General features: G+C 39.3%; 1 protein-coding gene and 1 long non-coding RNA gene across 2 annotated transcripts in view; both read right to left on the minus strand.

Moving 5' to 3' along the window:
* LOC114695593 (hyaluronidase-4-like) overlaps positions 1 to 10,782 on the minus strand; it is an 18,608-nt gene extending 7,826 nt beyond the window's left edge. Inside the window, exons 1-2 of the mRNA XM_028872970.2 lie at positions 10,178 to 10,782; positions 8,737 to 9,688 (exon numbers count right to left, since the gene is read on the minus strand). Coding sequence (XP_028728803.1) covers positions 8,737 to 9,657 — 921 coding nt within the window. The 5' untranslated portion in view covers positions 9,658 to 9,688; positions 10,178 to 10,782. The remainder of the gene's footprint in view (positions 1 to 8,736; positions 9,689 to 10,177) is intronic.
* A 19,318-nt stretch (positions 10,783 to 30,100) lies between these two features.
* On the minus strand, positions 30,101 to 39,759 carry LOC119087571. Its single transcript, XR_005091029.1, has 4 exons — positions 39,462 to 39,759; positions 36,159 to 37,485; positions 33,893 to 34,091; positions 30,101 to 31,478 (listed from the first exon to the last, which is right to left on the minus strand). It is a non-coding gene; the product is annotated as an uncharacterized LOC119087571 (long non-coding RNA).
* Positions 39,760 to 72,089: the final 32,330 nt, after the last annotated feature.

The following is a 72,089-nucleotide window of genomic DNA, read 5'->3' on the forward strand; positions in this document are numbered from 1 at the left end:
GATGTATTAGAAATCCTTTGAAACGCTGGAGCCCTCAAGGACCAGATGGGCAAATTTCCAGACCACAGCCAAGCTTGTAGTGACGTTCCAATCACAAGAATTGAGTATCCCTTATTTGAAATGCTTGGAACCAGAAGTATTTCAAATTTCTGACTTTTTCAGATTTTAGACTATCTGCATATACAGAATAAAACATTGCAGTATGAAATCCAAGTCTAAATACAAAATTCATTTTCATGTTTTATAGAAATCTCATACAAAAATGCATAAAAATAATTTTATTAAAAAATGTTTTTAAGATGGGCCCAGCGGCAGAGACAAGCAGACGCAGGTAGGCCCGCGGCGGCCGACAGGGACATACAGGCCCGGCAGCAGCTGGCAGAGACATACAGGCCCAGTGGCGGCCCACAGAGGTAGACGGGCCCAGAAGCAGCTGACAGGGACATACAGGCCTGGCGGCGGACCGCAGAGGTAGACAAGCCCGGTGACAGAGACAAGCAGACACAGCTTGGAACAGGGACACCTCTAACCCCAACACCCAGGGAAGAAGCTATCTCCGTGGGACGGAACCAGAACGAGTCTGAACACTCTGTCTGAGGACAACCCAGGGCCCAGCTGCTGACCCTGTGAAACCCAACAACTTGGAGGTGTTGGTGAGACTACCCCGCTCAGCTGAAAACCATCTGGGAGAGGATTCAGATGCCTACAGTTTGAAGTCTGAAGAAACAAGATCAGCTGAGGAGTTGACAGATGAACAAAACGTGGCCTGGGAACACAGAAGAAGGTGCTGCACAGCCACCAAACCAGATCACCAGAATCATAAGTATATACTTCTCTGACTGAGATCAGCTACCCCTGAAGAAATAGCCCAATAATACCAATTTAACCAAGAACTCCTACTAAACCAAGACTAAAAATTAGAACAAGAGAGGCATTCTCAGACACAGACACCACCTGCACCGCACAGAGGAAGAGATGAGTAGACGCCAGTGCAAAAATACAGGCAACAACGTAAAGACCTATATGGAAACATCAGAATGTAGTGATTCTACACCTGCAAGACCTGAACATACCAAGACAGAAGAAACAGAAGAAATCAACCCTAAAAATGACTTTAAGAAGATGATAGAGGCCCTTAAAGAAGAAATAAAACATTCCCTCAAAGAGGAAATAAAAACTTTCCTTAAAGAGGAAATTAAAAACTCCCTTAAAGAGGAAATAAAAACTTCCCTTAAAGAGGAAATGAAAAACTCCATTAAAGAGGAAATAAAAACTTCCCTTAAAGAGGAAATGAAAAACTCCATTAAAGAGGAAATAAAAAACTCCCTTAAAGAAATGGAAGAAAAAAAATGAACAAAAAATGGGAAGAAATCAAAGAAAGCCAAGAAAAAGCAGTTAAACAGATAAAAGAAACATTCCAAGATCTGAAAAATGAATTTGAGGCAATAAAGAAAACACATGCTGAGGGAATGCTGGAAATAGAAATCCTGACTAAACGAACAGGAACTACAGAAACAAGTATAACCAACCAATTGCAAGAGATGGAACAGAGAATCTCTGACACTGAAGACACAATAGATAAAATAGATTCGTCAGTCAAAGAAAACACTAAAGACAAAAAAGTCATAACACAAAACGTCCAGGAAATTTGGGACACCATGAAAAGACCAAACCTAAGAATAATAGGGATAGAAGAAGGAGAAGAATACCAACTCAAAGGCACAGAAAATATATTCAACAAAATCATAGAAGAAAACTTTCCTAACCTAAAGAAAGAAATACCTATGAAGACACAAGAAGCTTACAGAACACCGAATAGACTAGATCCAAAAAAAAAAACAAGTCCCCTGGCTACATAATAATCAAACATAATAGTCAAAACACTAAACACACAGAACAAAGAAAAAATATTAAGAGCTGCAAAGGAAAAAGACCAAGTAATATATAAAGGCAAACCCATCAGAATAACACCAGACTACTCAATAGAGTCTATGAAAGCTAGAAGATCATGGACAAATCTTATGCAGACACTAAGAGACCACGGATGCCAACCCAGACTATTAAACCCAGCAAAACTCTCAATCACCATAGGCGGAGTAAACAAAATATTCCAGGATAAAACCAGATTTAATCAATACCTGTCCATAAACCCAGCCCTACAGAAAGCACTAGAAGGGAAAATCCAACCCAAAGAAGCTAAACACATCCATGAAAAATCAAGCAATAGATAATCCCACACCAACATACACCACAGAAGGACAACACAACACAACCACAAAAAATAACAGGAATTAACAATCACTGGCCATTAATATCCATCAATATCAACGGTCTCAACTCACCTATAAAAAGACACAGGCTAACAGAATGGATAAGAAAACAGGACCCATCCATTTGCTGCATACAAGAAACACACCTTAACTCCAAAGACAGACACTACCTCCGAGTAAAGGGCTGGGAAAAGGCTTTCCAAGCAAATGGACCTAAGAAAAAAGCTGGTGTAGCTATCCTAATATCTAATGAAATAGACTTCAAACTAAAATCAATCAAAAGAGATCAGGATGGACATTACATATTTATCACGGGAAAAATCCACCAAGATGAAGTCTTGATTCTAAACATTTATGCTCCAAATACAAAAGCACCCACATTCATAAAAGAAACACTACTAAAGTTTAAAACGCACATCAAACCCCACACATTAGTAGTGGGAGATTTCAACACACCACTCTCACCAGACTGAAACTTAACAAAGAAATAAAGGACCTAACAGATGTTATGACTCAAATGGACCTAATAGATATATATCTACAGAACATTCCATCCTAACACAAAAGAATATACCTTCTTCTCAGCACCCCATGGAACCTTCTCACAAATTGACCACATGCTTGGACACAAAACAAATCTCAACAGATACAAAAAAATTGGAATAACCTCCTGTATCTTATCAGACCACCATGCCTCAACAGACCACCATGCCTCAACAACAACAAAAATTATAGAAAACCCACAAACTCATGGAAACTGAATAATGCCCACCTGAAACATCAATGGGTCAAGGAAGAAATAAAGAAAGAAATTAAAGATTTCCTAGAATTCAATGAAAATGAAAGCACAACATACCCAAACTTATGGGACACTATGAAAGCAGTGCTAAGAGGAAAATTCATAGCACTAAATGCACACATAAAGAAGATGGAGCAATCCCATACCAATGAATTAACAGCACAACTGAAAGCTCTAGAAGAAAAAGAAACAAACTCACCCAGGAGAAATAGACACCAGGAAATAATCAAATTGAGGGCTGAAATCAATGAAATAGAAAACAAGAGAACAATACAAAAAAATCAATGAAACAAAGAGTTGGTTCTTTGAAAAAATCAACAAGATAGACAAACCCCTAGCCAAATTAACCAAAAGGCAAAGAGAGAGCACCCAAATTCACAAAGTCAGAAATGAAAAAGGAGACATAACAACAGACAACGAGGAAATCCAGAGAATCGTCAGATCACACTTCAAAAACCTGTACTCCACAAAAATGGAAAACCAGGAAGAAATGGACAATTTTCTGGATAAATACCACATACCAAAATTAAATCAAGACCAGATAAACCATTTAAATAGACCAATAACCCCTAAAGAAATAGAAACAGTCATCAAAAGTCTCCCAACCAACAAAAGCCCAGGACCAGATGGTTTCAGTGCAGAATTCTACCAGACTTTCAAAGAAGAACTAATACCAATACTCTTCAAAGTGTTCCACACAATAGAAACAGAAGGAACACTACCAAACTCTTTTTATGAGGCTACAATTACCCTGATACCCAAACCACACAAAGATGCAACAAAGAAAGAGAACTACAGACCAATCTCCCTCATGAACATTGATGCAAAAATACTCAACAAAATATTGGCAAACCGAATCCAAGAATACATCAAAACAATCATCCATCACGACCAAGTAGGATTCATCCCAGGGATGCAAGGATGGTTCAACATACGAAAATCAGTCAATGTAATACACCATATAAACAAACTGAAAGAAAAAAATACCTGATCATCTCCTTAGATGCTGAAAAAGCCTTTGACAAAATCCAACACCCCTTCATGATAAAGGTCTTAGAAAGATAAGGAATACAAGGAACATTTCAAAACATAATAAAAGCAATTTATAGCAAGCCAACAGCAAACATCAAATTAAATGGAGAGAAACTCAAAGAGATACCACTAAATTCAGGAACAAGACAAGGCTGTCCACTCTCCCCATATTTATTCAATATAGTACTAGAAGTTCTAGCTAGAGCAATAAGACAACAAAAGGAGATCAAAGGGATACAAATTGGCAAGGAAGAAGTCAAACTTTCACTATTTGCAGATGATATGATAGTATACATAAGTGACCCCAAAAACTCTACCAGGGAACTCCTACAGCTGATAAACTCCTTCAGTAAAGTGGCAGGATACAAGATCAACTCAAAAAAATCAATAGCCCTCTTATACACAAATGATAAAAGGGCTGAGAAAGAAGTCAGAGAAACATCACCCTTTACAATAGCCACAAATAATATAAAATACCTTGGGATAACACTAACTAAACAAGTGAAGGACCTTTTTGATAAGAACTTTAAATCTCTAAAGAAAGAAATTGAAGAAGATGTCAAAAAATGGAAGGATCTCCCATGCTCATGGATAGGTAGGATTAACATAGTAAAATGGCAATCTTACCAAAAGCAATCTACAGATTCAATGCAATCCCCATCAAAATCCCAACACAATTCATCACAGACTTGGAAAGAAAAATACTCAACTTCATATGAAAAAACAAAAGACCCAGGATAGCTAAAAGAATCCTATACGATAAAGCAACCTTTGGAGACATCACCATCCCTGACCTCAAACTCTACTATAGAGCTATAGTAATAAAAACAGCTTGGTACTGGTATAAAAACCGACATAGGGACCAATGGAATCGAATTGAAGACCCTGACATTAATCCATGCACATATGAACACCTGGTTTTTGACAAAGGAGCCAAAACTATACAATGGAAAAAAGAACGTATCTTCAACAAATGGATGTCAATATGTAAAAGATTACAAATAGATCCATACCTGTCACCATGCACAAAACTCAAGTCCAAGTGGATCAAAGACCTGAACATAAATCCAGTTACACTAAACTTAATAGAAAAGAAAGTAAGAAGCACTCTTGAACGCATTGGCACCGGAGACCATTTCCTAAATAAAACACCAACAGCACAACAATTAATAAATGGGACCTCTCGAAACTGAGAAGCTTTTGCAGGACAAAAGACACAGTCAATAAGACAAAAAGACAGCCAACAGAATGGAAAAAGATCTTCTCCAACCCCACATCTGACAGAGGATTGATCTCCACAGTATATAAAGAACTCAAGAAGCTAGACATCAAAATACTGAACAGTCCAATTAAAAAATGAGCTAAAGAGCTAAACAGAGAATTCACAAAACAAGAACTACAAATGGCTGAAAGACATTTAAAGAAATGCTCAACATCCTTAATCATCAGAGAAATGCAAATCAAAACAACTCTGAGATACCACCTTACACCTGTCAGAATGGCTACGATATATATATATATAATGGAGGTCCCTAGTATGACTGTGGTTTATAATAAATTTCGGTTTTACTCAACTATTGAAAAAAAAATAGCCAAATGAATGGAAACACATGAACTATGAACCAAAGGCTGAGGGGCCCCCCAGCTGGATCAGGCCCTCTGAATAGGTGAGACAGTTGATTGGCTTGATCAGTTTGGGAGGCAACTAGGCAATGGGACCAAGTCCTGTGCTCATTGCATGAGTTGGCTGTTTGAAACCTGGAGCTTATGCAGGGACACTTGGCTCAGTCTGGGAGGAAGGGACTGGACATGCCTGGACTGAGTCTACCAGGTTGATTGCAGTCCTCGGGGGGAGGATTTGCCCTGGAGGAGGTGGGAATGGGGGGTGGGCTAGGAGTAAGGGGAGGAGGTGGGAGGGGGGAGAATAGGGGAACCCGTAGCTGATATGTAGAACTGAATGGTATTGTAAAATTAAAAAAAAAAATGTTTTTAATGTGTCTGTGTTTGTAATGTGTCTATGTTTTCACTGTGACCGGTCACCTGAGGTCAGGTGTAGAATGTTCCTCTTGTTGCAGCAAGTCAGTGTGCAAACAATTTCATATTTTAAAGCATTTTAGTTTCAGGAATTTCTGCTTTGGGATGCTTCTGCTAGTCCTTGTGATCTGTAATTTTCTAAGTAATATGAATAAGGCACTCATTCTTCTACTACATAAATGGCACCACATTCCTTAAGCATCAGTCAGCTTTTTGCTGAGGCACTTTTGAAAGAACCAACAAACCAATTGCTTAGAAGCAAACTTAATTTGAAAAGTTACATTTCTAAGACAATAGGTGAAAACAATCCATATTGTTGCTTGATTTGTGATGCATACACATCAATAGGAAAGCATTAAAATGTATTAATTATTGTTTTAGGACATTGTCTATTTTTTGATGGGTAGAATATGTGGTTTATTGGCTTGTGAAGTAGAGTTCAGAGAGGATAGCCTGTAATTTATATTTAAGGACGAAGAGGAGGAGGATCTGGGGAATGCTTCAGCACTTTAGAATACAAACAACCTTTGCAGAGGACTGGAGTTCATTTCCCAGCACCTATGCCAGGCAGCCCACAACTGCCTGTAACTCCAGCCCCACGTGCCCCAACACCCTTTTCTGGAATCCTTGAATACCTGCACTCATGTGCAAATACCCACACACACACATATAAAAAAATTAAATGTAAAAAAAAAAAAAAAAAAAAAAAAGCTTTTTTTAAAAGCAGAAGAGTAGAACACTGGCACAGCCATATCTGAGTGGAATGGCAGAATTCATAGAGCCAGCACAGTGCTTGGCAAAAATCCAGCAGAGCTGAACCGCATGATGGCTGCCATGCCATCCTTGGTTTTCATCTCCACCTGTTGCATACTCGGGGCACTTTTAATATTTGTACATGTAAGATGAATCGCTAAATGGTCTTATTAATAAAACACCCAGAGCCAGATATTGGGGTAAAAACCTGAGAGATCAGAGGAATAGGAAAAGCCACAGCCAACCTCACCTTACAGATGCCTCAGTCTCCAAAGAGACCTACTTCCTGTATACCCACACCTATATGCCTTTCTGTTCTGCCATTTTTTCCTCTCTCCGCCCAGTCACATCAATCACTTCCTGTCTGTTTGTACAGACCTCCAGACCTCTAAAGTTAGTGCTGGGATTAAAGGCATGTGTCACTATGTCTGGCTCAGTTCCCCAGTGTGGCCTTGAACTCACAGAGATCTGGGTGGATCTCTGCCTCCTGAATGCTAGGATAAAAGGCATGTGCTACCATTGCTTGACTTCTGTGTTTAATATAGTAGCTTGGCAGAAATTATGAATCATTTATAGCTTCTCCCAGGAATTCTGCTTTAAAGCTTCCCCAGGACAGTCCTGAACATACTGTTCCCTTGCTTCAAGGGAGATAGTCTTATCTTCTTTACACGTTGGAGGCTATGACATGCATAAAGAAGCTAGAGTTCTCTTTATGAGACTATGCGATAGTCTTGAAACATCTGTTCCTGTACTTACTCAGGAACAAAATAATCAAAACAAAGTAAACTTTAAAAGGTCAACAAGATTCAGTGGGCTAGAGGAGCTGGCCACAGATCAGATTGCAAGCCTCTTCCCACTACACTCTCAGGCAATTACATAGCATATACAGCAACACAGTTAGATTAGCTGAAGTTACCTCTGCCCTATATAGAGACTTATACTGAAGGGCAAAGAATGATGTAGAAAGATGATAAAAGTATGAAACATCAGGACCTCCCATTCTTGAAAAGTTAGCACGTGCAGAACCACTGTGGTGTCATATGACCAAAGAATAATAGAATGCCAGGATTAGACATATAGGCAAATTCTATAAAGATATAAACATTATCTTATGCCAGAATTTGAATAACAACTGCAGGAACTTCAAGCAGTCACTCATAACCAGTCAAGAGTAGAGAAAGAATGAATGCCTGCATGCTTCTTATTTCTCAGCTCACTGTCTCCTCTTTTATACATACGGTCCAGGGAACGAATCTAGAAAACACTGCATCCCACTTTGAAGCCTTTCCACATCAACAAGCAAATTCAAGACATTTCCCCCACAGACATGCCTGCAGGGCAACCCAACCTGAACAAGTCATCAAGAAGCTCTTCCCAGGTGATTTTAAATTGCGTCAAGTTGATAATTGGAACTAATTATCAAAATATCTATTTATATAAACTGCTCAGTCCTTTGGCGCTATTAGGCCATATTGTGGACTCTTAAGAAGTATTTAATAGAATCCATGCCATCTTTTCAGTAAACCTAATACAATGAACAGAAAAGTATTGTATAATGAAAAGTTCGAGTGGATAACACCTTGATCCCAAATCTCCATTTTATGTATTTCCAATCAGGAAGTTTCTGTGAGAAATTCTTCTGAGTTCTAAATGAGTTTTTTATCTTCTAAAATTCTAGGTGCATGTCTAATTACCAGTTGTTTGGAATTTCAGAGCTGAGTTATCTCTTTTAATATTAGAATAACATTTTAATGAGAAATAAATAAGGCCCCCCAAAGATTTCTTTCTAGACTACATATATTCTACTAACCTTATATTGTTTTTAATATGACTATATTTTTTTCTTACCTCTGACAGAGCTTCAAGACTCTGCAAATAAAATGGTCTGGAAAAAATAAAAACTGGCAAAACATAGTCCTTTCTAGCAATTTCAGCAATTCTCAGGGCTTCTCTCACTCGAAAATGAACAAATTTCAGTGCATTTAAGTTCGATTTTAATATTTTACTCAAATATATGGAAGGATAAAGTGCTGTGCTTTTTTCCCACAGCCACAGGAGTTGATCATTGCGGAAAATTTCATCATCTGGGCAACTACCTGTGTAGAACTCTGGATTTATCCGGTAATCATAATTGTAGCAGTCTGGGTAGAGATAGACGCCCCATAAACGTTTTGGTCTCATTTCTAAAGCCAGCGTGAGAGTAACGTTCATAAAACTCCTTCCAGCCTTTTCAAATTCCTGTTGGGCGACTGTTCTCACCTTGGCTTCTGACCAGTCAGGATGGTGGTATCGAGTGAACGCTAAGGAGCGGTTTTTATATATCACCCTGTTGGCCCAGTTCCTGTCCCATTGGGGCCTCCAGCCTTCCCAGTCAATCACAGCAAGTCCTTCTGATCTCCACCAAGTGACAGCCTCTGCAATGTCGCTGGCACTTTTCTTGAGGTGCTCAGAGAGGTTCACATTCTGAGGTATTCCACCATAGAAGGATTTTCCATCTTCAGAGAAATAAGGGTAATGTCCGAGCTCATTTGGATAAAGTATGGAAATCGTGGATCCGCTCTGGGTTTCTAAAGGATTTGGGATGATGTCAAATAATTGAAGTTTCATATCTAAACCAAAATGGTCCTTACAAAACAAAGTAGGAGCAGCCCAGAAAACGTTAAAAGGCTGATCCTTGATCACCGGAGGCATTGCTGGTTTGAGAGCTGCCTGGGTGATCAGAGCAAAGACCATCAGCTCGCCAAGCTGTGCCACCCACGGACTACACATGGATTGTTGTTTTCAGCATGCTCGAAGCGTACTAAAAGCAAGAACAAATATTTACATGAAGGACTCAAATAATAAATTGAATAAATAAATAAATTGAATATTTTCAAAGATTTACAAGGTTTATTAACACACTTATTCATGGTGTCATCTGAACCAAAGAAGAAATAAGAAATATTGAGAGAAATTTAATGAATAAGGCCTAGGAATTTCATACAGATCCTCATCTACATAAACTCTGTGCTCACTTATGTAAACTTGCTATTTGTTCTGAATTTAATTTCCTATAATTCTGAGTACATGATCCAAACCATTATACACCAACAAGCCTTTTTGGTGTGAGGTCAACTACAAAAGAGCATTTCAATGAACTGTTACATTTTCCTATTAATTGTTAGAAAGGGGACTCTAAGAACATGTCCACTTGGAAACTAACAAATATTGGCAGATATTATGTAGGACAAAAACAAATAATGAACTGTATTAAAAGTACTACCCTATATGGGCTTTGAAATGTACTTACCTCAGGGCTTGTTTGATTGTTTCCAAAACGCAGCCAAGTTCCCATCAGAATAGCATAATATGGCACAGAAACTAGAAGCACCAATTAGATGTTGTTGATTGTAGAGTTGACTAACATGTTTTCTTAGGCACGTAGATGAACATCTAAAAAACTACTATTTCCTTAAGACCATCACTCTCCTATGAAAGAATGAAGCCATATTCTCAGTAGCTCAATTTCAGTTAAAACTTAGCTTTTTAGTCACACATAGTCAGTTAAGACAAAAACTGCCAAAGAATCTTGCCAGAACATAAGAACTAATAGATGATGCATTCCAGCCAATCAGATCTTACCCTGAAAGCAATATGGCTGAAGCTGTATAGCAAAGTTAGTTATGTAGTGAATATTTAAAAAAAAAAAAAAAATAGTGTGCTGGTTAGTCTGAGCTGTCAACTTGACACAATCTAGAATCTCCTGGTAAGAGAGTCTCTAGTGGGGAATTAACTAAATGAAAGTTAGCCATTGGACATGTATATGAGGTTTTATTTTCTTGGTATGTGTGTATGTGTGTCTAAGAGGACCCAAACCACTGTGGGCTGCATCTTTTCATAGGCTGGGCCCTGATCTATCTAAGAGTAAAGAAAACTATCTGAGCATAGAAAAGCAGACATTTGTTTCTCCCTGTTCTTAACTATGGATATGATGTTACTGGCTCTTGCATTTTTGATGTGACTTCCCTGAAATGATGAACTGTAACCTAGAATTGTCTGGCAAATAAATTCTTTCTTATGTTGCATTTGGTCAAGATATTTCATCAACAGCAACATAAATTAAATCATGACATGTATGTATGGATAGATAGATAGATAGATAGATAGATAGATAGATAGATGATAGATAGATATCATAGTTTTCTTTGAAGTGGTTAGATTTTTGTCTGTTTTTAAGAGTTTTACATTACTAAGTACATATCTCTTATTTTTGTTATTTAATCTATTGAATGCAGAAAAAAAGATACCAATCAAAATCACAGATAAATTCTGACAAAACAGCACCCAAAGCTTGTAAAGAAACTTGGAAAAAAATCAAGAGCTTTCTATATAGTCACTTCCTAAATCAGGTCAATGGTTTACTCTCAAATATTCTGGATTTTACTGAGAAAATTGACTTTATGTGGACTTTGTATTTTGGTACCAGATGAAACTCTAAGTCACCAAAGTGACTACCCATCACTTTTCCACCTATGGGACCTTAATGTGAACCAGTCTACCCTATAAAGGGGGAAGGGTTTCTTTGGATCCATCTTTATTGTTCAGGGGAATGTAAATATACACACTCTGCACAAGCAGAATTCTTCATGTTACTTATGTACTATCTGCATGTAATGGGCACATGTGTCTAATAAGCTGTGACAACCTTGGAAATAAACCTCTGTTGATTGTCACAGTGCATAAAACACTTTAGAAATAAAGCAGCAAAAATATAAAAGACATGCCTTCGTGACTGTGGCATATAATAAATTTCAGTTTTACTCAATTATTGAAAAAAAATAGCCAAATGAATGGAAACACATGAACTATGAACCAAAGGCTGAGGAGCCCCCATCTGGATCAGGCCCTCTGAATAGGTGAGACAGTTGATTGGCTTGATCAGTTTGGGAGGCATCTAGGCAGTGGGACCAAGTCCTGTGCTCATTGCATGAGTTGGCTGTTTGAAATCTGGAACTTATGCAGGGACACTTGGCTCAGTTTGGGACGAAGGGACTTGACCTCCCTGGACTGAGTCTACCAGGTTGATTGCAGTCCTCGGGGGAGGACTTGTCCTGGAAGAGGTGGGAATGGAGGGTAGGCTGGGGGTAAGGGGAGGGGCTGGGAGGGGGAGAATAGGGGAACCCACGGCTGATATGTAGAACTGAATGGTATTGTAAAATTATATATATATATATATATATATATATATATATATATATAAAAGTTTTACCAAAGGGGAAAAAAAAGACATGCCTTCGTAAAATTCAATTTCAAGCTTCTTTTCTAAGAGATTTTAATCTTGTTTTCTGTGTATATGGTATAGTATAGACTCTATCTTTGTCACTGAACTGGAGATAATTTATTATTTTAGCACTCTTTTTTCCCCCAGTACATATTTTTCTAACAAACTTCTAGTGTATTAATATACATATATTGAATTTCACAAGTTTTTTTTAATGTAATGGAATCTTTTCAATGATTTTCTTTTAAGTCATTTTTGTTATTCAAAGTATAAAACCCAGTTTGGTTTTTCCCATTTATAACACATGCATGCACTTGAATTTATTGGCATCTGATATGTTTTAGACAGTGTACTGTGTCAAAGAATGCTATGACAAAACCAATACAACCCTACATAGTGCAAAAAAAAATTACAGATTCATAGACGTAAAATACAAAATTATAAAACAAAGAGAAAACTATTTATCACTTTAGGCATGGAAATGCCTCTCTATGTACAATATCAAAGACATAATCCATGAAAGAAATCATTGATGAACAGCTTCATTCAAATAATTTTAGTCTGATCTTAAAGAGTCTAAGAAGACAGTGATGAGCTGACAGCTTGGTGAATAAAGTACATTTTACATTATGTGTATGGGTGCTTTGACTGTCTGTGTACCTGTGCACCACGTGCATTCCTGTTCCTTTGGAGGTCAGGAGAGGGTTTCAGATCCCCAGGGGCTGTTGTTATAGGTCTACAGGTCCTTGAGCTGGAAATCAAACTAGAACCTCTAAGAGGTTTGCTCTTAACCACTGAGTAGTCTACAACACACACACACACACACACACACACACACACACACACACACACACACAGTTAAGTGTTTATCTTACAAGCATAATAGCCTAAATTCAATCCCTCCCTGCAGAAAGCTCTATTAAGTGGTATACTCTTGTGATTCCAGCCCAAAAGAGGCAGAATCAAACAGATCCCTGAGCCTCTCTAGACAGCCTTGCCTAGTTGCTCTAGGCCAATAAAGATCCCAATTCAAAAAAATGTGGAAGGCATTTGAGGAACAATATCTGAGGTTGTTGCTTAGCCTCCACTCATTTACAGACATGTATGCACGTGTATGACACATACTCTGGTAGAGATGAGCCATCAGTAACCTGGAAACTCAGAGTGTTTATTCTGTACAGCACAGATGATCAGGAGGTGGGTTAGTTAAACTGCAGCTTCAGGTTGGAGTCATCCCTGAGGAGGAAATCGCCGTTAATAGTTTCTAAATACACTGGTTTCAGCTGAAGGTTAACTGTTAGTAAGCTTCTATGCCCAAACCAGGGGAAGGCTTGGCCATTCCTCTAAGCCTAACTCAGGAAAGGCTTGGCCTTTCCTCTGAGCCTGAACCAGGCACGGCTTGGCCGTTTCCACTGACATGGCCATGCTCATGTCAATAATACAAATTCACCAAGGACTTCATCTACTCCTCACACAGAATAATTATTTTTCCCTCTTGAGCAGTCAGTCTTGTGAATGTCTTCCAGGAAGATATCTTTTATATGCCATTAAACTATAATAAATTACAATATTAGGGTTAAGTTAAAATTCACAACTTTTAACTAATAATGTTTGTGTTGATATAAATGAACACCTCATTTAGTGTATTCCATGCAAAGACAAACTTTTCTCTTGAGGCTTTGTTTTTTCAGTTTGGCTTCCTGCTTCATGACCATAGTCTACATTTCACAGATTCAATAACATTATAGTAGCATGATTCTTCTTATCCCTTTTCCTGTGAACATGTAAAATTGGAAAGGAAAAAATAAAATTATCATTTTTAGACATTATTTCTTATATTAAAAAACTCAAAGTAATCTGAATTATATGAAATAATAGGCTAGTTCAACAAGGCACTGTATGTAAAATTAATGTAGGAAAGTCAGGTATGTTGGTGGTCACCAACATGATTAGAAAGGAAACACAATTAAACAAAACATTCAAAACGTTCAAGATCCCTATAGGCGACATTCATGAATCTTTATTAAATCTTTATGGAATTCTGACTTCTCTACCCATGTCTTCTATTCTTTTTTCACACCACCCTGCCTTCATTAATTTACAACGTTTTTGTTTTCCAGAGCAGCGAGGGAATGAATACTAGAAAACAAGAAAAGGATTTTATAGGATCCTACTTAGCTGACTCCATCCCCACTGATGGAAATGAGGGTAGATCTCATAAATAACCTGTGAAATTATTGTGCATAAGGCAAAAAAAATGCAAAGTCCCTCAAAAGAATTTACAGAGAAAGAGAACATAAAGTTCACTTATAGCCCAAATTTGCAGACAGTGACACTTGGAGTCAACATAATTCAATAAGCATTTGTTGGTAGACTTTGCCTCATTCATGACAGTGTTTAACATGAAAACTATGCAAAATACATTATCTCATTGAGCTTCAAGGTCTGTCATGTGGGGGGGGGTATACACACATAGGATGTCTATGTCTGTATATAGAACAGCAACAGTGAGGCAGAAAGCGATGTGCCCTATGGAAGATACCTGGAAAGATGGAATAAATGCTGATTCTTTTCTTTAAAAAGAAAACTATCTGATACATTACAAAATTAAGTAAAAAAAAGAAATAGAAAAACAAAGTTAATATTAATGGCATTCTCCTCTTTTCTCAAATATATTTTATGTACATCATTATAGGCATTTCTCTATACTTCTCTTTAATCTATGGACATCTGGCTGGGTCATAGTTGAGACTCTTTTAGGTCCAGATGGTCCGTAGTTCCTTTCTAAAGCACAAGCCCTGACCCAGATGTGTCCTGGTGATTATGGAAAGCTGTAGGCACGAGATAAAACCTCAGAGGAATGTCCTCCTGGGCAAAACAAGGCCACATAGGCAGGAACTGCGGAAGACAGAACTCTGATAAACGGATAAAAGATGCTGATTGCAGAAATGTGTGGAAGGAAGAGCTCAGAAAAGGGTTCAAAAGATACTATTTTTTCAAGTTATGCTTGCAATGCTATCTCTAGTAGCTAGCTAAACAATATATAAGCAGCTGTGGGAAAAATAAAAACTCTTTATTCTTGAAATGAACCCAGAGTCTTGTGTCTCAGTCTACCATGACCCTCCTTTCTAGATCCCCATGATGCTCACAGCTGTGCTGATGGCAGCATCTGTTAGATGAAGATGTAGTCCCCGGCAGTGTGAACATCTGGAACTGAGAAATATCACATTTCACAGCTACCTGGAGAGGATTAGAGGGTAAGCATTTAGTATCTATAGTAGGTTAGGAGTCACATTAAGAAAAGCCTGGACAAAAATCTTGATCAAATTCTGATGGTAGGTCATAAAGTAAGAACAGAAGAGAGCATTTGAAAATAAGATTGAAAAGCCATGATCAGATGAAAAACTTCCCTCTCTCTTCCTTAAGATCCTCAATGTAAAACTTGAAGAGGCAACTGGGGCAAAAAGTTTGACTTCCACATCAGTTGTCTCTTAGGACTGGAGTTTGAAACCCTGCCACCAACATTTTACTCCAGATGACATGTAGATGATTTTTATAGTTATCCTCAGTCCAATTTTTTCTCCAACCATGCAAAATATATGCTACTACCTACTCAGTGTGAGTAAAACAGTAGCAAATTGTACATCTAGGATAACATTGTCTTTGTAAAGATGTGTTTGATGAGTACAGTTATACATGTATATTTCCTGACTCATCCGTCATTCAGGGAAGATGTGATATTTCTCAGTTCCAGATGTTCACACATTTAGAAAGTCTTCTACATACTCCCCTCTTTCCCCATCCCCCATCCCCCCCCACTTCCCCTCCACCCCACTCTCCCATCCACATCTCAGAGAGGATAAGGCTTCCCATGGGGAGTCAGCAAAGTCTGGCATATCAAGTTGAGGCAGGACCAAGCCCCTCCCCCTGTATCAAGGCTGAGCAAGGTATCCCTCCATAGGCAATGGGCTCCAAAAAGCCAGTTCTTGCACTGGGAATAAATCCTAGTCCCACTGCCAGGGGCCCCACAAACTGCCCAAGCCATACAACTGTCACCCACATTCAGTGGGCCTAGTTTGGTCCCATGCAGATTCCCCAGCTGTCAGTCCAGAGTCAGTGAGCTCCAACTAGCTCAGGTCAGCTGTCTTGTAGGTTTCCCCAACAAGATTCTGACCCCTTAGCTCATCCCTCCTCCCTCTCTTCCAGTGAACTCTGGGAGCTCTACCCAGTGTTTAGATGTGGATCTCTGCCTCTGCTTCCATCAGTTACTGGATGAAGGTTCTATGATGACAATTAGGGTTGCCATCAATCTGATTACAGGGGAAGGCTAGTTCAGGGACCCGCTCCACTATTACTTGGAGTCTTAGTTGAGTTCATCCTTATGGGTTCCTGAGATTTTTCCCTAGCACAAGGTTTCTCCCTAACCCCATAATGGCTCCCTCTATTAAGGTATCTTTCCAGCCGGGCAGTGGTGGCTGACACCTTTAGTCCCAGCACAGCACTAAGGAGGCAGAGGCAGGGGGATCTCTGTGAGTTCCAGGCCAGCCTGGGCTACAGAGTGAGTTCCGGGAAAGGTTCCAAAGCTACACAAAGAAACCCTGTCTCAAAAAAAAAAAAAAAGTTATCTTTTTCCTTGCTCTCCCTTTCTGTCCCTCTCCCAACTCAATCATCTCCAGAGTTCTATCATGCTCTCTTGCCACCTCCCTTTACCTCCTCCCCCTCCCTCCTCACACTCCCAATTTACTCAGGAGATCTTATCTATTTCCTCTTCCTAGGAGGATCCATGCAAGTCTCTCTTAGGGTCATCCTTGTTACCTGGCTTCTCTGTTGTGGATTGTAGCCTGTTTATCCTTTGCTTATGTATAGTATCCACTTAAGAGTTAGTACATACCATGCTTGTCTTTTTGGGTCTGGGTTACCTCACTCGAGATGTTTTTTTCTAGTTCCATTCATTTGCCTGCAAATTTCATGATGTCATTGTTTTTTATAGCTGAATAATATTCCATTGTGTAAATGTACCACATTTTCTTTATCCATTCTTCAGTTGAGGGGCATCTAAGTTGTTTCCAACTTCTGGCTATTACAAATAATGCTTCTATGAACATAATTAAGCAAAATTCCCTTGTGATATGAATGTGCATTCTTTGGGTATATACCCAAGAATGGTATGAAAGCAAAGCTATCTTTTTATAGAGTATCAACTTTTAAAAGTGGGGAAATCTTTTCAGATATGTCAAGAATTACACTGGTCACTTTGGCAACAGTTATATTTAAGGATTGTATTGGGGACTATGGGGGTCCAGCCCCTCGATAGTCCCCTCCCAGGGTCTGGGAAGAATCTACAAGCAGATGATAGTTAATCTTTGAAGAGAAGAAATGAATCTATGTACACAAAACTCCTTAGTCCATACACTTTATTATTCTGTGACAGTTCTCTCTCTACAAGCTTATACTCTGCTCTCATTTTTAGCTCCTTTCTTGCCCAATTTCTCTTTACATTTATCTGCTGTCCCCTCCAGGTTCTACCTTAATTCCTTCATCTAGTTCTGCCCCTTCTAGGTTCTCATCCATCTAGTTCTTTCCCATATCAGCTCCTCTCCCATCTCCTTCTCTCTCATCTTGTTCTTCCTCATCTTGTTCTTCCCCACCTGACTCTTCCTCATCTTCCATCTCGTTCCTCTAGTACTCTCTTCTAGCCCTTCAATCTAGTTCTTCCCCATCTCAGTTTGTTCCTCTCAACTTCTTACCCATCTAGTTCTTCCATTCTCTTCTCTCTTCTTCGTCCTTCCGTGCCCTGGGAGTCCCGTTATATATGCACTTACAAGCAGTAATCCCTTGGCAGTGCAAAGCCAGGCTTCCAGGGTCAAATGGAGGGGTGATAAGAATCACATAGAGGGGCAGTAATTGTTAATTATCATTTGCAACCCAAAAGGGAAGTGACTAATGGGGAAATGAATTAACTAAAGGCTAAATTCAGGTAATATCTAAGAAGAGGGATGTTAATGTGTTCCACTATAATCTTAAACGTGATTGGTAGAAAATGTTAAGCCTCTATAAGTTGCTAGGTCAAGGGGAGAAAATAAAACTGCCTTCTTTTTTCCTGTGGCTCCTATCTGTCCAAGCTATCTACAGTTTTTCTGCAGGTGGAGAAAAGTGTGCTCGGTGGCTAGCAACCTGTGTACAGCTAGATGCCTCTGGTGATAGTTAAAAGGAGATCTGGAACTAGAGGTAAAGTTTGGGAAAGGAGGAAGTTAAACTTAATTGGCACATCCATCAGGCCTTCTCAAACAGGTAGCCTGGATGCTTAAGTTTGTTCTTAGAGAGTACAGAGGTATCTCTGATAAGGTACTTTCTTCCATCTGGGGATGGACCTGGCCAGATGCTGCTGCCAATGATGATAATTACAGGGATGCTTGAACTGGGGTTCAGGCGGAGCATAGCTGTTAGTGCAGAAGGTTATCTAAATATTCCTAGAAGTAAGGAGTTAGAGGTCTATAAAGTTAGTAAAGCTGTAAGAAAGGAGGGTCCGAGCTAAATTATGTAAAGCTATTACTTAACGTCCACCTGACCTAGACCATGTGGAATTTACCTTAAATCAGGAGACTTGCATGTGGACTGTCATTACTGTTAGTCCTTGAAAGTGGCTAAGGGAGATATCTGGTTCCAGAGGAAGCCTTTCCTGAGGCTGTTCTCCAAATACCTGGAATGTGTATGTCCAGAGGGTGATCAGTCCACACTGTTAGCCCTTCTTAGGGAAAAATCAATGGAAAAACTATGAAGGGACACATGATTTTCATAACAGAATACAGCTGATATATAACAAGCCAAGAAACACCAAAAGTTCCTTGGAATTTGGCTTCCTCTAGAGGAATTCTTTGAACCCTCCAGGTAGTGACTTTTCCATAACCAGCTGAGTTCTTATGATACATTCCTGCGGCCCACAGCAGGATTGTATGCTCAGTTTCTTCTGCCAAACTCATTGATCAGTCAAGTCATTCACCTCCCATGGAAAGCAAACACACACACACACACACACACACACACACACACACACACACACACACACGTTTTTCTGTGATAATATTCTAGATATTTCTTCCTCCCTAAGGTACAAAAAGCATGGGGGAGAGGATGCTGCCTTTCTAGCTGTGTATGGGGTGAACAGATAGTCATATTTGGCAGGGGCAGTTTCCACTCAACAGCTTAGTGTGATAATTAGCATGTAACTGTTAGTACCCAAAACTAACTTAGTTTATTTTAGACAAGGAAAAAACATTGTATGGGCACAATAGTGGAAGTGGAAAGCTTTTGAAATGTTTCTTGAACTTAAAACTCTGTTTATTTCTATCTAGCACACAAAATGGCAGACTACTATGAAGGAAAAAAGATCACAAATTCAAATGTGAAATAAAAGCATTGATTCATCAAACACATGGGATACACTGACTTGTCAGGTGTACTAGTCATGTGTTCAAGTTTTTCTAAAACATTTAGAAGTGAATTATAAATTCTTATAACTTCAGATTTCAATGTAGAACCTTAGTAATCTTCATTAAGCCAAAATATACTTTTTCATCCTTTCTCTTCATAAGAATAAGAATTTCAGGGGCTCTCTGGTTACATCTAATAAATACATTAGTTCTTCAAGGAACATAAAAAATAATCTAAAATGTATTTTCTATGTTAATGACTCTTTTAAAAATATTTTTACTGAAACATAATTATATGCTTTTCCCTTTCCTCCATCCAACCTCTTCTATGCATGTTCTCACTCCCCCTCAAATTGATGGCCTCTTTTTCATCAATTATTGTTGTTACATATAAATACAAATAAATATATAAATAACAAGATCATGACAAGACATGCATTAATTATTTTGTTTTGTTTTCTTTTGTTTGGGTTTTTGTTGTTTTGTTGTCATTGTTTTGAGGCAAGGTCTCTCTATGTAACACTGGCTATCCCGAAACTCACTATGTAGATCAGACTGGCCTTGAACTTGGAAAGATACACTTGCCTCTACTTCGCAAGTGCTGGGATTAAAGGTATGAGCTATGCTACTTAGCAGCATTCATGGTTCTTAATACCACCATCACTAGCACTTAACTCCACTTAATTAGAAAACAGTGATTTTAAAGTGTTTTAATAAATTTAAATAAATTTCTTCGGGTACCTTGTTAAGAAACCAGAAGTAATTGGGAAATATGAAAAGTATCTAAATGGATCATATTCTTATTGGCCAAAGAGTAACAAGGAATTACTCGTAGGTAAAGGAAGATTCATGATACTAGACTTCAAGAGATTCACAATTAGTAGATGGAAGTCACAAAAGGCACTGCCGTGTGTAGTGTGAATCTTAAAAGTTCTTATTAATAAAATCAAACCTGAGGCCAGTTATTGGGGTGAATACTGGAAGATCAGAGAGACAGAACAAGCCACAGCTAACCTCACCTGGCCAACTTCTCAGCTAATCTTGTTTCCTCAGACGGGAAGCCTCTGTGACCTCATATCCGAATGGCTCTCAGCTGAACTGTGCTGCTCAAAACCTAAAAGCTTAACCAGCCAAATGCTTACCAGGCCAGATGCCTCTAGTTTCTGGTCCTCATGCCTTACATACCTTTCTGCTTTCTACCATCACTCCCTGGGATTAAAAGGTCACTCCCTGGGATTAAAGGTGTGTGTCACCACGCCTGGCTCTTTCCAATGTGGCCTTGAACTCACAGAGATCCCAGATGGATTTATGCCTCTGTAATGCGAGGATTAAAGGCGTGAATGCCACCATTTTCTAGCCTCTGTACCTAGTGGCTGTCTGTTCTCTGACCCCAGATGAATTTATTAGGGTGCACAATATTTTGGGGAACACAATACCACCACAGCCGTGTGCTACATTTTATAACAAAATAACATTAGATTTCAAAGGAGTATTTTATTAGCAGGACTTGTCAAACATGCAGAGATTAAGAACTAACTTTATTCTATGAAGTTATAGTAGATGGCTTACTTATTTGGATTGTTAAGTACTAGAAAAAAGAGAAACATCTATTTTTATTTGGTAGTGAATTTGTGTCCTAAGAGAACATATTCAGAAAAGAACTCATATTAGTAGTGATGTTGAAGAAAAAGCTGGTTTAAAAATCAAGACATTCTTTTGAAGAAATTTATGTTTGAGAACAAAAGGTATGGTGCTAAGATGAATAAATGAAAACTATTAACTATAGTGTTTAAGGTTCTAAATAGTTTTCAAAGTATTGTATTTTTAAAAGATTTATAAAGAAAGTTCTGCTAACAAGAGAAGAGAGTTTAGTATTGGCTGTAAGAGATTTATGAAAATAATTTTTTATATTTTTCAATTATTTTCAAGAAAATTAAAGGTAAATGCATCTTTCAGGGAAAAATAATCTCTTTATATAAAGCTGTAAGAAAAAATAGAAAGCAGAATTTTTTTAAACCAGATTATATGGTGATATTTTATTTGTGCTGAAATGTGATTTTATTTGTATGTTAATAAATAAAGTTACCTGGGAGTCAGAGCTAATAGCAAGCCATAGCAGAAGTCTGGCAGTGGTAGCACATGCCCTTAATCCTGATCACATGACAGGCAGATCTCTGTCTGTTCAAGGACACCACCAGCATGGAGACACACGCTTTTAATCTCAATACCAACCATAGAGACCTGGAGGTCTGTATAGACAGGCAGTGACAAGGAGGTCATGTGGTTGGGTTTACAACCAATGAGAAGGCAGAACAGAAAGTCAATAAAATGATAGATACACAGGAAGTAGGTCTCTTTCTCAGAGGGAAGGAGGGCAGCGGCAGCGAGGGGTAAGAAGGTGGTTTTACTCTCAGCTCTTAGCTACTGCTCTGACCTCTGGGGCTTTTAACTCTGCATTTGGCTCTGAGTTTCTTATTTAGTAAGACCATTACATCTACAAGATTAGTTACTGTGAAAAATATTATAATGGAGATAAAGATTAAATGGGATAGTCAAGAATGCTTTCCTAAGGTGAGATCTGAATTGAGATCTGAAGGAAGCAGCATTGTAATGATTAGGCGCAGAGGAAGAAAATTCCAGACACACAGAAGAAGAGCAAATGTCCTCATATGTCTGAGAAGTATCAAGAGGACCTGTGGGTGGACAGAAGAGCACTGCAGGGTGGCAGTTAGGGAAATCGTGCTTTGGTAATAAAACTAATGGATTTAAAATCTTTTTTATTCCTGTTTTAGGCATTGATCCCAGAATCCAGAGCCTGTGCTTATGAGCAAGACCTCTACCACTAGCCTATATTCCCAACCCTAGAATTTTATTGTAAGAGCATAAAAAGTCATCAATGAATTTTAAGCAGATGATAGATAAGATTTCTTTCATGTTTTCACAAGTTCACATTGGCTTCTTGGTTTAAAAAAAAAAAAAATAGAATGCCTGAAAGACAGGAGACTAAATGAAGAAGTCAAGATGGTTTTTAATGAGTTTGAATGGCGGAGATAGAAAGATGAATACTAAACACATATTTGGTGAGAGGACCGGCAGGATTTCCTGATACATTAGACACAGAGTTAAAAGAAAGAAGAGATTCAAAGACAGTGAGAAATGGCTACATTATGTTACCATCTCTCCTGGTTGATGCCCAACAACTTGTAGATCAATCTAAATCACTTAGGAGCAAAACCTACCCCGGAAAACTATATTGCCAGGCCTCTTTCCCTGCTCATGTTTGACCAGTGACTCTGTCCTAGTTGGTATATTATGCCAGCAGGATTGCTTTCTTCCTTCATCTCAAATATTGAGTGAAAGAGTATGAGATTCTCTCTCACCTTTCCATGCTCTCGATTAGTTAAAGAATGTCCACTTCCAGGCAGAAGGAAAAGCCCTAAGAGAGAAAACTGTACCAAAAAAAGTCTCCTTTCCATTCTTCTCTTCTTCCTGTAACTCCTATGAGGTCAAAAACACTTGAGAAATTTGCATGAGTGTCATATAACGTCCATCTGGAAAAGATACCTTTATCTGCACTACATTTCTTTGGCCAGAACTTACCCTTTCATACCCCTGTAATTATAAGGGGACCGGCAAGGTAAAAGAGTAAATGCAATGTTTGATCTGTGTCTATCAGTGAACATGATTCACACACCCAGCCACCTGCTGCACCTAATTTCAGCTTTCTTTTGCAAGGTTGCTTTTAAGTTCAAGATAAATATTATCCTCGGATAAAAGCAGCTCTACTGTTTGTGGTTGTAAATGAATATTGCAATATCATTATAAATCTTTGTGAGTATGAGATCGTTATGAGTATATCCTTAATAAAGAGTTTGTATAGGATGAGAAAACACCTAGACTTTGCTTCTTAAGAGTAAAGTACAAATAACTAGAAAGGTGAAGTTTTTAAAAAATCCAAAAATGACTGCAGCTAAGCTTCTCTATGTGTTGATACTGGCTAGCCAACTTCCATTGACAGGTGTCCAATTATAAAATCCCTATTGCACCACAGAGTCTTGGCTAACAGATGTCCTGCAACTTTAAATAGTATTAACAGAAGGTAATTAGAACTCACTGTAAAATGTCCTTTCAAATGTGTCACTGTCTTTGGGAAATGTAAGGAGGTAGCACCATCTGGTGGTATAATTTTAGACATTTGTTAAGATTGGTATTATCATCGATGAAATTTTTTTCCAAATAAGAACTTTCAGAGAACTTGGATTTGAGACTTGAGAGACAAAAACCCTCTTTTCAAGAAATAGGATAAATAGAAGGTTCAGAACTTTTTGACGTGTCACTTCTGAAGGATAACTACTCAAATGAAGCCCGGGTTAATTAAAATAGGCTCTGGCAATGGTGTGATGTTTATTCATAATTGCTAATCATTCTCATCAAACAACCAAGTGCCCTCATTTTTAAAAAAGTTTACTTTCAGACCAAAGTCCTTAGGTCTTTGTGAATCCGAGTCACTGAGCATCATTAGGAAATGGCCAGCAGGGGGCCCTTCACACCTATGGGATAGTCTGCTGTTGGTTTTGTTGTCGGTTTTTTGTTGGCTTGTTTTGTTTTAATTCGTCAGCAATAGAAATGAGTGGCTGCATATTTTGACAAAGACAATGAAAATAATGTCTCAGAACCTCGTTCCTTCAGCAGACATTTTTCTTGAAAGTTTAACCTTGCTTTGAGAAATTAATCTTGGGATATTAGTTGATCATTGTTGAGAAATTAACTTGGAGCAGATACGTTAATTACTTAACTATCAGCCACCCACCCCCTGAAGTGCCCTCCCCCCTTCCCGAAGCAACCATTCTTCAGCTTTCTGTCTTTGTAGATTTTCAAACATTAAAAACCTTGACTGGAAGGTGGTGGTGGTGCACACCATTAATCCCAGCACTCGGGAGGCAGAGCCAGGCGGATCTCTGTGTGTTCGAGGCCAGGTTGGTCTACAGAAAAAACTTTGCATGAGTAGAAATCCATTTGTATGAATGGAATCACAAATAAAGAGGGTCATCTGTGACTAGAAGTTTTAATTTAACACAGTGTTTTCAGGATCATTCATATTATAGTACGAATGCAAGCTCATTCCTTTTTGTGATTAATTACTGTTTACTTAGATGTTGTCTTGTCTTATCCCAGGCTGTCCTCATTTCTGATCTGCTTCAGACTACTATATGCCAGAGTTAGTAAAGTTTAACCTCATCATGTCCAGCTCTAAGGACTGAGTTTTTACTAGTCAAGCAAGTGTGGACTCGAAGTCTTGATATTTAACACTTCACTGTATCTATGAAAAACACCGTGGCAAATAAAACCTATGACAAGATGAATTATATATAATTAAATTCCAAAAGTAGTTTACAGAAGAAACACACAGGTACTTTACCCAAATGCACAATGATAAGAAAAGACAGACCTAATAATTAAAACTTTTATTCTGTTCCTAATAATGGTGATAAAAGGCACATAAACTAGGCAGTTGCTGTATGCTATGTAGTATACCTGGGCAATTAATGCAATTTATGTAAAAATTTTCAGCATTTTTTTCCTGTTGTGCTTTACAGTTAAAGAATGAGGTCAAGGTTCCATGGTCCATATATCCAGAAAAAGGATTAGAAGGAGTCATTTCAAAGCCATCACCCAATTTAAAAATTAAACTGGATTATATACAAAAAGAGAATAAAAATGAAGTTTGGGGTAAGTGGCCAAGCCATGGAGTTGATTCCATGGATGGGTATATAAAGAGAATGTGACTTGGTTATGTAGCAATTTCTTTGGAATTTAAACATTCAATCCTTAAGACTCAAGAAATAAGCAAAGTTTCAGGGTCCAGGAAGAAAGCAATTTATAAGTCTCAGGAAGTTCCTAAAATTTGCCTGATTCACAGACTTTCTCCTCAAGGTTTCATGAGCAGTACAGACTACTGAAGAGTGAGGCTCCAATCTGTTAAAGTATCTGGAAGTCATACAGGGAGCTCTAGAAATGCAACTTTCACGAATAGTTCTCTAGCTGGTGTGAGCTTTCCAGTGTCTCTTCCTCTGAGTGACCCATGGCCCTGTAAGTAACTTCTTATCCATTCTGTAAGTGACCCCACCAAAATCATTGCTTGCTACAGTAGAATAATTACCTTGGTCTGTCTTTAGTTCCCTGTCTGAGGTAAGTTCATATTTTCTCACATCTCTCCCAGAAACTTACACTACACAACAGGGTTTCTTCAGGTACTTAAACTCAGCATTTTAGGGCCATTAAATTCCAGTATGGGAAGGAATGTATGAATAAGGATGAGAATTGGCCATTAATGGATATGTCCTAAGTATCTCGTAGAAAATAATTGTGAGTAAGCAGTCAGCAGAAAAAGACATTTTGAGTGGACATCATGGTAACCATCCCATGGAAGCTAACTCCAATAGCTAAAACAAAAGCAGAATTCAAGCAGTAATGAGCATTTAAAAGAATAAGCCACTACCCGTATTTATAAAAGATGGGTACCAAGGAAGCCAAGGGAAACATCTGTGGATCAAAGTTTATACTCTCCCATTTCTTAAAATAGTATAAGCCTACAGAGTTCATAAACTTCAAAAAAGTTAGCTGCCATTAGTAACTCACGTTGGACTTACCATTGAGATTGATGCGTTGTAATTGGAAGTGGCTTCCTTTAGAAAATGAAGTCACATAAAACCCTTTCATCTTGAATGCCAAGGAGTTCTTCATGCCTTTATATACACAGTAACTCAGTCATATCACACATTATCAAAGTTCTATTATCTCCTTTTCACAGAAAATGAAATTAGCCCTTAAAGTTGAACTACTCTGCATCTGTTTCCATCAGTCACTGGATGAGAGTTCTATCATGACAGGGTGTTCGGCCATCCGATCACCAGAGTAGGTCAGCTCAGGCACTCTCTCGATCATTGACAGTGGAGCTCCAGGAGTCCAATTAGCGAGAGAGAGGAGGGATTATATGAGCAAGAGATATTGAGACCATGATTAGAAAAAGCACAGGGACAAATAGCCAAACTAGTGAAAGCATATGAACTGTGAACCAATGGCTGAGGAGCCCCCATGGAACTGGACCAGGCCCTCTGGATAAGTGAGACAGTTGATTAGCTTGAACTGTTTAGGAGGGCCCCAGGCAGTGGAACCAGGACCTGTCCTTGGTGTACGAGCTGGCTTTTTGGAGACTGGGGCCTGTGCTGAGACACTTTGCTCAGCCTTGGTGTAGGGAGAAGGGGACTGGACCTGCCACAACTGAATCTACCAGACTGGGCTGACTCCCCAGGGGAGACCTTGCCCTGGACAAGGTGGGAATGGGGAGTGGATGGGGGGATGGGAGGAGGGAGAACAGGAGAATCTGTGCCTAATATGTAAAATTAAATTAATTATAAAATAAAAATATTTTTTTAAAAAGTTGAGCTACTCACTTATGTTCACCCAAGTCATAAGCCTTTCTAAATATGAATAATTTAGGACTTTCTGAGTTGTCAGTATCATGAAAAACAACACATCCACACATCTTGAAAACCAGTTCAAAGCCAGGCAGCAGTGGCACACATCTTTAATCACAGTACTCAGGAGGCAGAAGCAGACAGATCTCTGTGAGTTCAATGCCAGCCTGGTCTACAGAGCAAATCCAGGACATCCAGGGATACACAGAGAAACCCTGTCTCAAAAAAAAAAAAAAAACCTAATTCAAAAAGCCTGTTAGATAAGCAGATGGTGACCTAACAAAAACAGAACATATAATAGAATCTATTCTTGAAAATAAACACATTGATATTCAATTATATGTATAATACAATAACGTTTTTCATAAATAAACATCCCTTCAAATTAGTTGGATCTAGAACATGTGTAAACAAATGTATCATGAAGGACGTTACAAGAAATGATTAAATACAATAAATGCTGCGGAGATTTAGGATTCAAGAGTGAGGGTGCAACAGCAAGCTCACTGGGTGCCCTATCAGAAGATAGCAGTTCTGATTCTGTTGCCACCTGTGCCCCTCCAGCTCCAAACCTTCAAGATCCCCAGTTTCTCTGTGCTTTAAATTACTCACTTAAATACCATTGATAGTCATACATTCCTTTCCTTAATGTTATATATCCATAAGTGCTTATGAAACATAATGAACTGCCTAAATACGTAAAAAATGGCTATTTCCTCCTCTCAGATGCCCTGTTCATAATTCATGACACTTACACATATATTTATATGTATAAATACATATATACTATATATATATATGTTTATATATGTGGTTCTGATTTCTAGAGAACTATAATACAACAGTTGTTCTAAAGAAATAATTTAGATTAATAAAAAAATATAGAAAGCTATCAAAGAGACTTCAGGATTATTCTCTATATTTTTTGTTAGTTAATTTTTGAATATTTAAAAAAACAGGAAATAATAGAGTATATGTTTTGTAATGACAGCTTCCATTATCTCAGTGAAAAATGCACATTTAAAGCACCTATATGGGCAATATGATGTTGTTTACCATCGTTGGGGTAGATGATTTTCACATTACAGTCTGTTTGTTTAAGGTGTTCCTTAAACCACAATACCTTCCCTCCTAGTCACCCTCTTGTCCAAATAATGCTACAGTCCACTCACTAAGGCACAGTTCAGTGGCCCTTCAAGACTAAAATGGCCAATTCCTCGATCTGAATATTGTCCCTTCCTTTTCTGGGCTATGTTCCTGTAATACTATTCATCACTTCCTGTCTCAAATTTCAATTATAGTTATTGTGTGTTTGTGTTATTCCCATTCATAGAAATAACAATCCCCTGGAGGGTGGTGTTTACTAATAAATCATATTTTTTGCTGTAACCTGCTACAGCTCTTTGTTGAAGATGTCTAGATAAATATGGGATGAATAAGTAAAGTCCAGTGGTTCATTTAAGTCTCCTGCGTTTTAGCTGTGTTCTTTAGTTGGTGCCCTAACACATCCCATACATAATTTCTATCAGTGTACTGTCATCTTTTATAGATGATGGTCTGTCGGGGAAGACAAAGTAGATCCTGGCAGGAAGAACTCAGTAGCACAGTAGACTTCGTCTATCTAAAAAAACGAGCTTGACTACTGGAATAAAACGATATTTTAAATGAGGGAATTTTATGAGTAGAGGTAGTTTTTGTTGTTGTTGTTGTTGTTGTTGTTGTTGTTGTTGTTTTTAACTACAGGCTTTGAAATGTACACAGGTGACTCCACACTAACCAGGGTACTTCCTAGTTCTCACACAAAATGTTCTTGATATTAATCAGTGATAGAAACTGACTGCTAAAAATGTAACAAAAGCAGAATATGAGATCTGTGTACCCACCAAACATTTAACTTCAATGATATTTCTGTGCCCTGAATGAACAGTGTGTACTTTTCATCTAAATTCAGAATATTTCACAATATGTGACACAAAAAGATTGAACATCTTCTCGGGGTAAAAAGCAGAACCCGGATCTATTTTAGACCTCAGAATTTTGAAGTTGCAATTTAATGTTTGCCTTGTACATCTGGAGGGAAACACATTAAAATGTTATAGGCGGAGAACAGATGTGTTCTTGAGCCTAGTTCAACTAATTACATATTTTAAGTAACCTAAAATTTCTTATGTTTGTTAGAGAAGAAAATAGTAATAATAACTCACTGTTCATTCAGTTCTTTGAGTCATTATGTACTGGTAAATGGGGTGTCATGTGTTAAGTGTTGAGGACTTATTTATGAAGAAGCGCACCTCCTAGCTCAAGATTGCCTGTTGGGAGTGGACACACAAGCAATACAACTATTAAGTCATCATCTTGCCCAGTTGCTATTTTGGTTTCTCCTGCCCTGCTGTTCCATCTCTTTTCCTACCTCTTATGTGAAAAGATGCAACCCATTGTCTTTCTGACAACTACTCTCTGGTTCAGCCTATCTGAAGTTTACATACGTCCTCATCTAGGAGTAGAAAGAAGTAATTGAATCAGGTAGAGCCTGACTTGTCCTAGAGGGGGATTTCCTGGGATTGTGAGGGGTGAGTCCTGTTCCCTCTCTGAGGTTTAAGTAGCTGGAGGCCTGGAGGTAGCAGAAAAGAGGAAGAAAGAATAAGGCCAAACAAGTCACGTATGAAAAAGCCATAAGGAAACTTGATATTGTGTAAACTAATTAAATCCAACCCATGGCAAAATGATGGAAAGAAATGTATTAGCTACTCAATCCCAATTGTGTTAGCTTTCTGATCCCAGAAGGGCCACAGGACTGAGCTGAGTGTCAGAATAAAGTAGCCAAGCTCCAAATAGGTTACATGAGAGTGAGCAGTTGGTATATAGTAATTAGGCAACTAGAAAAAAAAAAACCCTCAAAAATCCTTCCTCCATGATGGTATAGAATGCGCTGTGTTTCATTAATTAATTTTAGGTAGGTAGACCAAGGGATTCAGAACAAGATGTTTTGATATTTTGAAATAAAAGGATAATAATTTCTATTTCACTATTACCTAATGCACCAAATTCATAACCCTTATACTTAGACTAGATACAGATCTGTAAATACAGATATACTTGTAATAAATACCAAAGTAGAGGAAGTATTGTGTGCTAGAGTTTCTCACAAGAAAAAGTAGCTACCACATTTCCATAGTAAGGTGTATTTAGTCATGTTAGTATTTCCTAATTGGAACATGTCTTAACTAATGCTTGTGTTTAATAATCTATTAATTTTGTTTCGCTAGTATCTTAGAATCAGATAGCTTTATAATTAATTTTATTCAACTAGGAGGAAAAAGTAATATCTTAAAAGAGCTGTAGGATTTTTAATTATATGAAAAGTATCATGAACATAGTAAGACACTCAATGTGTGGAGGTGGATATTCATGAAAACAATTATAATGACTACAAGCAACCCTGGACATGGTTGGTAAGCACAATCTGACATCTCTTTGAATCTAAGTGGTTGTTGAGAATTTAGGGGATATGAAAATCATAATAAAGATTTTAGTAGTTGAGAATGTAGCTAGCTCAGTTGGTAGAATACTTGATCATATCACATTGACCAGGCATATTAGTGCATGCCTGTAACTCATCTCTTTGGAATTAGAGGCAAAAGATCAGGTGTTCAAAGAAATCCTTGGCTACATAGAGATTTCTAGACCAGCTTAGGCTCTGGGCACTATCTAATGCAAAATATAATGTTAGTAATTAAAGTTTGGCTTAGAAAAATGCTGCCTTTTCTGTCTGACTCTTCTTGGTCAAGGTATGGTCAGTTTTGGGGTTGGAGGAATAGTACCACTTAGAAGCCTATTCCAAAATTAAATTTTTAAATTCTAGTATACTTCCCTTGCCTCGGTGTATGATTCCATACCCATGTACCTGTGAGCAGCATGAATTTGACTCAATGGATCTTTTTAAAAAGGATATGAAGTTGGAAGTGAGAAATGTTGGGGTAGGCAGAAGTTAAGAGGGCAAGAAGAAGTATGGGTGGATATTATCAAGATACAATATGTCCATGTGTGGAAATCAAACAAAAAAATTAAAAATTAATCTAAAAGATTTTTTAAAGATGAGTCATGTCCCTATTAAGGACTATTATGAGCCAGTATTTTGGAATCTTGAGATTTGGACTATTTTATAACTACTTGTATACAAACAGCTCAGAAAAGGTAAGTGATTCTTGCAAGGACAGTTTTATTTTGTCTTTTTATTTCTACACAAGAATTTGACTTTTTTGGTAACAATGGACTGAAACTTTTCACTTTCTGGAGGAGAGCAGGTCAAATGCTGCGTACATAGACAACATATTTTCAGTATGATCTGTGGTTCAGCACTTTCGTAGGTCAGCATCCAGCACTCCATGCCCTACACTTTTGTCCAATTCAGAGGTGAAGGATCTACAAGAAGTGAAGGGGAAGCAGAGGTTTGAGAAAGAAATGCGACATCAGTGGGGATCGCTTTATTGCTTCAATGAGATACTTTGGTGCATAATCTATTGCAGTCATCGACCCCCTTTTTAAAGACGGAGAAGCTGAGACTGAGGAGTTCATACTCCTCAAGAAGTTAGTGGTCAAACACTAAATAAGTAGAAACTTGAGTGTCAGTTCCCCGAATTATAACTTACACTTTGCCCAGTATGCCATAAAACAGGCACCATGGCCATTTAATCCCAGTGAGAGTTTTTCAGTATATTCCAAGAAAACAACACAGTTAATATTTAATAGATGGTTATGCCACAACAGTTAAAGCATAGGACAGAGTGAGAGTCAAACACCAACTGGTGTGGACTAGGGAGAACCATGGTTCCTTTCCTGAACTCAGGAAGTCTGCTATAAGTAAGAGTCTTCTCATTGCCAATGGAGAGCACAGCTCAGTATCTGACTTTATTCTAAAATAGTTACAGTAATAAGGGTGATGGCCACTTAACCCTGCCTTGCCACTGCCGGGTGTCCCATGCCCTGGAAGGTTTCTTGTTTTCCATAGAGTTGGCAACCATCATGAAAACTGGCAAGAGCAAATCAAAGCTCATTACAGAGTTAAGGTAAGCACATTTATTTTAGCAAAATACACCCAACAAAAGCCCTTTGGGATAAGCGTCACTAAATGAAGTTTCTGGAACTCTGTGGGGTTTTGGTTTTTGGTTTTTGTTTTGTTTTTTTGTTTTTTTTTTCCTTGCCACAAAGTAATTCCCCAGTAATCAGTTTTGAGTGCTGACGGGCTTCTTTTCTTGTTGGTTTCCTATTTCTGACCCCTCTCGTTCCCTTCTTTCGCAAAATAGAAATATTCCAAAATAATCCTTTCCAAGGACTCTGTCAGCAGCTGTAAAACCTCTAAACTTCTGGTTTCCCCTGACCCGACCTCTGGTGAGGTCACTGTGAGGCTTGTGGCACATTTTCTAGTTGAGCAGAGCAGCTTCCCAGCTGGTGGAAAGTGTGAGGTTCTCAATGGGCCCCACAGCAAGGGTTTTAAACCCAACTGTGATGTTGCCGCCAGCTGTGCTCGCTGCACTGGAGCCCTGACTGCCGGGAGGCTTAGGTCACTTTGAACTAGGGCATATGCTATGACAACTTATTTTCGTGAATAAAAATTTTCATAATAAAACCTTTCACAAATAAAAACGAAATTAAAAAACTGTTAAAAGATAAACTAGAAAAGCCTTTAAAATACCAGGAAAATTGCTTATTCTACTGATGAAAACCTAAAGGATATTCAAAGCCCAGAATTAAACTTTCATTTAGAAAAATATCGTGTTGCTATTATGTATACACACACACACACACACACACACACACACACACACACACACACACACACACTCCATAAAGTGACCGAGTACTTCCTGGAGGAAGGTCTTGCTAAAATAGTTTATGAGACTCCTGCTCCTTTTATTGAAAAGGTGTGTCCCAACGCTGTTGCTCAGGGTGGTGAGTCAGCACTTTATTTCTCAGGTGCGGGTTTACCACACCTAAGGAAGTTTCTCTTAAAGGTTTCACTGTCCCTTTGTGTTGTATCACAGTGAACTGACTGGTGTCTTACAGTACGAGTAGTTAAAACCAGAGGTCAGACTTTAGTCTCCTTAAATAATAAAGCATCTTTGTATTTTAATCCCCGTTGTGTCTTTACACTTTCATTTCCCTGACTCCTTAACCTGTTCCCAGCAGCTGAGAACACGCCTTACACACACACTTAACTAGGATTGCTGCTCTGTGTAGTTCTCTTCGCAAAAATGCACACACCCTGGCATTTTAATTTTCTTCAAAGCTTTACTTGCCTAGCATCCCTTTAGGGAAATATTTTACAATGATCCTGGAGATAATTGAGCAATCTCATCTCTGTGCCTTGTTTCTGTATCTTAGAAGGTGAAATGTTATTTTTTTGTTCATTGAAAATTTTTTACTTTGTGTAATCACAAAGGTCACAATGTGCAGACTCAAGAGGCAGAGTTTTATTTCTTAGTCTCTGCCTCCTTGGACAGAGCTTTGATGTTCTCCTTAGCCTGAAAGGCCTCTCTTATTGTCTGAATTTGGATTACTGCCGAAGGCTCATGTGTTTAAAGCTAGGTCAGTATCAAAATGACTAGATCATGAGAGTGCTAACGCCATCAATGGATTAGCCCATTGATATCATTGATAAATTCATAGCTGACTGGGCTACAGTGAGAAGGTAGGGCCTAGGTGAAGTAGATCACCGAGGTATTACTTTGAGGGGTACAAATTGTCCCAAGCCCACCTCCGTCTCTCTCTCCACTATCCACCATTAGGTAAACCAGCCTTGCTCCATCATGTGTCCCCATTACGATGTTCTCTTTTACCTTGTTGCCCAAATTAATGGATCCGGGTGACTAAGGCCTGAGACCATAGTAACTGTGAGGCAAGCTTCCCTTCCTTTAAAGCCATTTATCTCAGGTATTTAGTAGTCACCATGATGCAAAGCTGACTGACACTGGCTCTTCACCATGTTGCTGGATTGTAGACGTCTGGAGCCTCCCCATGGCTAGCCAGGAGCTTCAACTGAAGGGTCCAGGAATATAGAAATCTAAAATTATAAACTTAAGAGATGGAAAGCTGACAGTCATCAGCCATAAAGGTTAACTTCTAACAATGACTCTCTGCTTTACAGCCAGGTCCTCTGTCAACAGCCAGGGGTTAACTTTTAACCGCCCCCCCCTACTTTGCCCCTTAGAGCCAACAACTGCCTGGACCAAAGTTAACTTTTAATAGTTGTTTCTTCGTGACTTATAGCATGCACCTCATGCCTGAAGTTTCTATGTGACTGCTAGCATGCACTCCATTCCTAATGCCTTCCGAACCCTTACTATAAAAAGTGGCTTATAACCCCCCTCCAACTGCCACAGCCTCAGAATCCCGAACCCAGGCTGTGGTCGAAGCTAGCTGATAAGCTTTTGTGCTCTGTGGTAAGCTTTTTTTTTTTTTTTTTTTTTTTTTTTAATAGCTCCAGCCATCTTTATTTATACATCAAAAACAAGCATGCTTTTCCATAATAACAAACATGTTTTTTCTATCCTCCATTAACCCCCAGCAAAAACAAATATGTCAAATGTGTTTTTCCCAACTTTAACATTAAAACATCTTTAAACCCAAAACAACAGTTATCATTTTGCTGGCTTGGCCAAATATCGAGTTGGGTGCATCCTGTCTTTACAAAACTAAAAGGTAATTGACATAGGCACACATTTTCAAGAACAACAATATCATTCAAAACATATTTACAGAAATAGGGGTGATCTGCCTCTGATCCTGTCAGCTCTGAATCAGAACAGCTCCCAGGCTCTTTCAGACAGCTGGCTTCCCCAGACAAGAAACCTGAGAAGCATCAGCTCCCAAAGAATTTTAGGGGAAAATATTGGAGAAAAATTGGGTTTCCAGGAACGATCACATCTGTTCCATGCAAGATTGACAAAATGACACTAAATCCACCAAGAGAATCATCAATATCATGAGAGAGAAGAGAGAATGCAGGCCGCGTGGTCCCAGCAGTATCCTGAAGTCCACTGGTCCTTGCCGAGTAAGACTGTCCCTGTGGACTTTTACCTCATCTGGACCTGTTGGACAAGCATTCATATACTGGTCCAAAACTAGACCGCAGGGCTCCCAACAGAGAATCATTGGTCTGAGGGCATATAATCAACCCAATATGGCAGGAATTTAACAAAATTGGTCATATTGCTCCCACAGTCAAGAAGCAAGGGTAGATGAATGCTAACACCCAGCTGCTTTCTCCTTTTTTCCTTTTTATTTATCCTTGGACCTTAGGCCATAGGATGGTGCCACCCAATTTCAGAGCTGGGCTCAGTTCAACTTCTCTAGAATAGTCCTTACAGATATGCCCCAAACTGTATCTCCTAGGTGATTCCAAACTTGGTTAACTTGACAATGAAAATGAACCCTCACAGCCCCTATTATCCAACAAGACAGATTTCTACTCAACTGCCACTTGTATGTTCAAGAGATACTTTTGAGTCATATTACATTTGCCCTCATCGTTACTCCTTCCACATTAAAAGCCTTTCTTCTGAGTTCAGTGCCACCCTTTTTTTCTCCTACTGTCTTCTGGCCACAGCTGGGTTTCTTTTCTTTTCTTTTTCTTTTTTTCTTTTTCTTTTTTTTTTTTGAAGAAGAAAATATAACTTAAGATATTTGAAAAAAACAAGGTGAATACAGGTTCAAAAATAATTAAGATACATTTTCCTAAGGCTACCTAGAATTAGGCTTTAAATAATTCTACCATTTCAAGTTTACCACTAGTTTTTTATTTTTATTTTTATTTATTTATTTTTTTCTGGAATAAAGTTTGCTTCTGGTTTAATAGACTTTGGTGGTCTGTCCCCCATTATTGAGAGACCCTGAACCCAACCCAACCTTCTTGTGTAATCCCAGCCTGTGGGTGTGTTCCATACAACATTAGACTCCTCTTGTTTGTGAGCACATTCCCATTCACCTTCAGGTACAAGTGGTGGTAAATCTTAGCTCTGTGGCATTCTCTGACTAGTCTACATCTTCTTCCCAGGCATGTCACCTTCACCCACCTCAGGGTTCTAACTGTACCCTTTTACTTACCTAAGCCTGCATGCTTGTCTTTCCAGAAGCTCTTTCCAGGATCAATTTCTCCAGCACGGAACCCAGAAGTAGACAGTCAGAGGCTTGCACAGATTTGGCCCGTCACTGACCAGATCTGCTGACAGAAGCTGAAACTGGTGATTTCATTAGCTCCCCAGGGATTCAAACAGATCCTTTCTTTTGCACTACCAAGAGGAGCCTGAAGGCAAGGGTCTTCGGATGTCTGTGTTCTCATACCTGAGGGCGCAGCTGGGAAAGGCTTCTGTGTCCTCCCAGCACTGCCCTATCAGTCTGTTCTGCTAGTTCGTACTCTCCCACTCTGTAATCTGACAAGATCCAGAACTCCAACCATGAAAACAATCAACCAAAAAATAAGAAAACATTACACAGAGTAGTCAAACCGATCCACTTATTAATTCAAAGGCTAAGGATAAAAGTCATCTTTACTTATTTATTTAATTATTTTACATTATTTATTATAACCCTCAGCTTGGTATATGTCTTAGTTAAGGTTTCTATTTCTATGACGAAGCACCGTGACCACTGCAACTCATATAAAGGAAGGAATTTAATTGGGGCTAGCTTTCAGTTCAGAGGTTTATTTAGTTCATTGTAACCACAGCATGAAGCATGGCAGCATGCAGGCAGACACACTGCGGGAGAGGTAGCTGGGAGCTCTACATGCAGATCACCAGGCATCAGAAGAAGAGTAACTCTGGGCTTGACTAGGACTTCCAAAACCTCAAAGCCAACCCTCAGTGACAAACTTCCTCCAACAAGGCCATGACTACACCAACAAGACCACACCTCCTAATACCACCGCCCCCTATGGGTCTATGGGGGCCATTTTCATTCAAACCACATATAAGAGGCAAAATTTGAATTTTTACTGAACTTAAATTGAATCTGAATTTCAGAGATATTCTCAGAGTTTGTAATCATGAATTTAGCAGGTAACTATTTATCTCATTGCCACAGCCTACAAAACATGAGAGAGGCTAATTACAGAAAGTGCATACAAACTCTTCTACACTAGAAAGTCATTAGCTAAAGAATGTTTAAAAAAAATCTCTGAGTATCCTGCACTGCTTTAAGTGTGTTCTGTGGGATACTAATATTTATTACATGAAAAGAGGAATTACACCAGGAAACAAGTTTAGGAAACATAGAATTAAACTAAGTTAAGTATGCCTAACACTTCTTTGATGCCGATACTTACACATTTCTAGGATGTGATGGAAGATGATTTGTTTCCCAACATTATTTAACAGTATATTTTCATCTAGGAGCTTCTTGTGAAGGATGTTCATATAATTTGTTGCCCATGCTAGCACAAGTTTAAGAGAGAGGGAAGCTGTTAAGAATTATGCTAGAGCGACCGTTTTGGACTGCAACTATGCAAGGGAAACCAGGATGTGAGATAACTTCTGCTCTGTAGGGATTTGTTTACTTTGGAATACACTGAGAAAAGCTACACTAAAGTAGTCTTTACAAAACTTAATGCTAATCCATATCCAATATTTGTATTTGTGCTGATAATAACAGCAAAGGGAGGGTCATAAAACCATCAAACATTATGATGTAATGATGTGTTTAAAAAAAAAAAACTCAAGTGTACTCAACATTTCTATTGCTCTTTTCCTGAAACTGTTTAATTTAAATGATAAGATTATTCTGCTGGAGAGAAGAGCACACAGTGGAAATTCTCATTTAGCAGTTAAGATGATAATTAAAGAACACTGTCTTCTTGCCTGGAAGCCATCTCACTCAGAACATGGAGACAACAAGATCAACAACAGCTTCTTTCTCTTATATTTTGAGGATGGGCCACATGGTAAATGATTCCAACCATAGGATGGTAACAGTTTTCAGGTTTCTATGTGAAGTGCAAAGGGTTCAGCGCAGAATCACCACTTAAAAGTAACCCAAGTTCCAAACTAGCCAGTTCCTCGAATCTCAGTGAGAGCCACGATTCAATAGTATGTGTTCAATAGACACCTTAACTTCTTTAAATAATGAGAGTTAATTCTAACAGTAGCTTATTCAGCATCCATGGTGTTGTTATGTCAATTTAAAACAACACAAAAAATTAATGAGCTATTTGAATATTCCTGTTCAGAAATACTTGTGATTCCTGGTGTGTGTTTTACACTTGTAGCACATTGTAGTTCTGGCTACCTGGCTCATGGCCACTGTATTGAAAGAGAGTTCTAGATTCTTTTGATACTTTCTGCTAGCCGTTCAGATGATTTCATATGTTCTTATACAATAATCCCAAGAAAATTTTCCTTGTTACTTAAAAAACACAGGTGGAAATAGTAGTGGCTGACATTTCTTATTTTCCAAGTGACAGTCCCCTCCCCTGTTTTATAAAATAGGAATGTAAGGCTTCAAAAAAATTAAACACTTGTCCTGGGCAAGTAACTGTGCAGTGGGTAAGAGCAAGAACGATGTATCTGGGGTCTTTGCTTCAAATCCTTGCTTGCTCAAATCCTCGGTGGAATTAATTTTTGACAGCTTATTTGTTGAATAAAAGCAACTGATTGCATCAATATAACAATACAGTAAACAAGTTAATGTAATGATCTGTCATAAAACTTATCACAAATGAGCTAAATCAATAACTTGCTTCATTAGTTTTGTATTTAATTTGCAAACTTCTATAAGATGTTCCCAGAGGCCAAATCAATAGATAATGAGTATTCATGCTTCAAAAAGTCAGCCAAGATAAACGAGTTTAAACTCCTTAGGAGATGATTGCATAAAATGCAAAACTCTATAATTAATACAGGCTTTAGGTGATTATGACACTTCAGGCAATTAAGATTGACATCACTAAAATACACTTTCTGAGAAAATGTCATAATGATATCTAATACATACTAATTTAAAATTTTAATTTAAAACAGGCTTGTCTCCTTGGTCCACAGTATTAAACCGTTTAGTGATAAAACTTTAAAAAACAATTTTACTTTAAAATTGCTCAAATATACTCAAAAGAATAATCACTATCAACCAATACTGTAGCTTCAAAATTAAGAGGAAAATGACATTTCACTTTTTACTGCTATTTACCCTACCATGTTGTTTTAAAGCAAATTTAAGTTCTCTAATTACTAAATATCATATTCACCACCTGCCAAAATGAAAACAATGACCTAATCTATCCAAGTCCATAGTTCTGGTAAAGTCTATGAATATACTAACCATATTTTTTTGCTCCGATAGTTCCATTTCTGGCTAACGATTTTTGTTAACTGAGGTACGTCACCTCAGAACATGGTTTTTGTACTTAAAACTCACCTGAGAAAGGCAGGTGGTGATGTCTTTGTGCTGAGTTTTATGGCATGACTGGTACTTCCATCATGGAGTCATGTGCTAAGGTCTGGGCCCCTGTTGCAATGGGAAAATCTCAAACCTATAAATGACAAAAGATTTGTCATTGGTTTAATTAGTGAATCTCACTCAGTCTCAATTCTTCCTCATTGCCACTGTCCCAAGATATTTCCAGGTTGTAAAAATGTCAGTATTAGCCCGGCGGTGGTGGTGCATACCTTTAATCCCAGCACTTGGGAGGCAGAGCCAGGCAGATCTCTATGAGTTTGAGGCCAGCCTAGGCTACCAAGTGAGTTCCAGGAAAGGTGCAAAGCTACACAGAGAAACCCTGTCTTGAAAAATCAAAAAAAAAAAAAAAAAAATGTCAGTATTGGCAGGGAGGGGGAGACTGGGAGAAGGGAGGGGAAACTGCAGTCAGGATGTAAAATTATTTAATAATTAATTTAATTTAATTTTTAAACATCTCTTTTTAAAATGTCAACATTGCATTAGACCTTAAAAAGAAAGTTCTCAAATTGTTTTTGCAATCCTGGATCTGGAACTCAGGGCCTCGTGAATGATAGCTGGTGCTCTACCACAGAGCTACAGCCACAGCCCAAGACACCTTATTTATAAAGAGGCCCATTGGGTTGGGTTTATGTAGTTTATACCCACTAATGTTTATACACAAATTAATACTAAGGATTTTTTCAATTTTTATTTCATTTTGGAAATAATAATAGCTAGTTTAAATATGGAATCCAAAACCTTACATAAACCAGTTACAATTCAATAAAAATAAACAATATAATTATTGATAAATAGCTTAATTTTTAACAAAAATAAGCCCCTCAGCTAGGTGGTGGTGGTGGTGCACACCTTTAATCCCAGCACTCAGGGAACAGAAGCAGGTGGATCTCTGAGTTTGAGCCCAACCTAGTCTACTGAGTGAGTTTCAGGATAGCCAGGACTACACAGAGAAACCCTGTCTCAAAAAACAAAATCAAAACAAAGCAAAAATAATCTCCTGGGTAGAATTGGTTCACACTTCTGTAGCACAGATTCTAGATATCAGGGTGAAAGCTGAAAAATCAGAGAAGCGGAGCAGCCAGCCACTAGTTCTTACCTCTAAAGCAATCCTCAGCCAAAAGGGCTATCAGCTCCTGTCTCTTCCTGCCATATATTCATCTCTCTGCCCAGGCATATCATTTATTTCCACCTCCCTATTGCTGGGATTAAAGGCATGAGATCCCAAGTACTGGGATCAAAGGTGTGTGCCATTACTACCTGGCTGTTTCTCTTTTAGACAGGATTAATCTGGTGTAGCCCAGGGTGACCTTGAATTCACAGAGATCCCTCTGCCTCTCAAGGTCTGGGATAAAAGGTGTGTGCCACCACCGCCTGGCCTCTTTGGCTAGCTAGTGGCTGGCTTTGTCCTCTGATCTTCAGGCAAGCTTTATTTGTTAGAGCATATACAGAATATCACCACACACTTTTTCAAATATCTTTAATGTTTACTTAGTAAAATTTATTTGGAGTATCTACTGTACTTAATCTGCTAGAGTATACTGTTTTGGCTTAAAAATGTGAAGCGGTAATTCAAGAAAACAATACAGGCTAAAAGTAGTGAAGCAAACTGAATGAGGAATTAGGTAGACAAAGGTTTTCTCTGTCGATTGCTGATTAATTACAACAGAAAATGGTACAATTTTATGTGCAAAAGCCCCATGTACTTCACCTTCGCCAAATAGACATCCACAAAAAGACACCCAGACACCATGCACTCCTGAGCTCTCCATGCTGAGATCACAGCCTGACTTCCGCTCTTCTGTCAAAGGGCTCCTTACCTCCACCATGTCACTAGGAAACTGACCTCAAAGGATATGTAAAACAGTTCTTCTAGAGGGCTAGAGAGAGAGCTCAGCAGTTAAGAGCCCTGACTGATCTTCCAGAGGACCAGGGTTCAATTCCCAGCACCCACATGGTGGCTGTCTGTAACTACAGTTCCAGGGGCCCAACACTCTTACACAGGCAAAACCACCAATGCACATAAAAAAAAGAAAGAAAGGAAGGAAGGAAGGTAGGAAGGAAGAAAGAAAAAAGAAAAACAATTGTTCTAGACAGAAACATTAGTATCATGGAGGACAAAAGAAAAGGAAGACAGGAAACAGTTCTAGATTAAAGGAAGGAAGGTGAGACCTGGAAATTAGTTACCATGCAGGCTCCTGAAATAGACTTGGATGGTTAGTGAATTTTGAATATGTATTCTACAACAGATAATTACACTAAGTTAGCACTAAGTTCTGTGAACTTTGTCACTGTATTATAGTTTTATAAGAGAATATTCTTATTCTTAGTAAATGTTGATTTATTTTCAGGCAAAGAAGTATAATATCTATAGCTATCTTTCAAATGGTTTACAAAAATATTAATATGAAAATAGAATGATAGGAAAAAAGGAGGAGGGGGAGGAAAGGAGGTAAAGTAACATTTTGTCAAAAGAAATTACCTGGTAATTTTCCTACAAAGTTTACAAGAATTTCTTGCAATTATTACAGTAAGTCTTCAGTAGAAATTTTACTTCAAGCCAGGTGTGGTAGCTCCTATCAGAAATCTTGCTACTTGGGAAGCTGATGCAGGGAGCGTGCCACATGTAAGTTCCAGGCCAGCCTGGGCTACAAAATCAAAGTCTATAACATATATTTTATATATATATTACATTTGCATTTTAAAGAACCTGAAAATAATAATTGTTCATTTTAGTAATCAGCTAATACTTTTTTCCTTATAGAAGTAAGTAAAAACATTATTGACTAAATCTGTCCAATGCTTTTCTAAAATTTTCCATTTTAAAAATGTAAAACAAGGAGATGGAAATATGAGCCCAAGATAGAATGAACATAATTCTGTTATTCATTAGCACTTCTTCTGAACTAAAGTCGCTTCATAACAATGTAAATTTGGCTCACAGTCAAAGCTGAAATCTACCAGGTCCTAACAATCTTTTAAACACCTGGGGGAAAAAATGAAAATTAGAAACATAGAACCTTTCATTAAGAAAATTTCAGCATTATCAATTCAGAGTTTTACATTAATGAATTAAAAAATAAAATAAGTGCATACAATTGATACCTATATAATGAGTATTGCTCAGCTTCATCCAATAGAAGTATATAACATAGGCCACATGTATAATTTATAATATTCTAACAGACACATGAAATAAACTAAAGAGACATCTGAAGTAATTTATTAATATGTTCTACTTAAACTATTAAAAATATTATTTCAAAATTGAGTAGACAGAGAAATACAGAAACATTGCTATTTTACATGATTTTTGTGCTGTCTTAAAGTTCTGACTTCTATTTTATATTTAGTTCGCATGAAACATGAAACACGTCTCCAGTATTCAAAAAGCACATGTGGCCATTGCCTCCGGTTTTGTACACAATAAGTATGAATAATGATGGTAAAAATTCTCCCATGAAATGGCACAGTAGAAGTGTATGTCTTAGAAACTGGATCCATATAGTCTTTCACAAATCTCATCCAAATTCCCCATGGTCTCACCATCTTGTGGATACAAATGAGCTTTTGTTAAATAGTAACTGCTAAAATTTAATGAGCTCCTTCATATTTCATCAGAAATATACTTTCTGGGAATTTCTGTTGCAAAATTCCCCCTTACCCCAACTATACTTTCGAAGTTTCCTGTGGGTCTTTTTGTGATGAAAACCAATCTTTCTCCCAGCCACGGTTGAAAAGTCCCTTGAAGGTATGCATTATCACTGACGAAAGTTATGGCTCCTGGACATCCTCAGGATCAGAAATGACACCACGTTTCACAGCTCTCCGCGCGATCCCTGTAATGTGTTTTGATCCAAAATGTAGAAAATGCCCCGTTCCCAAACCTCGCCTGCCATCCAGATTTGACCCCAAATGCCTCTCCCAGGGGCTCTGATCTCGTGCAAGATCAGGGAAGAGCTAGCGTATCGTCCTCCATCACAACTGCTTCTGAATTTCAGGATCCGGTGGACTCGACCTCTCTGGTTGTAGCCCAAAACAAAGGTCTTCAAGCCACCTGTCCCACAAAAAAAAGCCATCTTCCTAGGCATGCCCTGCCACTTTTCACAACAGGCCCAGTGAGCATGGGCTCTGGATCCTACTCGAGAGAAATTTGCTCATTCGTGTTCACTGCCACTCTACTCACAATAGCTGCGGAATACCAGTGAACAGTTAATGAAAACATGATACATATGCACAGTGGAATTTTACTCGGCTATAGGAAGAAAATGAAACTAAAAATTTCAGGACAGATGGGTGGAATGGGGGAAAATTACACTGAGTAAGGTAACCCAGGCACAGAAAAACAAATACCACTCGTTCTTTCATATGAGGGCCTAGCTTCAAACCTTTAATTCTGTGTGTCAGTTCAGAGCACTGGTAGATGCCAGAAAAGTGGAGAGAGGCCATTGAGAGGGGAATGCTGTAATGGAGGGCTAATAATAGAAGGTAGATAATAGAAAAATGGAGATTGGTAATACTGGGGTGGGAAGCTTTACGTGAAAAGCAGTTGGGGAATGGGGAGACGAGGGGGTTGCAGGGAGGTAAACCTAGATGAAGGGGCATGAAAAGGCCATGTGGAGCCTACTATCATGTAACCAAAGTTAATAATATAATTCATAATACAAAAAAATATTTTGAAGAGAAATAGCCTGCATGACTGGATGAAACTGCTTCAAGAAGCTGGAGGTTACTGAACAAAAACCCCGTGCCAAGAGTGGAATACCTCCCTATGGAGACGGCCAGCGGCGTCTGCGGAGCGTGGGTAGTGTGGCAGAGCCGGTGCCATGCCATGGTGAAGCCGGGCTCTGAGTGGGTGTGGCCACCAAGCTGGGGCCCGACCCTGGCCGGCTACTCCTGCTTGTCATGCTCCGGCCTTTGGTGCTGGCCCCCAGCTCCGCATCCGGTTCTCCACTTCCCCTTCTCCAGTGAAGCCGTGCCCTAACACCTGCAGTTATTGGTTAGTAAGTCCCATAGGCCCCCACAGCAAGACAACCTCTTGCCACTTCTCTTGGTCTCCCATAAGAACTAAATAAGACCTTACAGCTGAAAGTACCTTGGTTGCACGACAGAGAGAAATCAACCTGAACTGAGCGAGAAGCTTCTTCCTACTGGCTAGCTTTCATGTCCCAGAAAATACTAAGCAGGCTGCTGGGGAAGAAAGAGCATCTATGGTCTTACCCAGTTGTGAACCTGTGATCTTCAAGACCAACCTTGCAGACAAGATGTACAACCGTGACATTAGTGCTAGGAGGAATTGCCAACTTTCTGACGAGATCTGAGAGAATCCATCTATGTTACTAAAAACCTGGTCTAAATCTCATAGCAAGGAAGATCATAGGTAGAACTGAATACTGATGCTTAGCTGTACTGACATAGCATCAAGCTGCCTTCTATGTGTTTATAGTTATACTAACAGAAAAAAAAAATCTGCTTTCTGCCTTAATCAGGGCAGCCTTTCTTTCCAGGGAATAGTGAGGAGTGCAAAGGCTCATGGCTGTACAATTGAGAAAAAGTGATGATGTTCTGCCCTAAACAAGACATTTGTACTAACTAGTCCCTCTAAGGTTCAAGAAACACTGCAGAAGAAGCATAAGAAAGAATGTTAGACCCAGAGGATAGGGAGTAAGGATGTGTAATGGCATCTTCTGGGCATCATAAACCCAGCAGCAGCAGATGCCTCCACTGGGTCTGAGCAAGAGTGGGTCTGGTCTGTTCATAGTCAGGACTAGAAAAAGCAGGGGCTCAGGGGGCCTAGCCCTCCCTGATGATTTCCACGGATAAATTCATTGAGAGAGGGAAGTATTATCTTCAATAGTGTGTCCACTGGTGACCTCACCAGTCTCCAGTGGGTAGTTCCAATCCAATAGTCACATAAATGTCTCTGGTTAAACAGGATGGGCTGCAAAGGGACTGGTCAGAAGAAGCATGATTGATTGGGATGGGAGGAAGATTTAAAAGCAGGGGAGTGACCAAAATGCATTACGTACCTGTTTAAAATTATCAAATAACAAACTAACTAAATAGGCCGAGTAGGGAATTATTCTCAACTTAAGATAACAAAGAATTCAGAGACACATGGCACTGTACCTTACTTTGGGTAGCAATTTTCTTGAAACATACAAAAATTGAAAACTTCTATATTGATACCTATGAAAATATTTTATGGGCTAATAAGTACTGCGTATGCCTGGGGAAATGCTTCCAATTCAATTTCTTCGTTTTTCAAACAGATGTGGTGTCCTGGCCATACTCGAGCTGCATTCAGTCTGATTGCATACAGCGGCAGACCTTCCAACTGCTATTCTAGCAGGCTTATCATGACACTAGCTGTTCGCAAAGTTTGCTCATTTGCAGACTGATCTGGAAAAATATTTTTTTAAGGTAAGGGGTTATTTTGGTTTCTCATTTTTATGGAGAGGAAAAAAAAACACCACAAAACAAAATCCAGAGATTTGAATAAAGGAAGCTAAATCTAAGCCTGTGCCACAGATTGGTTGCACTCAGAATTTTACAGAAAAAAGCCTTGCACATTTTGTACTGTTGTAGATGTGGATGAGGAATAAAAACAAAACCATTGGTTACTCTGTATATTTACTTCTAAAATGTAGTAAGAACATTTTCTGGCATTTTAAAGAGATGTATAAGAGCTTCATTTTTGTTTGTCTATTTTTTTGGGAGGGGGGGCAGGGGGCTTACATTTAGACAGGGATTCCTGTAAGCCAATATGAACTCATTATATGACTAAAGATAACCTTGAACTCCTGGTCATCCTCCCTCTATCTCCCAGATACTGTGATTATAGGTATGCACCACCACACCCAGCTTTATGCCAATGCTTTCTTAAATGAGCTGATGAATTGTTCTATCATTCTGTCATCACATCATTCAGGTACTTACTTAGCACCTACAGTGTACCAAGAAGGAAGCTAGACTCCAGGGATACATGCTTCCCTGCCCTCAAGTTGCTTATGGAGGGAACCAGGAACCAATAAGAGGCACCCTTTCAAACCTGTCCACTACAGAATTGCACAAAGAAGAGAACTCTAACCCTGACAAAGCTTCCCAGAAGCAAGGCCACCTAAGAAAAGACATTAGGAAGACAAGCAATGCTGAGGTGAAGAGTCAGATGCAAAGGGCCTCAGAAGTCCCAGAAGGATAAAAACAAAACAAACAGGCAAACAAAAAAAACCTGTTCAAAGAACTGAAGAGTTTGTGGGAGGAAGGAGACAGGTGATGGGTGTATGAGACAGATCAGGAAAAGCCTTGAGGAATGTCAAAGAACTGGGCTCCATCATGAAGGGGATGGAAGATACTAACGTATCCGTGACACAATCTGATTGGCATCTCAGAGAGTTCCTCTGACTGCAGAATTGAGTATGATTCAGAGGAACAGGAAAGATCCATTACTTAACAGCTGTATTATTTCAATAACAAAAGCTAGGCACCTGATCCAGATCGTGGTGATGAAAGCTCACTAGGGGAAAAAAAGGCAACTTGAGTAGGCCATGGTTACTGAGGTCCAGGCAAGGGCGCACCTGAACATAAAGCAAGAGCAAGGCCTGGGTTTTGAGGGAGGGTGCCGTTCACCCTCCATTTACCACTGTCAGGTGGACGGGCACATACAACAGGTCTGAAGCAAATGTTTGGTAAATGGATGGATGAATGTGGATCTATTTCCTGAATGCCTGACAACTTTCACTTAAGCATGAGTGTGTAATGGTGTTTGCTCAAAAGTCTCTGCTTCTAACCAGTTGTGTGCTGAATTACTTGAACCCACTGAACTCTAGTATCCATTCTCAATTAGTCATTAGTCACCTTGTCATGATGCATGTTCCTCCTGAGCAGGGTTGCTACATGTCTGTGTCATTACATCCTGCTCACCTCATTCCTCGTGCCTTACCTACATTCCTCCCTCACCCAGAAACCCCTGACTCAGTCTGTTTCCTCTCTTCCCAGACTGCCCTGCCTTGGTGCCATCTCTTCTAAAAAGCCTTTTGTGGGTTGCTTTGTTTTGTTTAGTTTCATGTAGGCCAGGCTGGTATTGAACTCACTCTGTAGCCAAGGATGATATTTGTTTATTTAAATATATCTCTATGATGGTGATTTGCAAATGCCAGCCCACAAACTGTTGATGATAAATTTTTCTTTTGCCCATGGTAAAATGAGATCAGTAAGGAGAATGTATTAGGGTTTTTTTTTTTAAAAATAAATAATTGTAAAAAATAAAGGTCTTATTTATGCAGTTCAAACAATTGGTGTTTGTTGTGTAATTGTGTAATTATATGCCTTTATTAAAAAAAAAAACACTTGTAGTTGGGCTGTACTGACACACATCTTTAATCACAGCACTTGGGAGGCAGAGGCCAGGAGGATCTCTGTGAGTTCAAGGCCAGCCTGGTCTACTGAGTGAGAGCCAGGAGAGCCAGTACTACACAGAGAATTCCTGTCTCAAAACAAACAAACAAACAAAAAACTTGTTAGGCTGTTGTTTTTAAGACAGAGTCTTACCATGTAGCCTGGTCTGGATCCCCTGCATCAGCCTCTCAATACTGCATACACTATTAACAAAGTCCTGTCTCTTCAATAACTATGTTGTTTAAAGAAATAAAAGCATGCGGTGATGGTGCACACCTTTAATCCCAGCACTTGGGAGGCAGAGCCAGGTGGATCTCTGTTAGTTCGAGGCCAGCCTGGTCTACAGAGTGAGATCCAGCACAGGCACCAAAACTATACAGAGAAACCCTGTGTCTGAAAGAAAGAAAGAAAGAAAGAAAGAAAGAAAGAAAGAAAGAAAGAAAGAAAGAAAGAAAGAAAGAAAGAGAGGAGGGAGGGAGGGAGGGAGAGGGAGAGAGAGAGAGAGAGAGAGAGAGAGAGAGAGAGAGAGAGAGAGAGAGAGGAGGGAGGAAGGAAGGAAGGAAGGAAGGAAGGAAGGAAGAAAGAAAGAGAAAGAAAGAAAGAAAGAAAGAAAGAAAGAAAGAAAGAAAGAAAGAAAGAAAGAAAGAAAGAAAGAAAATCACACTACTCTACATACCATGTTTTGCCTTCTAATGTAAGCATTTATTTTCAGACTTCTTTCCTATATGCCTTTGAGGTAGCTGTTCTTATGATGAGCTTCTTTGCAAGAGGATTATTTGAAACTGTAGTGCAGTCATATGTCTGCATCTCAGAATGCCTTGTGCTAGATGACCAACTGCAGTGGACACAGTGACCCATCACCCAGCTCTTCTCTCCAGAACTTGTTCCAGATTATTGAAGGATCATTGGCAAACAGTTTTCAGTTGCCAGTACCTTCAGGATTCCTCTGGTCGCAGATAGCCCCTTTGTTCAAGGCTGTGCCCCTCTTGGCTGCTGGCATTTACTAATGATTACTGCCATCTTGAGAATGCACTGAAGGACCATTTTGTCTCCAGAGAGTCCCCTGGATGGACCAAAACTACTGTTGGATTTGTTTCATTACTCAAGGCCGACTTTAATCTCCTCCTGCTTCACTCTCCTCTCCTCTACAGTACAGATTTTATGGTCACTCTTCTATGATAACCTAATCATGAAACTCCATCTCAGACTTGACTTTGTATGGAATACAACCTGCAGTGTGAACTTTTTGAAATTCAAAACCATGTTCTTAATGAACATTATTACACTATATTTTGAACATAGTAGACACTTGATTCAGTGAGACAGGTTAACAAAGGAATATACCCTTACTTGAACCCATAGTTCTCCTTAAGGGAAATAACAGACTAAACAAACAGGTTAAAAATTCATTGTGTGTCCTCATTGTGACTCTGTCATAGCAATTCTACTGTGACATTGCTTGATTGTTATGTTAGATTTATACACTGATATATAATTTAAAGTGTCAAAAATAACATGCCATATAATTAGAAAGGCTTGTGAGTCTCAAAAAAAAGCCTCTAGTATATAAAAAGAAAAATTGGAAAGTTCATACAAATCTTAGAATAGAAATGAGGGTACCTTTGTTTGCTTGGTATCATAACCAAAAGGAGCTTAGACCACTATCCCCAGATAACCATCAAAACCACCGCTGGGATAAATCAGTTTCTCCTTTGGTTTGGGACTAATATTTCCTTGTAAAACTCAAATTTCATGGAAAAGTGTCTGCTTGGCTGACTTCAGTCACATACCCGCCTGTTTAAAGATATACTTATCTTCCTATATAGACATTTCTTACCCAGACTACATGCAACAGAGATGACAGTTAAAGTGTTCCTAGAAAGATCGGGGTGGTGCGGGTACACACTGATGAATCTGCCTGCCTTCCACAAGTCTGCTGGGCGACATGAGGAAAATACATTCCGAGACTCTTAATAACATCCCAAGACACTTGCTCCCAAGATGAATCGAGGCAGCCTTGTAGCAGCCATTGCCCAGGAGACAAAACCAAATGTCTACACAGAGTCATGTATTTTTCCACAGAAGGCAAACCAGTGTTCCTAAAATAGGTTTTATCAGATGGTCAGATAGAAAACAGAGATACTTAAATTTTATCAACTAAACCCATGAAAAAACATGAGGACACATGCTTAAATTATTGAGGTCAAAATTGTGGTTTCTGATAATGGTAATTTTAATCATAAATCTAACATTTATTTTTGCTGCAATCATGCAATACTTGTATCATTCATAATTTTATATAGACTCAGGTGACTTTCTGACATAAAATTACTTACTCTAACTTGCTTACTGAATTTATTTATATACTTGGTATTAGGAGTACCAGATAAAGTATACAATATTCAATTAAAATCTAATTTTTTAAAGATTTATTTATTTATTTATTTATTATGTATACAGAAGTGGGTGCCAGATCTCATTACAGATGGTTGTGAGACACCATGTGGGTGCTGGGAATTGAACTCAGGACCTCTGGAAGAGTAGTTGGTGCTCTTAACCTCTGAGCCATCTCTCCAGCCCCTTAAACTTTAATTTTAAATCAATGGAAAATAAATTTTTAAGTATCTCCCAAACTCAAAAGGGGATGTACTTAATACTAAAGACTATGCTGTTTTCTATTTGAAATTTACATTAGGTGTCCTGCTTTCTTGTTCTCAATCTGGCATCCCTGTTTTATGATACATACATGACAGTTTTTATGTAGCATTCATTTTCCTGACTGCTGGTAACCACAGCCTATTTTCCTTTTAGAAAGCTATCTACTGCTTTAGAAGTGTGTGTAGTATGGGCAGAACTAACCAAGCTCCCAGGATGCATGCCTTGAGTTTTATCTATGAGAACATTGCAAGTGGCCTGCAACGGTGAATAGGTCAGTAACCAGCATGTACAATGAAAGCCTGAGTTCAGACTCTTACTCTGCAAGATTTTCATTGTTTTTGCAAGATTTTATTTGTGTGTGTGTGTGTGTGTGTGTGTGTGTGTGTGTGTGTGTGTGTGTGTACACAGACCCAGTGAAGCCATAAGATGGCATTGGGTCCTTTAAAGCTGTAGTTACTGGATGATGTAACCACAGAACATCAGTGCTGGGAACTGAATTCAGGTCCTATATAAGAGCGGCAAGTGATCTCAACCACTAAGTCATCTCTCCAACCCTCGAAGAGAGTTTTTTTAGTGTTGATCTTTGTCATCTTGTTCCTTTGTTTTTATGAAATAGATGGGTAATTGTAAATCCTGGAGCTAGTTGGAGTTGTTAGCACATGGGGAGATCCTGCTCATGAATCCAAGCTACATAGAAAAATACTGAAAGTTGGGTATAAGAACCAATAGACTAGGTTTACCTTCTTTTATTTTTAAGCCACACTAGCTGTACTTAGATTTCCCCCAGCTACACTCATGAATCTCCTTAAGAAAGATATTTTGAGAGACTAAAAATACATACAATGATATTATTAAAGAGAAAATCAGGGGACTAAGGATATATATAGCTCAATGGTAGAAGCACTTGCCCAATATGCCCAAAATTCTAGGTTCAATACCCAGCCCTCAAAAACAACCAGAACAAAAGGAAATCACAACCATATCCAGGACAACAATGTAAACCAATCCTGAAGGTTAACATAGCTGACTGTTTTCTAACACATGACATGTTGCACTGATAATATGTGAAATGCATATGTGTTAAGTACACATAACAACTTTTTCATGTTGTTGATTTTAAATTACTGTAATAAAAATATTTCAATGTATCTAGCAGTATAAACAAAGATTTTGCTATATAGCAAATTGTTCTTTCAGGTATATAAAGACAGGCCAAACGTTGCGAATGCATTATAAAAAGCGATCAAATTTTTAAAAGTGCTCACATCATTGTGCATCAGATTTTGCTGTTAGCATCCTGGCAGACAGTAATACGGCAGGCAATAGGGGAGAGACACAATGCTTTATAGCTATTAACAGAAAAGAAATCATCTCAATGCTGCTGGAAGGCCCACTCACTTTCCGCAACTAAATTTCAAAACAAGTATCTTATTTTGCACCTTTACAGAGAGGGTGTTAACTTATATTACTCTAGAATATCCTCCACAATGGCATTATAAAAAGATAAAAATAACCTGTCTAAAGGTGAATTTAATAGCAATCATCTATTAAAGTCCAGAATGTTTAAATTATACCTTAGTGCGTTTTGGTTCTATAAGAGATGTAAGTTAATGTGGTACAGCCATGCAGCCTTCCCGAGATGTAATTCAATGAAAGAAAAAAGGATAAACTTAGGCTACCTAGGGAATCCAGGGGAGAGCACTTCAATTGAAAACTTCTTTAAAGGCTTCATCTCTTACTGGGTTTTGAAAGTAGCTAAATAGGGTGTAATTAGGGGTTTTGCTATTTGTGGGTTTTGGAATGCTAGTATTCTGTATTGGTAATTGAGGACAGACACATGTGCTTTGGAAATCAAGAGAACAAAAACAACTATTACTGAAGATAAGAAAAAGGCTTTTTTTTTTTTTTTTTTGTCAGCTCAGAGAGTTCTGTAGCAAGTACAGTCAGTCTTCCCTACTAGGTATAATACAAACATAATGTCCTTTAGAACAGAACATAAATTGTGAGAAAGCTGGGTGCAATTGATCTTTTCAACTAGGGATTATAGGAACCATTGGAAAGAGGGGAAAATAGGGTCTAGTTGTTACAAAAGAATAAGTTATTTGATGGAACCCCAGCAAGAGGCAAGGAAGGGAACGACCAGCAGTTGGCCTTGTATGAAATATGTGGGAAGGAAATTAAAATAGCTTAAGGAAGAATAACAGCAAATAGAACCTAAGCAGCATGAAAGATGACAGGATGTATCAGAGTGAACGCATCTAGAGAACATATGTCCTTGGGATAATGCTTGCCTTATTCAGGAAGCAGGAGTGCATTGTTTGCTATCTTTAGGTAGATAGTAGATTCATTCATGGTCTTGATTTCAATAAATGTGATGATCAAGGGGAAGGCATACACTGTTGTGGTTGTGAAATGGTTGAAGAAATGCTGACTGTAGAAAGGTTGATCACAAAAGCAGTTGCTCTGTGATTCCAAGCTTCTGATAAATGAAATATCTAAAAAACATATTTTCTTTTACTAAACAAGCATTTGCCTTTGGTTGTTTTAATTTTGAACGAGTAAGTCATTTCATTAGCAGTCATTATTTCTGAGGAATTTGTGGAAACCAAGAAGGGAATTAAAGGGTAGATATTAGAAAATTAGACCATAGGTCCTTTTCTCCCTACATTTCCCATCAAATCAACATATATCTGGTGCTGTAAAAAGTGATGAATTTTCTTTGGAATGTGCGATTTCCTTTTAAATCCTTGCCTTACAAAAACCTCGGTGGTGGCGCACATCTTTAATCCCAGCACTCGGGAGGCAGAGACAGACAGATCTCTGTGAGTTCAAGTCCAGCCTGGGCTACGGAGTGAGTTCCAGGAAAGGCACAAAGCTACACAGAGAAACCTTGTCTCAAAAAAAAAAAAAAACCAAAAAAAAACAAAACAAAAAACCCTCTAATATATACCTGTATATTGTCAGTTTTTCTCCTTATATATACTGACATGACCCCCACTTTCCTACCTACCTTAACTTACTTAGAAAATCAAAAATGTAAACAAATCAGTTCTTAGTTGCCATCTTTTATTATCCACAGAGAAATACTTATTTCTTTCATTGATGCATAAATTAAAACCAAAATTTTCTAGAAATCAATTTATTTTTCCAAAGAAAATTGGCAACTTTTAAAAGCTAAATATACTTTTAATGAAGAACAATATGTTCAAAACATGTAGAATCTAAGTATTTAATGTACTTTTTAATAAGTAGAGTATTGATCTAATTATTTAAATATGATATGTTCTTTCTGGGCAATGTGACACTATTATTAAATGTGTATCTGCCTTTAAGTGCCACTGTCACTTTCAAAAAATTTTATTTGCTTATAAGATTTCTATATATCAGGACAGTCAGTGAAAATAAGCAAAGATTAAAGAGAAAAGTGGTAGTTCACAAAAGATCCGGGGAAGGAAAGAGAATTATGAGGTCACTTACCTGGATTCAGGGGATAACTTTGACATTTATAGCCAAACGTGTGGGAACAGAAAGAAATCTCAGTCATGATTCAGGTGTTTAGCACTGGAAGACCTAAGATTATTTATCACAAAAGGAACCAAGGTGCCACAGGAATATGAGGTAGTTCTTAGAGCTCTGCAAATCTCTGTCTGTCTCTGTCTCTCTCTCTCTCACACACACATACACCTCTCTTCTTTAGCATATTTCTTTGGCTATTACTCAAAATTCATATTGAGAATCTGCGCTAGGCAGAACAGTGTCATCTTTAAGAAAAAATATCTATACATTAGATATACTTACAAATATATATGAAAAATGCAAGATAAATTGGGAGCAATATACAGAGACCAAAAACAGGATTCTAGTTAAGTTTTCAACAAGGTTTTATTGGGGTTATAAGAATAAATGAAAAGAAGTGTTGGCAAAAAGCAAATAAGTACGTTTGACATGATTTGGTAAGTGGTAATTAAAAGACAGGGATGGTGTGAGGGATAGGAGGATGGGATGTAGCTAGAGTTTTCCTGCCTTGACCACAGTCAGGACAAATCTTTGTCACCTGCCAGTCCCACAGCCACTCAGACCCAACCAAGTAAACACAGAGACTTATATTGCTTACAAACTGTATGGCCATGGCAGGCTTCTTGCTAACTATTCTTATAGCTTAAATTAATCCATTTCTATAAATCTATACCTTGCCATGTGGCTCGTGGCTTACCGGCATCTTCACATGCTGCTTGTCATGGCAGACGGCTGGCAATGTCTCTCTGACTCAGCCTTCCTGTTCTCTCAATTCTCCTCTCTGTTAGTCCCGCCTATACTTCCTGCCTGGCCACTGGCCAGTCAGTGTTTTATTTGACCAATCAGAGCAAGTTGACATACAGACCATCCCACAGCAATGGGGCGACTTTAAAGCTTCTAATTGTAAGGCTTGGTGGTATTTGGTGTTCAATAAGATATAGCATACTGGAAAGGGATGATTTGAGATAAAGTGCATTAGTTTATATTTTTATGTGATGCCACTGAGAGGCCTATCAATTTGTGGCTGCTGCTCTAGTCCTCAGGAGAGATATCTGGAAAGAGATTTGGTAATCAAACCATTAATATGGTTACTGATAAGAGAGTGTAGGTTCTGCTGTCAACAGAGCCAGACTTGAATCAGCTCTCTTGTTGACATTGTGCGAGTTATTGGAAAAATGTTACTAATAAAGCCTGTAGAAGGCCATCCATGGAAGGGTAAATTCAGTGAGAATGTACCTAAGGCATTCAATGTAGAGTCAGGTACATAGGGCATGTTCTTCTGTCAAGTATAATTAACAAACATGAGAGCATGAAATACTGTTTTGGGCCTTCTACATTAAAAGCTAAATAAAAATCAAGATGACAGAATTCCATGGTTATCAATATTTAAGATGTAAAGCCACAGAGAAGACAAAATGAGTGAACATTTGATTATCAGAAACAGACATCATATTGATAGAAAGTAGAGAGCATGCAAAGAAGAAACTATTGTTTATCAGTGCCACATAACTGAAGTCTTAAACACTTCTAATGATCTTGTAGTCATCATTAGTGCTCTTAGTTAATGGAACATTGGTAGTAGAAATAATATTACATTGCTTAATTAAAGAAAAAAATGGACAAGGGGATAAATTACTCTTTAGAAATTGTCTATGCATGGAAAAATACAGGTTAATAACTAGCCAAGGTAGTTCATTTATTTATTTAAGTTCCTTAGTTATTTTAAGAAATAGTTTTATTTTAATGTGAGAGATATTTGAACACACTTACACAATACATTTATAAGAAAGAATCAATAGATTTTTTTTAAATGATAGAAAGTAAAAGAGGGAAGCCTGAAGCTTTGGATGGAGTAAGATACAGAGAAATCTGGAGTACAGCAAAACAGAAGGTTTGAAGAAACTGAGTGTATCTCCCAGTGAGCATGGAGAAGGCAGACCAGCTGGTTGCTCAAGTTTCTTTTACCCACTTGAAGAATTATAAGGGATCTCAAAGAATTATGGAGTTCTATCCTGGTAGTATTCTATTTAAAGCATGATACAGAAGATAAAGTATGCCTAAGAACTAATTGTATTAGTCAGGGTTTTCTAGAGGAACAGAACCTAGAGAATAAAGAGGGGCGAGGAGAAGGGAGTGGTGGATTTATTAGAATGGCTGACAGGCTGTGGTCTATCCAAAATGACTGTCTACCCAACAAAAAGTCCAAGAATACAGTTGTTGTTCAATCCATAATGATGTATGTCTCAGCTGGTCTTCAGTACACACCAGAATCCTGAAGAAGTAGGCTTTAATGCCAGTGAAAGAGTGGACTACCCCGTGAGAACAAGCAGGCAAAGAGAGCTAACTTGCTTCTTTCATGTCCTTTATATAGGCTGTCAGTGGAAGGTGTGACTCAGATTAAAGGTGGATCTTCCCAACCTCATAAAATCTGGATTAAAGGTGTGTCTTCCTACCTCAAAAGGATTAAAAGTAAGTTTTCCCACTTCATATGATTTAATTAAGGAAACATCCTTCACAGGTATTCCCAGCCACTTGGGTTTTAGTTAATTCCAGATGTAGTCAAGTTGATGACAAAGAATAGCCATCACACAACTATAAATCAGTCTCCCACTGGAAATAAACAGCAATAATTACATATGCAGTTTACTTGCAAACAACAGAAACTGACCCAAGCTAACTAGGGCAAAGGGGCATTTATCAGAAGGTTATGGTAAGACATGGGTCAGCTCATTTTAGTGCAAAGGTTAGCTCTCCTAGAGCATCTATCATCTTGGCATCATCCTAGTTCATTGCTAAAATAACATCATGCTGAAATGACCTGTAAAGCCAGAAGTGGTAAATATATTAGGTTCTTGATCAGCTAAATGATTTCCTAGGGAATACACTATAAATTGCAATGGACATAGGACTCAGGTACCTTGTAAACATTTCTGGAGGACCAGTGTTTTGAGGTGCCTAAAAACACATGCAGCTCTTTTGATAGATATGACAATAGGTTCTGTTATGATTCAACCTGTTTATCCAATGATCACACAACTGCTAATTTAGGAGTGGAGGCAAGAGCAGAATAAGGCCATATGGTCTGTCAATAGTCCCTTAAGACATGGTAAGTCTATCTGTAGCAGGGTCTTGTCCTAAAACAGGACATTGGGAAGGGGTGACATTCTTCTTATATGCGTCAAATATTATAAAGTGTATGTGTATCCATCCCATCATTGCATAAGAACTGGGTCAACACATCAAGTCAGTTCTGGTGTCCTGTTAACTGTTCTCTTCAAACTAACATCAGTGCAAAATCATTTCAGTACGGGAGTGTCTCTGGAAAATGGTCAGTAGTACACACTTGTCTTCTCCACTCTCTTAGAGGAAAAGGGAACCATGGGGGGTATAATTTAACTGTAATAAAATCCTGGGTGACATTTACTTGCTCATGTGTGTGTATGTGTGTGGGTGCATATGTGCCATAGCGTACAAGTGGAGGTCAAAGGACAACTTGCAGGAATGGATTCCCTCCTTCTGTTAGGTGGGTCCCAGGGATGGAACTCAGGTTGTCAGGCTTGGTGGAAAGTGCCTTTATCCACTGAGCCATCTCACTGGCCCATAGCCCATAATTTAATTTTTGTTTTTTGTTTTTCAAGACAGGGTTTCTCAGGGTAGTTTTGGAACCTTTCCTGTAACTCACTCTGTAGCCCAGGCTGGCTTCAAACTCACAGAGATCCGCCTTGCTCTGTCTTCTGAGTGCTGGGATTAAAGGCGTGCGCCACCACCGCCTGGCTCCATAATTTAATTTTTAAACTCTTTGTGAAAACATTATCTTGGTAAGGATCCTTTTGCTTGTATATGATGGGAAAGCCGACAATAAAGGAGGGAGGATCTGTGTAGGCCATGGAATATTTGCACAGCATTTCTCCTAACTGGGAGCAGAAAGTGAAAGCAGGTCTTCTGAAGAACGGGAACCTGGAACTACACAGCTTTGGGCGGCTTTCACTTGACTCTCCTCCCTTCTCTGCCTCTTCCTGTAAGTTTATTCCATTGTGCTTTCTGGGTTGAAATTGCTTCTCATTCATCTTAGTGCACAGAAAATAGTCAGAGCATATTCCCCAAGTTCCCGTGTCCCAGCCCACTGCAATTAGTATCTGGCAAACATAACATATATAGTGCATGTGATTCACAGATCTAGGGAGACCTTTCTGATTGCCCAGGTAAGGGTCGAGTGTATACCCTCCTCCGTCAGTATTCTGTGGCTAGGGGAAAGCAACAAAATATAAAGGTGGCTACTACTGTCTGGGATTGTGGACGTGAAATTTACACAAGAGTAGGTCTCTATTACAGGAAATGCATGAGGAATATCACATATGGAATCTTGTTATCAACACAAGATTGAAAAAGCTAGTAATGAACAGAAACTCTGAAGAGACATAAGGAAATGAATCGGGAGACAGGACACACGCTACTCTCTCTGAATGACATTTGGGTACTGGGAACTCAGAAGGCCAAAATGCAGCCTTCCACTGTTATCTTCGCAATCATTATTGCACCTGTCTTTGACTCTTCCCTGCTGTCGTGGTTTCCCACCTTCCTCAGCTCTGATGTGGATTGTAGACCCTGACCTACACAGTACATTTCCCAGCATGCCAGTAATGTGCATTCCAGCTGGGCTAAGCTCCTGGGCTCCAGCAGGATACTGGAGGACCAGACAAAGAAAGAAGCCAGGAAACCTCTCTTCTTGCCTGAATGTGTTTCCTCCTGCACAAGTCTACTGCATAAACCACTAAGCATCTACTTCCTACTCAGCAACTCCAGCTCTCCATCCAGCTTTAGTGATGCAGTGACTTTCTCCTCTTGCTGATCTCTGAGTTTCTTCATGGTCTCCATGTGGCTTCATTCCTATCATCTATGAAAACAAAGTTCTGGATTAAATTCGTTCTTTTATACTACATAAAATATTCTTCTCAATTGCAACCCAATCAACACATCCTACGTCAAATGACTTTTTCTTTTTTGATATCCATGTTTCTCTAATGTTGTGACTAGGGTTTTTGGGACAACACCTTGACCTCCAGAAAGTCCCTCCAAAGCTAGGTTAGGCTGCTTGTCCCCAATATGCCAATTTAAAATGACACGTGACAGTGAAAAGCAGAAAAGTGAGATTTATTCAATGCAGCCACTTTGGGAAGAAAAAAATCCAAGTCTACCTCTGAAGTACTTACAGAAAAGAAAGAATTGAGAGGCTAGAATACATGATTGAGCAGTCCTGGCCAAGGTGTGGTCTGGCTGATCTTGTCTCAATTCTGGTTCTACAGGGTGGCCCACCTGTCCTTATCAGTATCATGCCTGGAAGGCAATCAGTCTGGTTCCTTGAAGATGGCCGCTCTTGCTCCAGAGTATGACCTCACCTTTGTAGATAATGACTCTCATTTAAAAGGTGGTCTGTTCTACAAAGTTGTGTTTGTAGAACACAACTCCAAGGTGACCCCAAAGGAAAGCTGAAAGACAACAGCACAGCTCTGTGTTTGCAGCGCAAGTCAAGGGAATAGACAGACACAAAATAAGCACACACGTGCCCGGCTTTCATCCTGCTGTTGGTTACACTGTGAGCCCAAGTACGGAGCCAAGGCTCTTTTAGCAAAAGCAGCTTTTAAGTTCCTTTTTCAAAGTCTCAGATGTTAGAAAGCTAGAACTGACGGCAAGAATGTAAACCTTAATAGAGCAGAAGCCTATAGGGCTTCGAGGCCTTCATAAAAGACTATGCTTTACTAATCACTGGTAGTAAGTGATGTCAAGTTCCAGTAATCACTGAGCTGAGAAAAATCATGATTTGATTTGGTGAAAGGACAATGTCTACTCAAATATTCTTTTTCCTTAAGCACTTGTGTATATCGCCATCCTTGCCCTGCTGAGCGGCAGCTGACAGAACCCCTTCTCGCCACCTTAGGCTTCTGGGTATCACTATGCTATTCAAAGCTCTTGTGGGAATTAGCAACATACAGCTCTTCCTACCACCACCACCTAAGTGCCTGAGCCCAACACTTTGGTGGGCAGAGTTGAACAAATTTATGTCCCTATAAATTTTTGAAACCATAATTTGGCACATTTTGGATGCAAATAAAGAACAGATTGGGGAAACAACCTTGCAAAGAAACTACAATGCCAGTTCGATTACCTTGCCTACTTCATCACCTACTTGCTAAAGCTCTGAGTGCTTCCTGCTTATGGCCCTGCTGTTGCAGGCTTGTCTAATGGGAGCCAACACCCAGGCTACTCCTCCTGCATACTGACCTTCTTGCCTCAAGATGATTCTGCTGAGTGATTCATGCCAGAGCTACAAGAATTTATCCAAGCCCATGTCATCTGTGTTGCTTTTCCCTCCACTATCCACCTTCTTTCTTTTCTTTCCTTATGTTTCTGAAAAATATTTACTCAATAATCACGTGTGCCTGACTACAGAGTCTGCCTCTGAGCCATGGGGTTGAGAACCCTTGGGGGGTGTCGAATGACCCTTACACAGAGGTCGCCTAAGACCATCGAAAAGCACAAATATTTACATTATGGTTCACAACACTAGCAAAATTACAGTTATGAAGTAGCAAGGAAAATAATTTTATGTTTGGGGGTCATTACAACATGAGGAACTATATGAAAAGGTCACAGCAGCATTAGGAAGGGTGAGAACCACTGCTTTAAGGAATCTTATCCAAGTGTTCAGCGTGATTCCTTTTCAAATCCTAGCAAAGAACAAAGAGAAAAGAAGTGTCAACAAATCAATTTTGCTTGGCAATCTAGGTTTAAGATTCAGAGGTCTAATCCTAAAATCTCAAACCTGTGGCTATCAAAGGGCCAACAGCAGATAAAATAGGAGAAAATGAGTGTTCTTTCCTATTTTTTTTTTTTTTTTTTTGGAAATGAGTTTTCAAACTTGTTCTGCTCTCTGTTCTGGTCTCTGTTCTGTTCTGTTCTCTGTTCTGGTTCTATGTGTTTATATGTTCAGAGTACAAACGTATATGGCTGAACGGTACACCATCTTTTATGAGGGAGACTCTTAGATTTGATTGCTGAGTACCAGCCAGGCTTTGTAGCAGGTGCTACTGCTATTTCACTGCAACTTTATGTCCTACAAGAATCTTGTGAAATGAGTTTATCTCCACGGTACAATGAAATTTAGTAATGTGTCCACAAACAGAGCCAATCTTCAACCCAGGTTTGGCTATACTGTCTACATTTGTTACTTTACATTATACTGCCTTTTAGAGAAATTTTAGAGATCTGTAATCAACAGCTGCCGCTATGCAACAAACCAAAGATATCCACATATGCCTATCCACTCTTCTGTCTTTTCCATTTTTAGACACAGGTAAATGAGGAGTTTGGACTGCATAATTGCTAAGGTCCCTGCCTACTCTAATGCATTGTTTCTAAATAAAGACACTGGGTCAAATGAGTTCTGAACAAGAATAAGGAAACTGCTTCAACATGGTCACTGACTCTGACTAAATCATGTTATATATATTTAATATGTTCAACATGTTATATATATTTAAAACAAGCCCTATATTCATAGTGACGCATCCTATAGCGTAACGAGCGTTGGACGTCTCGCACGCGTCTATCTGCGTGTCGCGATTACGATAACATAGCGTTAAACCTGCCTTATCCAGCACTGTATTAATTGTTTACATTGCTACTCACAGAGCAATAGATATGACTCCCGATCTCTATCTGACTCAATCCCTGAGTCAAGCACTCTTGTCATACTATGCACAATTGCTCATGCCCAGGGTCTACATATGTCCATTGGTACGGTAGAGAGGGATAATTAACAAGAATGATGGGTGTACTCATGCGCGACACCAGCACTATCACCACCTATCATAACACTCCTGGCCCGATAACAGGATTAGTCGGTTTCCGGGACCTACACCTCGTCTTTACCTCACTCTATTTCTACACGGCCAAATAATTATGAAAGATCCCTCCATCAAGTACTAACCTTCAGCACGATCTTGCTAGGGCAGCTCTCATCTTGACTCTCAGATTAATACATCTAATCCTCTTCTCTCACAATAGTTCCTTCCATTCCCTACTTTTCCTCGGAGAATTCATTGTACTTAGGAAAGCTTCGCTATTTGTATAACGGATATCCCTGTGAATGTACACGTTGTGTAGTTCCTCTGGTAGAATTAGCAGCACTCTCAGGCTCTCTTGAAATGGGGCAACAGCTATTCGTTTCGGCCAACAAAACTTCCTCTTAGAACCTCAACAGAGGACGCTGCTTGATCACATACCGTAAGCACCCAAACTGCCAATTTTTTTAACGCCGCTGAATCATTCTTTCCGAGGTCTTTTCCGCCCTATTCCCAATTATTTTTCATTCATGCCTCATTCCGGCGCAGGCGCCTGGCGACTTGAACTTAGTATTACCCTGATCATATTGTATTTGCATAGGACCATCCTGCACTGACGTGGCTCGAAATCCATTGACTTGATCTATCCTATATATCATAGCTATCCGCCCACTTTTTCTGCTTCGTCTGTAACGTTTGCAACAATTATAACAGAGTCACCTATAGCATTTGTGAGAGATCGAGAGAAAGCATTTACCGTGTTAGATCCATGTAATTGCCGTTACGCCTATCTCAAATGTCAACCTATCGGCGTACGTTCCATGGCAATGCAATTAACAGTCGGAACCCAGTCAGAGACTAGCAGTCTTCTCAATATATGTCGATTTGTATATAACCAACGCTGCGTCAAAATCTGGATGTATTTAGTGTTAACTGTGAGTGATCACGACACACACGTCAAAAGGTGTTGATATACTGTCTCTCACGTTGCAGTATCAAAGTATGTAAGTGCCCACAGCTATCCACAGGAAATACCACAAAGTTACACTTGTACAACAAACTCACACAAGAAATTCTATTGAAAGACACGAAGAGAGTTGATTCCCTCCCTCTGCTCAGGAAGCAAGCACGCCAAAGAAAATAGGAAGCCAGAAGTCAGAGCTTTGCTATAGTTTCTCTATAGGGTGTTCTTAGGGCAAGCTTTCCAGATCCATGGGTTTTGTCGAGTGGGGCCTGACTGTGCGCTTTTTGCCTGTGTATGCTGTGGGGCTTTGCGGTTGGCGTACCTGTTAGGCTGGGTCCGCTAGCCCTAATGGATCCTTGCAAGTTGTTTACTACTGTGGACAAAGTCTCTATTGCAGTCTGCTATGACGTCTCTCGAGGCTCTGCTTCGGAGTCCTGGCCACTCGCACTGTGTCCTCATCTTAGCTGCTACAGTAATAATGCAAAGACGGTGAATTATGTCTTCCATCTCTCATGCCATACCTTTTACTCAATTAACATAGAGTGTTCTCAATACTGGGCTTTATCTTTCTAAATCCAAAAAACCGAATGGCTTTCTGGCCATACCTCAGAATTTTTTGTGTGGAGGGCCAATGACTAATCAGTGCACGACTTACTAATTCATTCACTTCAAAAATTATTACAATTAGAATCAATACAACTCATGTTTCATAGCATCATTATTAAGATTGGTGGGTCTTGTTACTATGATGCAGCTCGAGCTATCTGATCGTAGGTCTGCGGTTAGCGAGTAGAACACGAATGAATGTTCTGCTACTCTAGCACCTGCTTCCTGATGTGAAAAAAGAAGAAATATGCCCGTGCCTGTAGATTCTCGAGCCATGATCTAATCACCTATAAGCACCTGACAAGTAGATCCTCAGTGATTTCACTTATGGCGACCCGACTCTTCCACAGCTAGTAATAGATACAGACATACAGTGTTATGCTATATGCTTTACCAAGCTTGGGGGTGGAAACTCAAGATCCTTCTGGTGTTTCTCTATGCATACACCATTCAAGAAGCCTAGGGAGCTTTGTTGTGGCAAAAAAAAGAATTAGTGAATCCTACATTCTGGTATTCACCTTACTAGATTCAGCGTCCAGTTGTGACATTAATTTGAATATTTCTGTGCCAAGTCTGTTCACGCCCAAATGCTAACGGCCTTGGCTAGAGGCCAATCTTATTTCGAAACTACCTCCTCTATTTCCCTCAAATCCCCAAGTTGTTTGTTTGTATTCGAGTTCCTTACTCATATCCCGAATCACTTTGACGCCCCGATTCTCATTTGCACTCCTAATAATTACGTGGCTATGGACCTTAAGTGTCTGAATCCCCACACATGACCAACAGCTTCAGACTTCAATGGAACAATGAACTGTAGGTTATAGTTTCTAGCCCCCAAAAGGATGAGAAAACAAGGCGCCTGTGCACTTCTTACGCCCTCAAAGCCACCTCACCCAGTGACAGTCCCTTCCCCTCCAACAATGCCCATACCTATGTCAACCAAGGTCACACCTGCCCATATGCAATCCCCTATAGACCTACGGCGAGTCATGTCAATTCAGCACTATCACAGACATCAAGCTGTTTCTTTTCCTACGATATGTGTGAATTAGAAAAAGCACGATCAACATGATGCCGAGCAGTTATGAATGCTCGATGATAGTATATAGCTGATTCGCTACGTGCATACATTTATTTTAGCTATTTAGGAATCTTCACATTGACATTTTCCATAGGCGTACCAGAGGACACTCTGGCACCTGTCGTGCACTAGACATCGTAGTACAAAAAAAAAAAAAATAAAATAATACCACAACACAAAACAAGACTAAATAATACACACAAAATACCCATATTTATTGTTTATTTTGTTCTTTTCCTGTAGCCATCTGTCACGACACGATGAGACTAATTCTCAAAGAAGTTTAATGTGCTCCTGATGCGCTTAAGCGAGTTCTTTGATACATTTTACGATAAAAAAAATGGCGTTTTTCAGACATTATTTCAATCTTTTACGAGCAACCCTTTTAAATTCTGTGGCCCTCGATCTTTTTCTAAAAATTCGGGGTGCGGTCCGGGTTTTCTCATGCTTCTTCCTTCTAATCATCATTTACTTACCTCAATATTATAATAAGGTAGCCTCCTATCTGAATATTATTAAAATATCAGTATAGTATTGATTCCAGATTGACTTAATCCTCCCGTCAGATGCGATAGCTGATCCTCAGTCTCGCAGTAATTTGTCTGCTCCATTGTGAAGATTGTTCTCTGATCGTACGATGAGGCTACCTCCATTGCAACGTGATAGTTCTTTGCTTTTAAAATTACGTTCTTAGTTTCATCAAAGTCATTTATTAATGGTTATCTTATCTTAATGCCGTACTGAATGATTTCCTATCTTTTGAATAATGACTTTTCATGCCAATGAATTCAAAATTATCCCCTGTTTTTCCTTTTACTGGAGTCAGATTATAAGTTTCTATGGTTTGGTGCAGTTTCTTGATTATCCTTCTGGTGAGCGTGAATGTTTCTGTGCAGCAGATCGATGCAGGTCCAAGTTTTCATTTCTTCTACCCTTGGAACGACTCAAGACTTTGACCACACAAAATTGTTGGAGATCGCCGTCTCCTTTCTCCCATGTTATTGTTGGCTGTCTCTCATTCATAAAGCACGACCTGCTTTGTAGCGCCATTGCAGTAGTTCCCGTACCTTGGGGTGTCGCAGTAATAGTTGCGCCTGCTCTAATTTCCCTTACTCGCACCGGTGAGTCGCTAAAACGAGTTCTGTTTGGCTATCTAGTACCGATCTGCTTTCTATATAGCTCCTGTACATCATACTGAAATCCTTTATGAAGGCTTCTGACTACAGTTTGCTCTAACCGTATCTAGCACACATCAGACGTAGTTTCTGTCTTTGCCGCACCTGGTTCATCGACTTTCTATTACCGAGAGAGTGTACTTCCACTCTTTAATGCCGGCATCTTTATCACCTAACTCTGTTTTTCTCTGACCTATCCCAAGTCTTCGTAATTCGGAATCATCGTCACCTATGAAATTTAAAATTAGTTTCTGACCCATATTCTGCCTTACCGTGTGATGGATACATACAATCTCCTCATGCATTCTCGTCAACTCATTTTAATCTTGTGACAGTTACATTATGCGATGTCGGGATAGCTGTTAAATCTGCTCTAGATTGCTTGGTCTAGCATTTCTCAGTTTAGGACTATGCCCATTTTCACAATGTCTTTTATTACCTGGTCGAACACACACTCGTTATAGCGGCCGCAGAATGGTTGAGTCTTTTTCATACCTGCCTTCATACAGAGGTCCGTCACTTTTCTGTCATGCCTCACCTGCTCTTCATTCGAATTTCGAGGGATTTCATCATGTCTGCGTATACGCTATTATTGCATACCTTATTACTTCCTAATTTCGTTTTAGTATTATTCATTATTTTTCACTTTTCGATTCCATAGTCTATCTCAAAATCGTTTGCGTTTCAGCGCTGATCACCTAAGCACAGCTCCTATTCACTTCATCTCGCAGCTTTAACTCTTTACTTGTGATTCAAACAAATAATAATTAAAAAGTACATACACATTTTTGCACATACTATGATACCCATCTGTCAGTTAGCAGATTCTTTGTAACGGATGACATTGTCCTCGTGGTTTACCAAAATACTTATGATCTAGATTCTCGTTCCTTTCCTGAGATCTCTCAAGCCGCTGCGTGTCGTGAATTGCTCTATTCTATCATATATAATCGTACCCAAGCCAACTTACCATAATAAATAGGAACCCATCTGAACTGCGGGAACCATGGGTACTAGCTTTATCAGAAGTTTAATGAATCACTATGCTACTCTGAATGGCATTGTCGCTCTTTCGCAGAGGAGCTCCTATCCTGTGTGATTCCTTCGGTGTAGTGTCCCACATTTTGGCAAGCAGTCCAGGATCTACTGTCCCGCAGTAGCAGATTGTTAACGTTATACTTCGTGTATGAGTCGGAATCGCTTCCCATACGAAGGCCTTTTGACGCATCTCTCCCTACAGTAACCACGTACAATGATCCTACTACTATCTAGTCCTTGTGACCTCTATCAGTCATTCATATAGCGTGCTGATGCAATCGCTCCGAGCTGCGAACAGTCACCGATTTATCGATGTCATCAACGGACTGCTTAATCCACGCCGTGCTCTCACACAGACTCAATGCATTGTATCAGAGGCGTAACTAGACTAGCTGGGTTGTCTAGATGTGTATGATCTTATATAGTGTGTGACCTTTCGATCTCGTGGGCGAAAACCATGTAGCTCAGATGCCTTGCTGTCGAACGCCTACCTCTTCCAGCTTCGTCTAGTTTCTCCACGGCACCTTGCTCGCACTCTCAGTTCCTGCGTCGTCCGCGACACTATCCTCCTCTTCCAGACATATAGTACCGACTCCGCTGGCTGTGACCTCTTCTGATATATCCGTGGCGCACCTCAGTCGGTATCTGATAGCGGTATGTGTCCTCTTCCGCTGCATCGGCTCATCTATAATTATTGGCCACACCTTGTCTCCCTCTTGCAGTGACGATCTTTTCCGGATCGTCACCGTGTGCGTTCCGATAATTGGCGTCGCCTGATGGTTATCGACTCCATACGAACGTGTCATAGCCTGTATACGATTTAGTATCGTCGTGATCAAACGCTTATATCGCGTTCGGTTGAGTGAGTGTGCATGCAGAAGATCGATCGTATGTGGGTTGCTACTATGAACTGTTACAGTCGACTGTCGTTGCTCTGATCAGAAGCTGGAATCTCTCAATTACGGCGCGCGGGTCTGATAATATGGCTGGTCCAGGTGCCTGATATGACCGTCTTAATCGCACTCGGCTCTGGGATAACCGCGTATCGCCTATGACACGCTAGTCCGTTCGTCAACGGGGCCAATAGACGTCTAAGCACTATAATGCTGCTCTGCGCTGCAACCTGATTGGAGAGCCAGTTGATGCGCAAATTCTGCTACACTATCCGCTACGTGTTCGCCAGGCGACTTCAAGTTCTCCTCGTGCGACAATCTGAATACACACAGCCTGGAATGGACGTCTGGGTCTGATCCTCCGACGTAGTTCCGGCGTCATATAGACGTATTGACGCCGGCTATCAGTAGCCTGACATGTTTAACTTAAACAACTATTACGCGACACCCGACACTCTGCCAACTTTATCCGCATTCATATTATAGATAATATATGAACTGTATAAATAATATCTAATGTAGTTGACTCCATAGTCTGATACACAGCGGCTCATCATCTGCAGCGTAGCCAGTTTTCTAGATCGCCGAGGCCTTCCTTTTAGAGTATCTAATCCGACGCTCTCTCGGCGTCATAGATAGAGTTGTCTGGATTCGTCCTCTTTGTTAGTGTAATGTGCTATACCCAGCTGTTAGCATGACCTTCTTATACACAGCCGATCTCGGCCATCTATATATGCACTCACCGGAGAGTCGTGTATCATGCCACCTTGTTATGACAGGTCCGCGTCCAAGCATGTGACTCGGTCGCACTAAGATTACTACAGCGGACATGTGTCTCAGCTAGTTCTACTTCTTATCTTCCGAGTACCGCATAACGACTAGACCGGTATCCTGTCCGGGGGTTCTCAGAATTGATGTTCGTTCGTACGCTCTGATCCTCGCGCTAGGCATGAAAGTCCACGCGCTGTCGTATCTCGCGGTCGACCAGTGTTAGTAACACGTTGAATTTATATATTGTACAGGGTCAGGGTCAGACCTCAAATTACATATATCTGTCTCTTCACATCCACCGTCTCATGCCAGTACACTTCGCTGGCTGTTCCTTGACGGATTGAATCATCGCTCCATCACATGGTATTTTCTTAACTGTGCTGATCTGACTCATGCAGAACTTGGAGTACCCTGTCTCTGATATCAGCTGAGATCTAAGGCTCATACTTAAGAACACCAGGTCTGCGGTCCACTTCCAACTGCCTCACGTGACCGTAACGCGAAGTTTACTACGCGCTCAACTCAAATTCAGATGTTCATGCATTAGTATGTCGATCCGCCATCACACGACCGATGCTGTCTACTGGTTTGGAACGATTAGAACATTGGAGAAATCCATCCTACAAGCGTTTAGGGCTCCGGCGGATGTTGTGCTGTGAGCGCGTTTTCTGATCCCTGCCGACGTGATGATTGCTCATCGTATTACTCTATGACCATACTGTCAGTCGTACCTCATTTAGCGTCGCTTCCTTATCATTAGCATTGCGAGCGTCCTACTAGTGCAGGGGGACTCTGATAGAAATACATCGTGCATATCACAGGCATATTCTCAGGCGTTGTAATATCACTTCTTGCGGGACTTGAATACCATAATGAGCTGACCAGCAGACCCTGTCTATTCAGAGAGTGTAATCAGTCATCAAATATAGGATAACCTTCACTTCCGATTGATGAAACGCCCCTCTCGAAGAATGAATCCCATACCTGGCACCTCTCGACTCATCGAAACCAAGAACCTATGGCTCTACACACGCATGGCCACTCAAGGTCGAACTTACTACTATTATTTGCTAAATGGATGATATCAATACCTTAACAACTCCTTAATACTTATCTTTACACTTCTTAGATACTTCTATTCCTACTCAACCCTCTTATCTGATCAGTCTTGCAGTACTATGATGTCTTATCTTAATACTTATTGAACCTGCTCAAAAGCGAGGACAAATACATGAGACTATAGAACGTGCCAGCCATTCAACCATCTATTACGCCTCCCAATGCTCAGTTTCAGCAATTGTATTAGGTAGTGGGCAGTGGAAAAGTTTAAGACAAGTCAGGCTTGATTAGCATGCATGATAAAGGAAAACCTAGTATGTTTTATAAGACAACGCAGCGGCGATCTCTGCACATTATGAACCTCACAGTCAGATTGGAGACAGCTCATGAGAATCCTGTGTAAGCTCCTAACACGCCAATCCTTTCGCGCACAGAGGATGATGTTAGGCATGTACATACCCACCCTTATCACCTCACTGATAGCGTATTCGGCAAATGTTAAACTGCTGGAGGAGCACTCCTCCTTTAGCAATGTAGCCTCTCGTAAGCTGATTAACTGCACCCAAGTTTAGAAGCCTGTGTTCATCCAGCCACTATCTGGGCAGGCAAAATCTTGGACGGTCCTCTGTGAATGAGTGTTTAAAAATGCATAAAAAAAATAATTGAAAGGAGGACAGCAAAGATTTGGTGGTAAGAGCGAGGCGCGCAAGGGGACGGTAGATCGGAAGGGTAGTTGGGGTGAGCAGGATGCTTCTGTTGCATATCCAACACTCTCATTAAAAGACACATCTATATGAAAGAGTCCTACATGTTCTGCTAGGACATAATAAAATTTTTAAACAATACCAGACATTGACGGCATTCGGCTTCTGCCTTAAGTAATATGCAGAGAGATGGTCAATTATTCTATTACCTAAAGCATTCTATTAAGTCAAGTATGTAGCGACATATGGCATCTCTTCCAAGTCAAGATTCTAAGAACACCATTTATCTACATCTATCAAGATACACCTATTAATGTCTCCCCTCTCTCGTTTCTGGCAAATAACGTCATCACAGTATTCGTTTACTTAATAAACAGTAATACTACTGATCTCTCATTAAGTTAAAGCACCAGAGCGATCTGAAGAAAGTAAAGCAGCATCGTTGGGCGAGCTCTAATAGCATGCGCCTTTAGCCACTTTTCAGCATCACGTTTCGTATACGAGAAAAGATGTTTTTAGTAGTCTGTGGGCCGAGGCCAGTATAGTGCAACAGCTTAATCCCCCAAACACAGGTTATTTTGAAATACCAATTTTCCAACTTTCTGTAAAAAAAAACAAAATTTTGCGATTAAGAATCAATTTCCCACTAAAATCACATGCTCGTAAGAATCGTCGAACGTAGGTTGTTATATAATCCATCAATCTTAAAAAATAACTCACTAAGTATTCAGGCTACCTAAAATGAACCACAATTTTTGCAACAGGACGAAACAAAATATAGTCCTTTTCTATCAGCCTATTTCGATAACAAATAAAACATTCCACATTTAACTGGAGAACAAAAGTATGATCGCTATCAGAGCTATACTAGAATAACAGGATTATAGGCGATCCTCTAAAGGTCGCATTTCCCCACAGCGTACATATGATGTCTGGTTCATCTCGAATCGCAAAGCTCTGTGCAATTACCTCTTAGCAATTGTGGGACTGCTTATACCCATGCCACTTGGAGGCTGCAGTGAAAGAAGCTGCATTCATCTTCTCTGCAGCATCCAGATCTGCTGTTTTGTCTCTATAAATCAGTTCTCCCACAGCTAGGCAACATGTCAGTACCAGCAATTATGGCTACAATGGCTGAATGCCATAGATCCCTGTGTGCTGCTATTACCACATTCTCCCACCAAGAAGGGTGTCAGTACATTTTAAATTATTAACATTAACCAGGGCAGTAGTGTGTTTCAGAGGACTTGAAACAGTACATGCATACTGACATCTGTAAAGAAGAAAAATGGATAACTGAAGAGCAGAACAAGAAAAATGTGCAAAGTATAGTTATAGTAGCGTGGGAGACATCTGAAAATATGCCCTTGCTTCCATACAATATGTTACTCCAAGGTTTTCCGTCAACATGAAGGGTTCACCTTAAAGGATCATAATAACAAAGCAAGACAGCAGAAAATAAAGTAGTAGGAGAGATTGTAGTTTAGGGAAGGAAAACCACATGAAAGAAGTAAATGCAAGAGTTACTTTTTTATTTGTTCTATTTTTATACATTTTAATATAGCAGATGTATTTTCTATGAAGATTAAAAACCCCTACTCGTTTTTAGCCTAGCTAACAAACTTCAGAGCATGCAGTTGAAGGAAAACCAGATGCTTATTTCTTGGACCAAATCCAGTATCTCAAACTGGGAAAAAAGAATGGGAGATAAGAAAACGACTTGCTAGAGCAAACAATAAAAGCTGTCTTGTGCTCTGCTAGAGAGTTATGCTATCAAGAATAAAAGTCAGGACTTGCTGGGCTTTGGAAACAAATATTGCTAATACTTCTTGATCTCAAGATGAATGTAGAAAATAGTACCCTTTGTGTACTGTAAAGAGGAACTT

Source organism: Peromyscus leucopus, chromosome 3, assembly GCF_004664715.2.
Source record: "Peromyscus leucopus breed LL Stock chromosome 3, UCI_PerLeu_2.1, whole genome shotgun sequence".
Classification (NCBI taxonomy): domain Eukaryota; kingdom Metazoa; phylum Chordata; class Mammalia; order Rodentia; family Cricetidae; genus Peromyscus; species Peromyscus leucopus.